Source organism: Lampris incognitus, chromosome 6, assembly GCF_029633865.1.
Source record: "Lampris incognitus isolate fLamInc1 chromosome 6, fLamInc1.hap2, whole genome shotgun sequence".
Lineage (NCBI taxonomy): Eukaryota > Metazoa > Chordata > Actinopteri > Lampriformes > Lampridae > Lampris > Lampris incognitus.
In genome coordinates, this window is record NC_079216.1 from 61,319,635 (window position 1) to 61,391,723 (window position 72,089).

General features: G+C 45.3%; 3 protein-coding genes across 4 annotated transcripts in view; all 3 read right to left on the reverse strand.

Annotated features, from left to right (window-relative positions):
- Positions 1–4,657: 4,657 nt before the first annotated feature.
- LOC130113795 (annexin A2-A-like) lies at positions 4,658–15,504 on the reverse strand. The gene is made up of 13 exons (XM_056281433.1): positions 15,405–15,504; positions 14,566–14,623; positions 13,619–13,712; positions 9,167–9,261; positions 8,912–9,025; positions 8,601–8,691; positions 7,939–8,018; positions 7,787–7,846; positions 7,321–7,414; positions 6,985–7,080; positions 6,093–6,151; positions 5,749–5,871; positions 4,658–5,613 (listed from the first exon to the last, which is right to left on the reverse strand). The coding sequence occupies exons 2-13, from the start codon at positions 14,611–14,613 to the stop codon at positions 5,554–5,556; spliced, it is 1,014 nt and encodes a 337-aa protein (XP_056137408.1). The 5' UTR covers positions 14,614–14,623; positions 15,405–15,504; the 3' UTR covers positions 4,658–5,553.
- A 936-nt stretch (positions 15,505–16,440) lies between these two features.
- Positions 16,441–36,978, reverse strand: ice2 (interactor of little elongator complex ELL subunit 2). 2 transcript variants are annotated; one of them, XM_056282182.1, is made up of 15 exons: positions 36,908–36,978; positions 36,478–36,579; positions 36,037–36,373; positions 35,823–35,942; positions 35,594–35,728; positions 35,317–35,433; positions 34,942–35,101; positions 31,570–31,757; positions 30,581–31,457; positions 30,299–30,468; positions 27,420–27,549; positions 19,927–20,011; positions 19,634–19,684; positions 17,655–17,901; positions 16,441–16,933 (listed from the first exon to the last, which is right to left on the reverse strand). In XM_056282182.1, the coding sequence occupies exons 1-15, from the start codon at positions 36,925–36,927 to the stop codon at positions 16,763–16,765; spliced, it is 2,910 nt and encodes a 969-aa protein (XP_056138157.1). In that variant the 5' UTR covers positions 36,928–36,978; the 3' UTR covers positions 16,441–16,762. The 2 variants fall into 2 exon arrangements, with proteins under 2 accessions (XP_056138157.1, XP_056138156.1); XM_056282181.1 differs by having other exon boundaries at positions 31,549–31,757.
- An 8,685-nt stretch (positions 36,979–45,663) lies between these two features.
- The window catches only part of roraa (RAR-related orphan receptor A, paralog a), a 209,360-nt gene continuing 182,934 nt past the window's right edge, over positions 45,664–72,089 (reverse strand). The window contains exons 3-11 of the mRNA XM_056281467.1: positions 56,526–56,611; positions 54,781–54,922; positions 51,333–51,728; positions 50,576–50,697; positions 50,331–50,463; positions 49,111–49,218; positions 47,772–47,882; positions 47,480–47,592; positions 45,664–45,948 (exon numbers count right to left, since the gene is read on the reverse strand). Of these exons, the coding sequence (XP_056137442.1) occupies positions 45,784–45,948; positions 47,480–47,592; positions 47,772–47,882; positions 49,111–49,218; positions 50,331–50,463; positions 50,576–50,697; positions 51,333–51,728; positions 54,781–54,922; positions 56,526–56,611 (1,376 nt within the window). The 3' untranslated portion in view covers positions 45,664–45,783. The remainder of the gene's footprint in view (positions 45,949–47,479; positions 47,593–47,771; positions 47,883–49,110; positions 49,219–50,330; positions 50,464–50,575; positions 50,698–51,332; positions 51,729–54,780; positions 54,923–56,525; positions 56,612–72,089) is intronic.

Consider the following 72,089-nt stretch of genomic DNA (forward strand, 5'->3'; position numbering starts at 1 on the left):
CGAGGCCTTGCTCGAAAAAGGAAAACAGCCGCGGTTACAGTCGCGTCATGTTTACACTCTGACCGATGGTCCAAAGAAGGTCGGATCAGTTGGACGCGACGTTTATCGACGGGTACGTTTCGTCACGCCACTAAAGTGACATCTCGAGCGATGAAATGTATCCGTCAACAAACATTGTATCCACATCAACCGATCCAGCCTTCTTTGGCGCTCTCGCCCGGGTTATTGACGAGACGCCGTGATTGACAGGCGTGTCTAAGGCGAAGCAGTTTAATTGCCCGCCGTTATTCCGTCTCGTCCGTGCTGGATAAAGAGCGTCTTTATCGCCTGTGCCGCTTATTAACCCCTACCGCGCCGCCGCCCCTGCGTTGGTCGGCTGCCCCCACCGTCGTCGGTATATTACCGTCTGTACTGAGCTGCGGGGTACACACACACTCGCGCTGAGCCGCTGGAAAGTGCAAACAAAGGGTGCCGCTAAAGCCGGGCTCGCATCGTTACGACCACTTCACAGAAAGTCATTATTAGCGTAGCGGGCTGGAAACCACTCGGCCTCTGAACACGCCGGACACGAGTGGGCCCGCATGTACACACACACACACACACGGACACACACGGACACACACACACACACACACGGACACACGGACACACACACACACACACGGACACACACACGGACACACACACGGACACACACACACACACGGACACACACACACACACACGGACACACACACACACACACACACACACACGGACACACACACACACACACGGACACACACACGGACACACACACGGACACACACACACACACACGGACACACACACACACACACACGGACACACACACGGACACACACACACGGACACACACACACGGACACACACACGGACACACACACACACGGACACACACACACACACACACACACACACACACATGGACACACACACACACGGACACACACGGACACACACACGGACACACACACACGGACACACACACACACACACACACACACGGACACACACACACACACACACACACACGGACACACACACGGACACACACACACACGGACACACACACACACACACACACACACACACACACACACGGACACACACACACACACACACACGGACACACACACACACACACACGGACACACACACACACACGGACACACACACACACACACACACACACGGACACACACACACACACGGACACACACACGGACACACACACCGTCAGCCGCTGACACAGCACCGGCAGGCAGCGGTGGGCTCGTGTCGGCCCTTGTGTCGTACCCGTCTGATGTAAACCTTTAACGAGACCCCGTGCCTCCTTAAACCGGGTGGATGGTAACGGTGTTGGGAGGAGGCTCTCTGCAGGGTAATTCCCTTCTGCACACCCGGAAGGGCGCTGGGCTGGTGAGCGAATGACAGAATAGGCGCAGGGGGGGGGGGATACCGGTTGTCTCGGTGGGACGGGTGCAGAAGGGTGGATGGTGGATCGGGTGGGTATAGCAGTTTGAAAGAAAGGAGGTTAATCAGCCGCAGGCTGCTCTCCTCCCTTCAGCATCGGGTGATACGGAGGAAGCTTCAAGCGGAGAGGAAACTCAGCACCGAGTCCAGCCTTGAGCATCGAATTGCGCTGATCTGATAAAAGATAGGAAAGTCTGCCCGACTCCGAACACGTCTCTCGGCGCACTACCCAGGGATCGGGATCAGCGTCAAGACGTCACCGTTAGCGTGCCAATGGGTTAATTCACTAATCCCAGATGGGATATTTGGCACATCTAAGTGATTTTAGTAAATGTAATTGCACAACTCTCTCACATACGACTACAGACGGGATGTAGGCTGGACGGTATCGGGTCGGGTTTTGAAGGCTGCGGAGGAGACGGGGTTGAAGAGGCGGATTGATTCGGCGCCGGCTTGGCTGCGCGGCGCCTTCGGAGCATCAAAGTCGTGAAAATCTACAAACTTCTGAGCGTGTTTTCGCCTCTCGGGATGACAGAAGCCCCAACTCCTCAAAGAGCTAAAATGCCATGCTTGTATGCGATGCTCTTTTATAAACTTCTCTATATGTCTCTTTGTCTGCAGAGACGGCCTGACTGTAGCCAGAACTGAAGAGGAGACAGGCCTTATTCTGGTGTTTTGGGGTTTTTTTTTTTTTGGGGGGTTTTTTTTATGTTGTTTCAATCACCAGTCTGCTGCAGAAAGGAGGCAGCATGACGGCGTGACAAGTGCTGTACTCCTCTCGCCTTTGCTGTTGTCTGAGTTTGAGCCTCATAAAAGGAAGCGGCCCTGACAACGCCGGAGGCGGAGGATCTGGCTCTGCGGTCGGAGCGCAGACGAATGGCAGCACAGCGCTGAGCCTTTACAAGGAGTCGTCCTTCACTTGTGTTGCCAAAGTCTCCTCGGGGCAGCAGCACAAGACGCAGCCTCTTATTTACCATATACAGGATCTCTCTCCTCTCCCTCCTCTCTCTCCCTCCTCTCTCTCCCTCGCCCTTAATGAGCCAAGATATTCAGCAACACAGAGACAGAGGGGGCCACGCTTTCTCCAAAGAAGCTGTGGTTTTCCCTGAATTAAATAATGATAATTAAGAAAATATTAATCAAACTCGGGCTCTGTAGTTGTGTTGGGGGGGGGGAGGGGGAGGGGGGTGGGGGGAGCAGGTCTTCCAGCTTAGCCTGTAGGAGTTCTCATTTAAAGTACGCCTGCGACCAATGCCGCTCGCGGGCAGGCGCACACACACACACACACAGACACACACACAGACACACACACACACACACACAGACACAGACACACACACACACACACAGACACACAATGAAACGCGGACCTTTGTGGCCTACTGCTCTATAATTAAACAGCCGTCGGAGCGCGGCACAGGAGTTGAGGCCGGGTACGGAGCCTCTTCAAAGAGAAAGCGGATGAGGAGAACCGTCGGGAAGCCGTCGATTCTCCAGGTTGGAAGTTTTATTCAATGCGATGAATTAATGAATAGCACAAACTAATACCTTCCCGACGCGCGGTCGGTGTAGCTGGTGGGCCAGCAGCAGCAGCTATACAGCTGTATGGTGAATCTTTAATGCCGGTGGCCCTGGAGCGCTGCCCGGGCTGTGTGTGTGGGGGGGGGGGGGGGGGTTTGGGGGGAAGTGAGGATCCAGGATCTCCACCGAGCCGTGTGGTGGGAGAGGAGTGTTACTGGAAGTTCGAAAGACGCCGTCGTGCAGAGGCCCACAAGTTGGTAGAGGTCACTGGTTAGCCATTTTTTGTCTCCCCAGTTGTGCTTGGCCAGTTACCCCAATCTCTCTCCCGAGCCGTCCCGGTCGCTGCACCATCACCCCCACCCCCCCCACCCCCTCTGCCGATCCGGGGGAGGGCTGCAGACGACCACATGCCTCCTCCCATACGTGTGGGGTCGCCAGCCGCTTCTTTTCACCTGAGGAGTTTCACCAGGGGGACGTAGCGCGTGGGAGGATCGCGCTATTCCCCCCCCCCCCCTAAGTTCCCCCTCCCCCCCCCAGAACAGGGCAACCTAACCGACCAGGGGAGGCGCTAGTGCGGCGACCGGGACACACACCCACATCCGGCCTCCCGGCCGCAGACACGGCCAGTTGTGTCTGTAGGGACGCCCGACCAAACCGGAGGCAACACAGGGATTCGAACCGGCGATCCCCCCTGTCGGCAGGGAACGGAATGGACGGCTACACCACCCGGACGCCCCCCGCTGGTTAGCGTTCATCCCAAGGCTGCGAGTCAAAGTTCAAAAAGCTCCATTTCCAAACGCGTCATGAAGCGTCGCCCTCTCGTTCGGCTCTTACGGAGCAGTTACAACGGAATGTTCTCCACCCTTTAAGGTTTGGCTCTGGTTGTCACGGTAACGCAGGGCATCCCGTCTCCCTCCCCGGCACGCTTTGCGTTTGACATTCATGGGGTTAAAGTCCTCTGAATGATGAAGTGGCAGTGTTCGGGACGGTAGATTGCAGCGTTTCAAGCGAGAGGAGGGTTCCCCCTTGGGTGGGCCCCGGGTCCCCACGGGTCGGCCCTGAGCAAGGCAGCACGTTGTACCGTCCACATAAGAAATAGGGATAACATGGAGGTACTCTCCTCTTTATGACGCAGGGGTTGATCCGCCATGGTGTCCGCGCGTACATCTCGAACTCTCCGCCGTGACAAATACCGTCATATCCTCCTTTACACTGCACTTCCCCTTTATCGGCAATAAACACGAAGGTTTAACGAGCTCGTCGACATTATTTCAAAATGATCATAAATTCGGTGTCTTGTTAAAACGTGCAGCCGGCTCTCTCGTCCCAGTCATTCCGCCAGACACACACGGGTTTCAGTGGTGAAGGTTATAGTCCGTCATCCCGGGGGGTAAAAGATGCTGGAAACCCCAACGTCATATCACTAAAATCTAGTCCCCCCCCCCCCATCTTCCCCTGGTCCATGTGTTCGGTAGTGCTGAATGTGTCTTTGGGGGCCATTTTTTTGCTTATGCTGTGGTAGAAATGCCTTGTCAACACTGTGGCGGATATCTCTTCCTGAGAGACCGCAAACTAAACAGCAGAAACACACTGTATAGAGAGGCTTGTTTAGTCGTATGCAAATCAACCTCGCCGGGGGGTGAAATTAACATTTTTAATTAAAATATTAGCGCCAAACAAACACAGAAAAACACACTAATGATTAAATCATCTTGAAGCAACCATCTTACTGGAAATCGACGAAGATGTCTCATGAATCCTCTGCACGAACGCGCGTTGTGTGTGTGTCGTGGGTTTGTCGTCGACTGACTGTGAAAAGTCCAAATTCTCCCAAGATGCCAGATGGGGAAGGTGCAGCTTTGCAATTACAAGAAGCTATGGAAGGTGGCCCAAATCTTAAACTTGCACCTTTCTGTATCCTCCCATCACCTTTCTGTAGTTTATGTGAATGACATGTGGATGTGACCTGTGCTTAGTGACGGTCCACACTGCGCTAACAGACAGGAACTCAAACGATGCTGAGATGAAAACGTGGGATTCACAATCGGATATTTCGTTTTATTACAAAAAAATTTGGTTTTAAAAATGAAGAGGACGTCAAAGCAGTTCTCTACCAGGCATCAGTCTGAGGCCATGAATGAGAGGAGTGGGAGATCTGCGTATTGGTCTACCGTACTGCTCTGGCGCCCTCTACTGGATACTTGGGCGAATTGTAGCTAACAGTAAGCCTCCATGTAAATGGGTCAAGATAAAAAATGTGGGCAACACTTCATCAAAGTTACTTCATCGCCAGTTACCCAGACGTGCAAATGTGAGTGTGTTGGTGCTGAGAATCTAAGATGATCTCCCGGAATGTAAAATATCAACGCTGTAATGTCATATTTGGGGGGGGGGGGAGCAAAAATGTGAAGTCTTGGCCCTAAGCTTGTTGCCATTGTGTGTAATCTGTGGTCCAATACCCATCCTGTCTCTCACACACACACACATACCCTCCTGCGCATGCAAAGTGAGCGAGGATAAATTCATTTCTTTATATCTTTAGTCATCTCCCCCACACAGGCTCAGCAGAGCCCTCTGGAAGTCTCCCTTGGTGTGCTCCTACAGAGGAGACAGAAAGCCATGCAGGTTAGGGGGGTGGGGGGGGATGCTTTTAAGTACAAGAACAAGACCTGACAGAGAGACACACTGTAAAGCAAAGAGGAGGAGGTTGTGTTGTAGGATTCTGACACTTACACCGACGGTCTTGTAAAGAGACTGGCCGTGGTGGGCCTTGAATTCTGTACGGATCTTCATGAGGTCCACCTCACAGCGTGACACAAAGATTCTGGTCACGACCTTTTCCTTAGCGCCCTTACTCTGATTGCACAAGAGAAAATAAGCATTTAGATAGCAAGTAGTCAGCACTTCACACTGGAATTATAAGTGATGCAATGCTGGTGTAAGCCATTTTTTGCAACTCTTTTCCTGAAGGAGTATTGCGCTTTCACTTGCAGCTGTATTTCATAGATCTGTTCCCGAAAAGTGTGACAGTTCAAACAACCAGAAATCAGGAGGAAGAAGAAATGTGCTATAATTACCTTCATGGCTTCACTGAGTCTGTTGGCGAAATAGAGCTGCTTATTTTCAAAGCACTGGACTGGGATAAAGAGAGAGCAGAGCATTTTTTTTTTTAACAAGAAACATACTTTGTAAAGTTAGAGGTGTCCTCTTTGAAGCGATTTGTGAAGTGCTATGACGCCTGAGCCACTGAAATTAACCCTACATTACAGGATCTCTTTAAATCAGTTCATTCTGTTTCAAGTGCATTTCAGAGTACATATGCGTGAACGAGAGGGAGGACAGCCGAATGGTGAGGATGCAAGGAGTGGAGGTGATGAAGGTGGACGAGTTTAAATACTTGGGGGGGGGGGGGGTCAACTGTCCAAAGTAATGGGGAGTGTGGAAGGGAGGTGAAGAAGAGAGTGCAGGCAGGGTGGAGTGGGTGGAGAAGAGTGTCAGGAGTGATGTGTGACAGAGGGGTACCAGCAAGAGTTAAAGGGAAGGTTTACAAGATGGTTGTGAGACCAGCTATGTTATATGGTTTGGAGACAGTGGCACTGACGAAAAGACAGGAGGCGGAGCTGGAGGTGGCAGAGTTGAAGATGATGAGATTTTCATTGGGAGTGATGAAGAAGGACAGGATTAGGAATGATTATATTAGAGGGACCGCTTAGGTTGGATGGTGTGGAGACAAAGCAAGAGAGACAAGATTGAGATGGTTTGGACATGTGTGGAGGGGAGATGCTGAGTATATTGGGAGAAGGATGCTGAATATGAAGCTGCCAGGGAAGAGGAGAAGAGGAAGACCAAAGAGGAGGTTTATGGATGTGGTGAGAGAGGACATGCAGGTGGTTGGCATCACAGAGGAAGATGCAGAGGACAGGAAGAAATGGAAATGGATGAAGAAGAAAAAAAAGAAAGTGTATTTACCAAGTGTGAGGAAGGACTTCTCCAGGTCTCCTTTGACTTCCTTGCGAATGCTCTCCTGCATATCGTAGGGGCTGTAGTTCTTGTACCTCTCGAAGACTGGCAAGAGAAAACACCATTGGCTATCCACTAAACATTAGCGCCAACCTTTAAAAAGTGTTCAAAAGCAACCCAACTACTGAAAAGGATCCAAAACTCTGACTATGAAGAAGTTGAATATCAAATAACTGCCCAATCAGAAAATCTCTTCATGATGTGGAGGAGAATTGGAGAGGAATGAACACTGTGGTTATGTGCAGTGCTGGAAATGTCACGACATTACAGGTTTGGGAGTAGTACCTTTCTGCAGGTGGGGAACGGACCTCTCAGTCATAATGGAGATCCAGGTACCCACATCGGTTCCTTTTATCTTTACCCCGGCGTCATACAGAGCCTGAGGACCATCAACAAAACACCTCTGAAGAGAACCAGCTCTCAAAGTTCATGGCATACATCATTCTTTACACAGACGGTTGGCCTTTTTGTAGACATTTGAACAGAGATTCCTTTGCAAAACACGTGACCAACAATTTGAAAAAGCATGCCCACTTTTAGAAAATGATCACTTGCACAAAATGAAAACACATTTTGGTCCTTTTAAAAGGATAATAGGTAGCTAAGTTTATCTGGAAAGTTATTTTTGATAATGAACTGTGTTACGTATAACTGAAAACTGAACCTCAGGAAATCAAGTTTTCTGGGAGTCGAAGCCTTTACGTGTTAGCCGCCTATTTAATTCAAAAATTGATATGAGCGTGGAACTTACTCTGGCATCCTCGTCAATCTTCTCATAGTCTACAATACTGGATGGGTCTGCCCTTTTCGCCTGCACACAAATAACAAATGGCTCAGATAACAGTTTTAAGACACAGCATTGTATGGAAATAAACTATAAAGCTAGGCAGCGCCGGATCTGACCTGCACCAGCGCTAAGAGCAGCTTAGCAAAGTTCCCTGAGGTGTCCCCTGCCACATCCTTCTCCAGCTCCTTCTTAAACACTGTGGAGAAGAACATCCACATTTTAATCAATTACGTGACTCCTACCTCGTGAGACACAGCTGATGCCAGCCATCGCTTGCAGTGATCAAACCTTAGCTCTTTTTGGTAGCATTATATGTTTATAATTATGATGTCACCCTCCCGCCGGTGTTATCAAATAGGTCAACTTTGTATGCGAACAGTGTATGAGAATAGTGCTTGAAAAGTTCAGTGAGTTCAAAACAGTGCAGTGTCCATCTTAAAGAGTCACTTTAGTCAGATTCGTAGTCCCATGAAAAAATGAAAAGAGGGTGGAAATTTTTGCCTCCATTACAGTTGAATGAATGAGAGGTTTCTAGAAAATGGCAGAATATGGCAGTTCCCTCCAATATATTCAAGCAAGTGGAGTTTGTTTCGGGAAAATATAAGAAATGTATATTTGCACGAGAAAGAGGTGAACTGATGGCACACCATTGAGTATTTTGTAATTGCCTCATGAAAAAAGGCTCGATACTAGTTCACACGAGTTGATAAGATGTATATTTTAAGTACATATAACTTTCTTATTTCAACATATTTTTTGAGACTTGTGTGAGACTTACATTCCTTGTAGACGCTCTTGATCTCCACCAGCTCAGCATTGCTGCGTGAGCACACAATCTCAATCAGGGTCTCTTCATCTGTTCCTAGGCCCTGAAACAGAGAACAACCTTGTATGTTCATTTGAACAAAACATGCTTTAAAAACCATCATGCGAAAAAACAAGGATGATTTTTTTTAATACTGTAACTCCCTGCTCAAGTAATAGAATTACTACCTTTTAACCAGGAGAGGGCAGTGTTGCTATGCAACCCAACCAACAGTACCAATTCATTCACTGAAGACTCCCTACCTTGGTATAAACACTCCTTACCTTGATGGAGCCTCTGATCTCTGAGGCGTCATACTGGGCTGTGCTCTTCATCAGTCCCAGAATGAGTGTTTCCAGAGGGCCAGACAGTGCACCCTTCAGAGCTGTGATCATGTCCTAAAAAAAGGAAGAACAATAACTTGATAACAATGTTCAAGCGAGTCCCTAATTATCAAAAACACTTCATTACGGAATTTCTAGAGCAAGGCTGGTTTGGCTTGTTGCCCTTGTTCCGCTCTGTGCTTTGTTTGACTGTACCTTCTTGGCTCTCCTCTCATAAGCAAAGGCAATCTCTCGTCTCTGGGAGTAGGTCCTCTTGGTAAGAATGTCAATGATGGTCTGCTCGTCTACTCCTAGAGTCAAGATTGCATCACATTCAGAAGCTGGCGGCATTTGAGTTTGACATTCATTCACATGGATAAATGTAATCAGATTACATTTGACTACTGGAAATCTAAATAAATCGATGACAGATGGTTCCAAGACAGGCAATTTGCATGTGTAGAAATACTAATTAAAGACCATTTTGGTTAGACCCTGTTGCCTTATCATAACATGCCTTATCTTTCAAATTGGGAGAGGGATACCATAAGGCAGGACTTCTCAACATTCCCTTGAAATGCATGGGGATGGGGTCTGAGTAATACCTGGAAAACAATCAGTCACGTCGGTAGGCTCCTATGTAATGAAACCTATTTTAGTACTCCAGCAAGTAGGTTGGACTTTAGTAATGACCGAGAAACAGACGAAAGCTAGTCCCTGTTGAGTCAGCCAGCCAACTTGAGCTAATGCTTTCTAGAGATCATAGGATTTCCCAAACTGAATAAATCCCACACATATAAACACAGAACTGCCTAGCTAGCTCAATCTTGTTGTAACTAAGAAATATGCGGAATTTTTTTTCCATGGACAGATTTTGCTACTACGTCCGTGATTTTCACATGCATTTTTAAGCTAGCATGTATGCAATATGTATAGTTCTAATCAATGGCGGAGTAATATTTGTAGCGATGAGACATTTTTAATTTGAGCACGGCTAGGTGTGCTGTCACGCTGATTTGATCACAGTCTAAATCAATCAAATCTTACTTTATTCAGACACAAAGGTAGGTCCATGTTAAAGACAACAACAAAGAAATACAACACAAGACAAGAACACAAAAATATAGCTAAAAACAGCAGTTCACAAGTCCACAATGATTAAAAGCTATACAGACATTTGTTCCAATGTTTCCAGAAACAAGAGGAGTACCTGGTGTCACTTTGTGTAGGCTCCCTTAACAGCATTATAATTACATTCTTGGAATCAATTAATCGGCACATAAATTTATACATAAAATTCCTCAACACAGCATGAAAAGTGGGAACATTACTAGTCACAAACATAATGACTTGCACTTGTCCATCTTGGAAGCTTGAGCAAGATTCTGAATGCATCATTATATGCTACCTGCAGCTTTTCCATTTTTGCTTTACTATAAGTGCACCACAAGTGGGCTGCATAGAGTGGAGTACAGAATAGGGTGGAGCACAGTAGGCCCTAAAAAGAGCAGTTTTAACATCATCAGTACACATTTGAAAATTGCGTGCCAGCATATTGGCTTGTGCATACAGTTTGCAACACTGGCGCTGCACATCATTGTTGTCACATAGATCATTCCTAATGATGTGACCCAGATATCTAATTTTGTTCACCACATTTAGGGCTTGGTCTGCCAAGAAGAATGAGGGAAAATGTTGCTTCTGATTCTCCGTGGTTTTAGCAATCATGACAACACTCTTTTTAAAGTTAAATTTAATGTCACGCTGCACACCATAACTTGAGCAGACTCTGAGCAGTTGCTGTAAGCCAGCACTATAAGGAGACAGTATGACCAAGTCATCAGCGTACATCAGATGGTTAATAAGACTATCCCCCACCATACAGCCAGTCTTACACTCTTTTAACTTTTTGGAGAGATCATCCATATACACACTGAAGAGAACAGGCGACAGTATTCCACCTTGTCGGACCCCACTGGTCACTGGGAAGGGTGCAGAAATACTCTTACCCCATCTGACTTGCATGGTTTGATATGAATACCAAAAATGCAAGATCCTTATCAAATAAGAGGGGACCCCTCACTGTTGTAGTTTAACAAATAATTTACCATGATTAACTCGGTCAAAAGCTTTTGATGCACCAAAAAAAAAACAACACACAAATAATGTAGTGTTACATCTTCTATATTTACTAACAATTTCCTTCAGAACATATATGCACAAATCTGTGCTGTGTTTATTTTTAAAGCCAAATTGATTGTCAGTAGTTGATATATATTCTTGAAGCCTATCCAAGAGAATTTGTTCCAATACTTTGGAAAGTATGCTAGCCAGAGCAATTGGCCTATAATTTTCTATGCTGGATATTTGACCAGTTTTGTCTTTGATTACTGGCACTAGCAAGACAGACAACATAGAGTCAGGTAGGATGCCATACATTAACAATCCAGAAAAACACACAGCCAGTAACACTGAGATTCTGTGGCTGGCATACTTCAGATGTTCTGCTGTTATTTGGTCAAGGCCACGTGCTTTGTTCACTGACAATTTCTCAATGGCATCGCGCACTTCATCAGGTCTAATAACCACATCATCATTGGTAGAGACATCGCCAACATTAAATCCATCACTCTTTACGCAATTAAAAATGTCTCTATAGTGTTTTCTCCACATGCTGGGTGGCAAGGGCATCTTACTATTAATAACCTTAACTTCCTTCCAGAAGTCATAGACGTTATTCTGCTGAAGCCTTGTGCCCATGGAGTTTGCCCTCATGGCCTGCTCAATGTCTAGTTCAGTGGTTCTGAACCTTTTTGGGGTCCTGGACCCCCTGCGTATTTTTGATCTACCCTGAGGACCCCTCCACCTGATCTTCGGGGAGGTGGGTTGCAATTTGATAGAAACAGTAGAAACTGCATTTTAAATTGCATTATAGCATTTATTCACTCTTTGGGGCAAAAATAAGAGCTGTCAGTTGTAACTTAGATATAACAAAACAGAATTCTTATGCAGTAACTTTCAGATATATGTAACAAAACAGAATATGTATTCAGTAACTTTCAGATATATGTAACAAAACAGAATATGTATTCAGTAACTTTCAGATATATGTAACAACAGAATTTTTATGCAGTAACTTTTAACAATGCAAACGGGAGCGAGATCTCTTATTAAAATACAATAAATTACACTTGTGAAACAGATGTAATTAGAGAAAAAAGTCCTGTTACCCTTTATAGTTTAGGTAGATAAAGGTCTGTCACATTTGAGTAAAATAATCCTATTTCCATAAATGTCATAGGATCTTTTTTTAAAGATATTTTATTTTCACGGACCCCTTGCAATTACACCACGGACCACTAGGGGTCCGCGGACCCCCGGTTGAGAAACACTGGTCTAGTTGACCAATCAGAATGCTTGGTCGGAACTACCTGTTGTATAATTATTATCAGCTTGACTAATAAGCAACCTACACACTCGATTTTGTGTATAAGGCCTATAAACAGACATAAATAATGCTGTCTATGTGTGGGTGCGCTGTCATTTATTGCCCCCCCCCCATGGTGCTCCGACACCAGATTTTGTTAAACGGGCTAGTCTATTAACACTATCTTGGCCTCGCTATTATGACTCCTCTTCTATTGCCCGGCGGTCTGTTTTCCTAGTAATCGTTTCATTTAAGCGTCAGCTGTGCAGCGCGTCCATGTCGCTGCCCCCCTTTAAAGCTGCACGCTTTCACTCGCTGTGGACGTGACGTCTGATTGTGACGGACAAGCCGGGGCCCGCTCCGGTCACCTCGCGCTGACTCACTCATGACGCAGCTGGTGTGACGTTTTCTATGACGTGAGTTGTTGCTACAGAGTTAACGCGCGTTAACCGTTACAGCGGAGTATTCGCTTTTGGGGGGGGGCGGCGCACTTCCGCTGACGTAACGAGTGTGGTTGTCGTCAACTCAAGCGACGCTCTGTTGACGTCACCTGGTTCACGCGCTCCTCCGCTTCGCTCCACGTGTGTGCCTGTGGGGGGGGGGGCGGAGTTTCGCCCCGCCCTCGTTGAAACACAGCGCTCGGAGGAGAGGGACGGAAACCAGCGCGACCGTAAATGACAGTAACGAGTAGCCTACCGGTACGCGAGTTTTCGTTGGGTTTAGAACCAATCAGAGGCGGAGTAGGGCGGACTTTCGCGGAGGATTCCGTCGCTAGCATCCGCTTGACCAATGAATACGTGGATCCGGCTTTTGTTACACCTTTTGTGCCTCGGTCCAAGCAACCGATGGCAGGAGAACAATGGCATATATAAGTGAGTTGATTAAAGTGAGGCATATATAAGTGAGTTGATTAAATGTTATTTTGTTATCGCCAATCGTTTCGGACCTCTGACCTTAAATAAAAATCAGATGCGGACCTTTGAGTAACAAGTTTGAGAACCCCTGCCATATGGTGACAGCAATTTTTCATAGCAGCGTCAAAAGCTAGAAAAAAAGAAAAAAGGTCGGTGGCTGGGATGGAGGTTGTGCCCACATTAACCCGATGGAAACTTTCCTAGCAGAGTTAAAACACTTAAATCCAGGAAGCTGACTCACTGACATCAACTTCTCTTGTGGCCATTCCACAAAGAGAAGAAGTAGAAACAAACAATGGTTCCCAGAAACCATATGCATCATCTTACCCTTCGTTTTGATAGCAGTCTCTATTCTGGCAGCATCTGTATTCGGGTCAAAGTCCTTGGCAGGTAGGACAGTGGGGTAGGTGGGTTCACTGGCCTGAAAATTCAAAGCAGGAAATTTTATACACACACACACACATATATATATATAAAACAGCTCCCTCTTCTCCTTTTTCGGGTGGTGTGTCTTCCTCAAGCTCGGGTCCTCTACCAGAGGCCCTGGGAGTTTGAGGGTTCTGCGCAGCACCTTAGCTGTTCCTAGGACCACTCTCTTCTGGACAGAGACCTCAGACGTTGTTCCTGGAATCTGCTGGTGCCCCTCTCCCAGTTTGGGGGTCACAGCCCCTAGTGCCCCTATTGCCACTGGGACTACTGTGGATTTCACCTTCCACATCCAATCTAGTTTTTCCTTCAGTCCTTGGTATTTTTCTAGCTTCTCATGCTCTTTATTCCTGATGTTGCCATTGCTCGGGATTGCTACATAGATCGCTACTGCTGTCATATATTCAAAGGTTTGTCACTTACTTCACATACAATTACAATAAGCAGTGAAATTATATTTTCAGCAACACTAATACTATTAATATCTATATACACATAATACAATGAAAGAAAACCACTTTATTGTTTAGTTACAATGACTTTTCATTTTGCATTTAACCCAGCAGTGGGCAGCTGCAGTGCCTGGGGACCAACTCCAGTTCTTCTTTGCATTGCCTTGCTCAGGGGCACGGACAGGAGTATTAACCCTAACAGGCATGTCTCTTTGATGGTGGGAGGAAACCCACGCAGACACGGGGAGAACATGCAAACTCCACACAGAAAGGACCTGGGACGGCCTGGGGTTCGAACCCAGGACCTTCTCGCTGTGAGGCAACAGTGCTAACCACTGAGCCACCGTGCCATGTATTTGTGCCCATCTCTGCAATGGGGGACTTCCATGAACTTACCCCAACATTAAGTGAGAGTTGGCCCAGAAACTCGGATACCATCGCCATTTTGACCAACCTGCAAAAAGTGATAAAAATTACAGTTTGCCAGCTTAAGATTCAGACTATCAGTTTTGCTGCATCACACTTCAGTTCCTTCACATTCAATGCTGAAGTTGAGCAAATGTTTTGCTCTATGCAAAGGTCATGTTTGTTCTGTGTTGTGTAGAAACAATCACATTCCTCCCTTAAGCACTGTCTTGTAAACAGGCACGGAAACCAATCTGACACCATGGCTTTTGGCCCAAGTGAATCATAAGACTGTCCAAATCTAATTATGAGAATCTTATTTACTGTGTTTTCATGTTGTAGGGAAGAAAAGGAGCATTCATGTTGTACAGACATGTCAAAGCAAATATAACACATGTTATAACTGCTGAATCATCAAAAAGCCTCATTACTAAACGTTAGATTGCGTTAAATGACCAGGGATAAGTGTACTAGCTGAGGTTGACGTGCATCCTCAAGAGAAAACCAGGAAGACACACCCTGAAAAACGTGTCATCAGCCTCTGCACTGCGGGTTCAGTGAGTTTTACACAGCCAAAATCTCATCAAACACAACCAACCTCCTTAATAAACACAACACACTCGCATAGACCAAACCAAAACTACGGGAAGTCAGCACAAATTATAATGAAATGTAACATTATCAGCAAAAACTGTCCTCACAACTTACTTACTAAAGCACAACTTAGCAAGCAGCTGAGGAAACCTATGAGCTTGGCACAGAGGCAGAGTCCTCATTCAAAAGCCCTGAAGTATTACATTGCTTATAATGGAAGATGAGTGTAAGCTTACTTGACAACGCTGAGATGATACAGAAAGAGTCCCGGCTATGTAGTGTGGACTGGGTGTGGAACATAAATACCAAAGGGTGTGTCTCAGACCTCGAAAAGGCTTCCCCTTTTCGCTTCCACCGAATAAGATGCCCCCCCCCCCCTCCCATCTTTTCTGTGTGCTCTGAGTATTGAGACTCCACCCTGGCTCCACTGGCAGGCCTGGCTGCCTGCCTCGGCCTCAGCCAATACCACAGCAGCTAATGAATTCCTCAGAGGGAACTAAATAACCGGTCCATTTCAGAGTCGGAAAACTTCATAAAACACGATATTGCTTTTGGGTTCCAACAGATTTATCAAATGAAAAAAAAAAACCAAACAATATCCCTAACTGGTGCTTCAGAATGCCAATGGCTAAAAGAAACTCCTACAAATGGTCCTAAGTTCCTAGTGTGTCTAACCCTCCTCAACAAGGACAGGTGAACTATGATTATATGGGGTGTCTACAGATGTGCCCGATATGTGAAAGGTGATTAAATATGTTTTGTGTTTTTGCTGTGGCTGAGTTGAGGCCAAACATCGCTTAAAATCAAGACTTGACATTAATCCTCGCTGTTAATTTCACATTTCTTACCATGAGACCACCGAGCAGAGGTCTCTGTATCCACCAGTCAATCATCAGACTACAATATGAAAGTTCCTGCTGCTACTACTTTCGGCTGCTCCCGTTAGGGGTCGCCACAGCAGATCATCCGTTTCCATCTCTTCCCGTCCTCTACGTCTTCCTGTCACGCCAGCCATCTGCATGTCCTCCTCTTCTCTGGCAGCTCCATATTCAGCATCCTTCTCCCAATATACCCAGCGTCTCTCCTCCACACATGTCCAAACCATCTCAATCTTGCCTCTCTTGCTTTGTCTCCAAACCGTCCAACCTGAGCTGTCCCTCTAATATACTTGTTCCTAATCCTGTCCTTCTTCGTCACTCCCAATGATAACCTTAGCATCACAATATGAAAACTAATAACAGTTTAGAGGTGACATTCCACGTCCCGGTGACCAGTCTGCGATGCCAGAAGTCGGCACGCCCCGGTCCCTGCCTTTGCCTGCTGCCCGGCTTGCACTGCACCCTACCCCAATGCTCATTTCAATGCTCAGTTTATTATTGCTCTTATTTCTACATTACATTTCGATTGCGGGTTTATAAAAAGTGCAAGTACACAAAACTTCCAAGATATAAAAGGCATAAATATTATACAAGTGCTTGAACATTCACATTCTTTAAGCTGCACCAGTCAATGATTTCACCCTTTTCCGTCTTTTCATCAGTCTGATCTCCTCACTCCTTCAAGATCATTTCGTCTTGTGGTTTTTATGATAACCCTATGGGTTTGGAGTCATCTTTTTCCTCCACTTTTCTCGCCGAGCGAGGCGTTTCCCTTTATTCTTCTTCTTCTTCTTCTTCTTCTTTTTATCTCCCTCATTAGTGTTGTCCCATGGATGCCCAGCCTTGATTCCCCGCGTCTTGTGCCACGTTCGGCCTCCCTTCCCCATCTGTTGGCATAGGAGTGGTAAAGATGCAACGCGTTAAAGACTTCCATTAAAATTGGGACAGAAAAAAAAACAGGTTACTGCAAACAGTAAACCCTAAAAATGATCATTTTTCATTTGTCACCATCACAAACGTTAAAAGGGACCAACAATTAACATCATATAAAAGCATCACGCAAAGTCTGAGAGAAAAAATAACACTGTACTGATGCAACTGGTCAAGTAACATTGCACAATACCGACGGATGTAAAGAGTTCCTAAATAGCTGTGTTAACTTCTTTAGGGTTTGCAATTCCCAGCTAGAGAGCCAAATGAAACGCCTAAGACTCCACATCACCAGGAGTTGAGTCGAAGCTGAATCGCTGCTTTCAGCTGTCCGTCATCAGTTTTGGGCTGGATGTATAGGAAAAGATAACACAATGGCCGGACTTTCCTCAGCAGAGACAAATACCCATGATGGAGTACATCATAAGACTGTATGTAAGCGTGTGAGTGCATGAATGTGAAAGGTGTTACCGGTAGTGGGTATTTATTATTGGTAAGTTGAAAAAGGGTGTGGACTTCACTCAACATGACCCTTTGAAAAAAAAAAAAAAACTCAAATGATTGACATTTTCAAGTTTTATCTCATTGCCAGTAGTCGTCGGACCATAACCGCCACAGTGTCGCAATATTCTGGTCGATTCACAACAGTCATAACGGAGACACACATTATTTGAGCACCTTTGGAAGAAGGTCTGTTGGTGGGAAGGTGCAAGGTACTCGGTTGTGTTTTCGGTGGAAGGGCAGGACCACACTCGGGTCAACAGGAAGCCATGGCACAGGGCCACATGCAGGGGTCTGCGGCACGCCGCTGTGGATCTGCTGGAGGTTGTACAACCCCCGACTCGCCTTACCATCTGTTGCCTTTAAAATGGTCACAAAGGGCTCCCTTGCTTTGTGTCCAATCAGGTATCGACCCTCCTCCAACCTGGGGAACAGACAGAGTTGAGTCACTGACGCTTTTCTCTTTCTCATACGCTCTGCTCACACACACACACACACACACAGAGTGCTCTGAGGTATTTCTGCTGAAGGGGGGGGGGGGCGTAGGAGAAAGGAATGCAGGGCAGCAGTGTTTTAAGAAAGCAAACATGTGACAGTTCAATTGTATGCCATTGGGTGGTAGATGTTGCAACTCTCCAACACAAACATGAACACGAACGAACACCACACTTTGACTCGGGGCTGTCTGACAACGCCTTGATGTAACAGTCCGAACACCCCTGACACAGACAGCGATGACAGACATGCACGTACAACACGCAACGGAAAAGGTCTATGGCAACCGCCCCCATCTTGAAATGTTGGTCAGCTGAACTCTGAAAAGATAAAAGCTTTTTGGTTTGTACGCCTTTAGGTTTGCTGTGTGTAGCTAGTCCTCATTCACCCGTTTATTCATACATATATTTTGCAAAAAAACAACTGATTCTACATGGGGGTTGTAAACTGTTCTCTTCTCTCACGTCTTTTCTCTCTCTCTCTGAATGATGTCTTCTCCTTTCTCTTTTTGTGTGTGTGAATGGTGTGATGCGAGTCGCCCTTGTGTGCACGTGCAGTCGATCCGCCGCCCAGGTCTCCATGGTGACGGTGGTCGCCACCTGGACACTGCTTGGCATCCCCCTCATCACATTTTCTTTTTATATATCTTATAAGTCCATATAATTTTGTTATCCTGTTTTAATGTTACATCCTTTCCTCACTAAGATGTGTGACTAATTTTTTTTTTTTTACATGGTGATGGTGGGCGCGTGGCTCGGGTCCCGGGCTGTTCCGGTGGCATCTGGACATTGCTTGGCATCCTCCTCATCATATTCTTCGTATATGTTATATTTCCATTATAATTCTGTTATCCTCTTTCAGTGATGTATTGTGTAAATTGTGTAAACACAACATCCATTGCACGTTGTCCGTCTTGGGAGAGAGATCCCTCCTCTGTTGCTCTCCCTGAGGTTTCTCCCTGTTAAAGGTTGTTTTTTTTTTGGGGGGGGGTTGTTCCTTATCCGATGTGAGGGTCTAAGGGTAGGATGTTGTGTTGCTGTAAAACCCCTTGAGGCAAATTTGTGATATTGGGCTATACAAATAAAACTGACTTGACCAATGACAAATTACAAATTTGCTTCAGGGGGCTTTACAGCAACACAACATCCTGTCCTTAGACCCTCGCATCAGGTAAGGAACAACTCGCTGAAGTTCTTAGAGTCTTGGGAGAGAGGGATCTCGCTCCCAAGACAGGCAGACATGCAATGGATGTTGTGTTTACACAATTTACAGAATACAACAAAATATATGACTAATATGATGAGGAGGATTCAGCCCTGTGTGATGGCCCGGCCAGGGTGTCTCCCCACCTGCCGCCCAATGACTGCTGGGATAGGCTCCAGCATCCCTGCGACCTTGAGAGCAGGATAAGCGGTTTGGCTAATGGAATTGGATAACGGAATGACCAATGACACCCAAAAAGAGACATTCAACAGAGAGATGTCCAACTAAATCAAACCCAAGCTAAGCACAGCTTTAAGGATCTTAAAGGAGCTAAGATGGCCTCGCAAAATAACAAGCTAACACTAAGAATGGAAAAAAGGGGAAAGACTGGGCAGTGCAAAATATATATATATAATGTGAACATGGAAGTTGGTAAGAGGGTACCAATTCCCACTTACCCACTAATCTTTTTCAGCAAGTGATGCAATATGTTCAATGACTTGGATGGCCTGTGGATAAGAAAAGAACACATGGCAACATTAGGAGACAGCTACTTGGGTAGAGATCTTGATATCCCAGATTTACATGTCAAACCAGAGGAGATGATGGAGTCCAGTGTAAGGCAGAAGTGCTCCCAGATGTCCAGTAGCACAGAAATTACCGTGAGTCCTTTGCAGCATGTAAAATGGTGTACAGCGGCGTTAACATGGACAACCCTTTGCACAAAGGGTTTTTGTCAGTGGATACTTACTTGAACTCATGGATGAGGTTCTCTTTCCAGTTTTCATGCAGCTTTCTTAACAGGGCTAATTGTGACGTTTGCGCATTGATGTGAGCTGGTGAGACAGAGACAGGAAGTGGGTGAGAGAGCAGGAAAGAGGGCTGAGGAGAGAACAAGAGCTAATGAGTTAACATGCCAAGAAGTTCACTTAATCATTAATACCAATACCTAGAAAGTAATTACTGTACGTTGTCTTGCCACAGTTATTAGACGCTTGAGAGGGAGGAAAATTAACTCGGTGGCCACTCTTTGTGGAAAATGACTTCTCTAATCTCCCACTTAACTTGCCCCAGCATTTTGTTTAACAGTATCTCACTTGAAGGACATATCACTGTAGGGCCTGAAACCTTAGCTCCAAATAATAAACAACGGGAAGGGCCAGGCCACATGACAAACCAAGTGACTTGAGCAGCAGAAGAAGTCTGCCATTAGTGATATTTGTTGTGAAATGTTAGATGATGTCATCAAGTGGGAAGTTCCTTACGCAGTTTCATAATACTTAAATGCCATCACGGATCCCATTCACTCACTGGCAATCGAATGCCATCAAAGATAAACTTTGCCCCGCTCTCACATTGAAGGATCAGGTAGAGGCACAGCATTGTTTAAGGATAAGACGATAGTCCTTCCTGCATCTGGGCTTCACCGAGTTGGTGCAATCTACGATCTTAGAAAGCTTGATGAATAATGGATGGAGGTAGAGCTTCTGTTGCAGAGGGAGAAGAGGAGTGAGGAGAGTGACTAACTATGTGGTGCACTTATGGTCAAACAAAGGTGTAAGACAGATATGGTGTAAGACAGATGGGGGCCCAGGTGCAAAAACGTCTGTCTGATAAGAAGGTTGGAATCCACCAACACATGCTGGGGGCGAGGTGGAGCTGAGACTGTTTACAGTAAAGCAAAGACAACACTTCTGGACCATAGCTCACACAGACTTTTAGCATCACAGTGGGCACGTTTACCGGTATGATGTTGGGCAACGCTGGTGTCATTAACTCCATGTTGTCAACACCGGAAGTCTTTCTTTACCAAAACAAAGTGGATATGGGCGTCCGGGTAGTGTAGCGGTCTATTCCGTTGCCTACCAACACAGGGATCGCCAGTTTGAATCCCCATAATACCTCCAGCTTGGTCGGGCGTCCCTACAGACACAATTGGCTGTGTCTGCGGGTGGGAAGCCGGGTGTGGGTATGTGTCCTGGTCGCTGGTAGCGCCTCCTCTGGTCGGTCGGGGAGCCTGTTGGGGGGGGCTGGGGGGAATAGCATGATCCTCCCACGTGCTACGTCCCCCTGGTGAAACTCCTCACTGCCAGGTGAAAAGAAGCGGCTGGCGACCCCATATGTATCGGAGGAGGCATGTGGTAGTCTGCAGCCCTCCCCGGATCGGCAGAGGGGGTGGAGCAGAGATCGGGACGGCTCAGAAGAGTGGGGTAGTTGGCTGGATACAATTGGGGGAGAAAAAAAATGGGGGGGGGGGAGTGGATATTGCTCTGGTGTTTATGTCTGGCGACTATGTTAAACAAATACACTACCGTTCAAAAGTTTGGGATCACATTGAAATGTCCATATTTTTGAAGGAAAAGCACTGTACTTTTCAATGAAGATAACTTTAAACTAGTCTTAACTTTAAAGAAATACACTCTATACATTGCTAATGTGGTAAATGACTATTCTAGCTGCAAATGTCTGGTTTTTGGTGCAATATCTACATAGGTGTATAGAGGCCCATTTCAAGCAACTATCACTCCAGTGTTCTAATGGTACAATGTGTTTGCTCATTGGCTCAGAAGGCTAATTGATGATTAGAAAACCCTTGTGCAATCATGTTCACACATCCGAAAACAGTTTAGCTCGTTACAGAAGCTACAAAACTGACCTTCCTTTGAGCAGATTGAGTTTCTGGAGCATCACATTTGTGGGGTCAATTAAACGCTCAAAATGGCCAGAAAAAGAGAACTTTCATCTGAAACTCGACAGTCTATTCTTGTTCTTAGAAATGAAGGCTATTCCATGCGAGAAATTGCTAAGAAATTGAAGATTTCCTACACCGGTGTGTACTACTCCCTTCAGAGGACAGCACAAACAGGCTCTAACCAGAGTAGAAAAAGAAGTGGGAGGCCGCGTTGCACAACTGAGCAAGAAGATAAGTACATTAGAGTCTCTAGTTTGAGAAACAGACGCCTCACAGGTCCCCAACTGGCATCTTCATTAAATAGTACCCGCAAAACACCAGTGTCAACATCTACAGTGAAGAGGCGGCTGCGGGCTTCAGGGCAGAGTGGCAAAGAAAAAGCCATATCTGAGACTGACCAATAAAAGAAAAAGATTAAGATGGGCAAAAGAACACAGACATTGGACAGAGGAAGACTGGAAAAAAGTGTTGTGGACGGATGAATCCAAGTTTGAGGTGTTTGGATCACAAAGAAGAACATTTGTGAGACGCAGAACAAATGAAAAGATGCTGGAAGAATGCCTGACGCCATCTGTTAAGCATGGTGGAGGTAATGTGATGGTCTGGGGTTGCTTTGGTGCTGGTAAGGTGGGAGATTGGTACAGGGTAAAAGGGATTCTGAATAAGGAAGGCTATCACTCCATTTTGCAACGCCATGCCATACCCAGTGGACAGCGCTTGATTGGAGCCAATTTCATCCTACATCAGGACAATGACCCTAAACACACCTCCAAATTGTGCAAGAACTATTTAGAGCAGAAGCAGGCAGCTGGTATTCTATCGGTAATGGAGTGGCCAGCGCAGTCACCAGATCTGAACCCCATTGAGCTGTTGTGGGAGCAGCTTGACCGTATGGTACGCAAGAAGTGCCCATCCAACCAATCCAACTAGTGGGAGCTGCTTCTGGAAGCGTGGGGTGCAATTTCTCCAGATTACCTCAACAAATTAACAGCTAGAATGCCAAAGGTCTGCAATGCTGTAATTGCTGCAAATGGAGGATTCTTTGACGAAAGCAAAGTTTGATGTAAAAAAAATCTTATTTCAAATACAAATCATTATTTCTAACCTTGTCAATGTCTTGACTCTATTTTCTATTCATTTCACAACATATGGTGGTGAATAAGTGTGACTTTTCATGGAAAACACAAAATTGTTTGGGTGATCCCAAACTTTTGAACGGTAGTGTAAATACACGGAACAATACAGCAAACATGCTGAATGACAATGTAAAAAGAGTTGGTGTCGGTGTCCAGCCAACGTTACCTCAGTAACAGGACCTCAGGTCAGTCACAGCTTTACGCTAGCAGGGGTGCTTCCAAAGTCTGACAGTCATCATGCAACAAAATGGATTTGTGAACAGTGATGACTAGGAATGACTTAAAGCAGTTAGGAGCTCTGCTTTTGTACAGTGAGTGGTTAATGCTGCTAGTTAACACTACTAAAGACTGCAGGTAAAACGCCACTGGGGCCAGATTATTTTTTTTATATTTATGTCAACATAGTATGGAGTAATTTTTCTTTAAACTGAACATAAATCCTTTCACTTACTTTAAAAAAAAAAGTCTCCCCAATTGCATCCGGCCAACTACCCCACTCTTCCGAGCCGTCCCGGTCGCCGATCCGGGGAGGGCTGCAGACTACCACATGCCTCCTCCCATACATGTGGCGTCTCCAGCCGCTTCTTTTCACCTGACAGTGAGGAGTTTCGCCAGGGGGACATGGCGCGTGGGAGGATCATGCTATTGCCCCCAGCCCCCCCCCGAACAGACGCCCAACCAAGCCGGAGGTAACACGGGGATTCGAACCGGGATCCCTATGTTGGAATAGACCGCTATGCCACCTGGATGCCAGCCATTTTTCTTTGAACTGAACAGAAACCATAAACCTATGGAAACTGTAAGAATGGATGGACTACTAAGATTGTAACTCCCAAACAAAATTTATTTTTAATTTTTACTTTTTTGTGTTTCATTTTAGGGTTTGTTTGTTGTAAAATAATGAAAACACCAATAAAAAAGTATATATACACTACCGTTCAAAAGTTTGGGATCACCCAAACAATTTTGTGTTTTCCATGAAAAGTCACACTTATTCACCACCATATGTTGTGAAATGAATAGAAAATAGAGTCAAGACATTGACAAGGTTAGAAATAATGATTTGTATTTGAAATAAGATTTTTTTTACATCAAACTTTGCTTTCGTCAAAGAATCCTCCATTTGCAGCAATTACAGCATTGCAGACCTTTGGCATTCTAGCTGTTAATTTGTTGAGGTAATCTGGAGAAATTGCACCCCACGCTTCCAGAAGCAGCTCCCACAAGTTGGATTGGTTGGATGGGCACTTCTTGCGTACCATACGGTCAAGCTGCTCCCACAACAGCTCAATGGGGTTCAGATCTGCTGACTGTGCTGGCCACTCCATTACCGATAGAATACCAGCTGCCTGCTTCTGCTCTAAATAGTTCTTGCACAATTTGGAGGTGTGTTTAGGGTCATTGTCCTGTTGTAGGATGAAATTGGCTCCAATCAAGCGCTGTCCACTGGGTATGGCATGGCGTTGCAAAATGGAGTGATAGCCTTCCTTATTTAGAATCCCTTTTACCCTGTACAAATCTCCCACCTTACCAGCACCAAAGCAACCCCAGACCATCACATTACCTCCACCATGCTTAACAGATGGCGTCAGGCATTCTTCCAGCATCTTTTCATTTGTTCTGCGTCTCACAAACGTTCTTCTTTGTGATCCAAACACCTCAAACTTGGATTCATCCGTCCACAACACTTTTTTCCAGTCTTCCTCTGTCCAATGTCTGTGTTCTTTTGCCCATCTTAATCTTTTTCTTTTATTGGTCAGTCTCAGATATGGCTTTTTCTTTGCCACTCTGCCCTGAAGCCCAGAATCCCGCAGCCGCCTCTTCACTGTAGATGTTGACACTGGTGTTTTGCGGGTACTATTTAATGAAGATGCCAGTTGGGGACCTGTGAGGCGTCTGTTTCTCAAACTAGAGACTCTAATGTACTTATCTTCTTGCTCAGTTGTGCAACGCGGCCTCCCACTTCTTTTTCTACTCTGGTTAGAGCCTGTTTGTGCTGTCCTCTGAAGGGAGTAGTACACACCGGTGTAGGAAATCTTCAATTTCTTAGCAATTTCTCGCATGGAATAGCCTTCATTTCTAAGAACAAGAATAGACTGTCGAGTTTCAGATGAAAGTTCTCTTTTTCTGGCCATTTTGAGCGTTTAATTGACCCCACAAATGTGATGCTCCAGAAACTCAATCTGCTCAAAGGAAGGTCAGTTTTGTAGCTTCTGTAACGAGCTAAACTGTTTTCAGATGTGTGAACATGATTGCACAAGGGTTTTCTAATCATCAATTAGCCTTCTGAGCCAATGAGCAAACACATTGTACCATTAGAACACTGGAGTGATAGTTGCTTGAAATGGGCCTCTATACACCTATGTAGATATTGCACCAAAAACCAGACATTTGCAGCTAGAATAGTCATTTACCACATTAGCAATGTATAGAGTGTATTTCTTTAAAGTTAAGACTAGTTTAAAGTTATCTTCATTGAACAGTACAGTGCTTTTCCTTCAAAAATATGGACATTTCAATGTGATCCCAAACTTTTGAACGGTAGTGTATATAAAAAAAACTGAACATAAACGCTTTCACTTACCACCACTTATCATTTCATTACTACAGCTCATTAAAAGTAATCCAAATGGTTTGCAGGGCAATTATAAAGGTTTATGGACTTGCACCAACAATAATGACACTGACTAACGGTGAGTGTGATAACCAGAGTTGGGACCAAGCCGATCTGGTATCAGGTGCCGATACTGATGTAATTCACTCACTAGGTATCGAACTGACGTTACCGGTCCAAATGTTCAAAATTCCCGTGTTACGGATGAGAAATAAACCTCCCCTCTCATCGATGTTAAGCGGGCAGAGTTTATCCATGACTACAGGTTCAAGTTCATCATCATAACGCCGCAAACACACGTTGTAAAACTCGCCGCCCGGCCAAGATGGCGGCGGCGGTGCATCCGTGCAGCGGAAAGCTGATCGGCCTATCAAACTCGAACTGAACCGATCAACGTAACCAACCGGTCCAGGAAGTCAACCATGGTCTGGTTTTGAGCAAGGAGCTGCCGAGAGACCAGGATGTCTTCACCGTTCACATCAACAAGAAGGTAAACAAGGCCTGTCACTTTTCCAGCGGAGAGATGGTGATGGTGCACTTTTACACCACCATCACTGAGTCAACCCACACCTCCTCCTTCACTATCTGGTACGCTGCTGCCAAGGATAAGGACAAGGGCTGAGTGCAGCGTACCGTTCACTCTGCTGAGAGGGTGATCGGCTGCAATCTGCCATGCCTCCAGGACACTGAGGCGAGCAGGAAAGATCATGGTCGCTTTAAAACATTCCCCTCTGGCAAGAGGTTAAGGTCTCAAAAAACCACAAGCAAATTCCTTCTGTGTTCTTGAACTACTTGGCAATAAATGATTCTGAGAGAGACTAACATGAATGTTAGGGATGGTGTCAGCGGGACGAGGGGTGTTATGCCAAATTTTGTATCCCTGAAGAATGTGTGTCTCGGTATCGGCAGATATCCAAATTCAGGTATCAGAACTGCAAAAAGTGGATGGGTGCATCTCTAGGTTTGACGTTCTGTGAACAAGAGGCGTTGTTCTTTACAGATAAAGCACTGGTGTTGAACGCAAGCTACCACCATGCAAACGGCTACTGTTTGCATGCTGGTATATCATCCCTACTTTCATCAGCCCTGCGTCTCTAGGTAAACAAACTCGATGGGAAAAACGGTCTAGGGACTGACATTTGCAGTAGCTTGACATGAGGCAGTGCCGGGGGAATGTGCTTTGTGAGGGAGACAATAGCCTCCATTCCAGAACAACAGCTACACAAATATTCAAAGTTAGCGTGATAACATTAAAGTGAAACATTGCTTTGGCATTAAGCCACACTGAATAAACAAATGAATGAATCTGATTACAGCACAGAAAGCACTGATGAAACCTAGAATGGAGACCATATTCTCTGTAGACATAAGAAATTCAGAAGCCAAGCCCATAATGAACAGTTGGGGAGTCCAGGTTCACTGGAGCTGAAAACAGTACTTAGCTGAGCTCTGGGCACTGCATTCTTTCCAAGACTCCATAACCCAAAAGTGCTGTAGCTATGGCAACCAGGCAAACTACATCAGCAAACACAGGGTGGGGTGACTCATCTACGGTCTGTTCCACCAGTCTGCGTGGGGAACTGCCCTCCTCACTCCGCCGAAAGGGAACGACAAGAGGAAACGGTTCTTGAGGCAGTCAAAATGCTCGCTCTCCACTTTCTCGGCATTCATTTCAAAGAATTACGGGGACAAAAGGAGTGTTTTAAATGCCAACAGGACTGAGGCAAATCTTGAGGGAGTGTTTCTCACTGAGGAGTAGCACAGATGGAAACTGAAGATAACATTTTTTTTTTTTTTTTTACCTATGTAGGACACAGTGCTGGAGTGGAGCTGTGTCTCTGTCCACAGTTGGCAAGCCTCACTACTACTTAGACACTCCACACCGTGGCACAGCTGGTACTCCAGTTTGGGCAGGATATAGACTGGAACATGCTGTCGGGGAGGGAGATAAAGAGTAAAATGTAGAGCAGAGTACACAAATATAGTACATGAAGATGCCCGTATCTCTTCCCCCACAAAAACTGCATAAATCACCACGCATCCAGTTATCCGTCAGTCAACCCAGGGTGAGCAACTCAGCGGGGGCCCGGTTAGGGACGAGGTCCATCTAACATCGAGTTAGTCAGGTTATTGTTTTGGTGTGGCAAAAATAACACTCTTACTTAGCACTGTGGAGAACGAGCAGATAATGACCGACCCCGGGCCGTCTTTAAACCTGGCTAATCTGTGCTCCGGCGCCACTCGGCGTGTCCAAAAAGAAAGAGAAAAATGCAGCTTGAAAATAATCACTTTTATCTGACTGCTGAACAGTTCTGGGAGAAAGTTATTTTAAACTATCTCCCATTTTACCAAGCTCACAAAAGAACCTGCATAGGATGCAAAGGATGTCTGTGGCTTCTAAATACCAATTTAAATACATGTATGAGGGAGTGGGTATAGTGTGTGACACCAACTATGATGTGAAAAATCAAGGAGTTGAGATAAAGGGCTCGATCAATATCCACACTCTGATTATCATTAGTTTAGACAACAAAATTGTGTTTGCCCCGATACAGTAACAATGGATGACAAAGGACAATGTTGAATTACAGCTCATCCCTAGAAGTGGCTTTGTTGATCCAGTATTATCAGTAATGATGATACATACATTAATGACAAATATACAAACACCCTTCAGTTAAAGTTACAATCCTTTAAGATTTCAATACAAAGAAATCTTGGGGGGGGATTTTTCCCCCCTTTTTCTCCCCAATTGTATCCGGCCAATTACCCCACTCTTCCGAGCCGCCCCGGTCACTGCTCCACCCCCTCTGCTGATCCGGGGAGGGTTCCAGAATACCACATGCCTCCTCTTATATATGTGGAGTCGCCAGCCGCTTCTTTTCACCTGACAGTGAGGAGGAGTTTCGCCAGGGGGACGTAGCGGGTGGGAGTATCATACTATTCCCCCAGTTCCCCCTGGTATTTTGCTACAGCACCGACACCTTTGGCCAACCCATACCAACCACTTTCTTTCACCTCTCTGAAAATATGAGTGAATGTGACTAAAACAAGTGCTTACTTAATCGTGAAAGGAAGGAGGGAATAATATGATGTTTTAAATATCTAAGAAGGTGCGTCCTTCATCATTTATGTAATAACAATGCCGATTATAAATATACAAAAATTAACTAGATGCCGTCTGGGTGGCGTGGTGGTCTATTCCGTTGCCTACCAACGCGGGGATCACCGGGTCAAATCCCCGTGTTACCTACGGCTTGGTCGGGCGTCCCTACAGACACAATTGGCCGTGTCTACGGGTGGGAAGCCGGATGTGGGTATGTTTCCTGGCCACTGCACTAGCGCAACCTCGGGGGACTGGGGGGAATAGCGTGATCCTCCCACGCGCTACGTCCCCCTGGCGAAACTCCTCACTGTCAGGTGAAAAGAAGTGGCTGGTGACTCCACATGTATCAGAGGAGGCATATGGTAGTCTGCAGCACTCCCTGGATCGGCAGAGGTGGTGGAGCAACGACCGGGATGGCTCAGAAGAGTGGGGTAATTGGCCAAGTACAATTGGGGAGAAAAAGATGGGGAAAGAGCAAAAAAAAAAAAGTAGCTGCTGAAATTCAGTCAAATGTGAGATAAATGATGACTATTTCAGGAGACGAACGCTGAGAGGCCACAGTAAATTACAGACATGCAAGCTTCAAATGTGCAACAGTCATCAAGATCAAGACAAAGCACACGCACACACTAGTATTTATAGTCACTGACACTAATGATCATAATCATAGCAGAACAGTTATTGGATTTGGAAGGGAAAGATTCCCATCCAGTTTTTTTTTTTATTGCAGATGGCTTCGTTACAAACCACAGCAACCTGGACAATGCTCCTGTGTGCCCACAGTCAAAGTGATAATCTCAACTTCTTCATATAAACAAATGTCTGTTTTGTTACAAATAAATTCAAATGTAAATGTTTCCAACAACCATTTTCTTTTAATTTATTCTACATTTTATTCCGTCTTTACTGTCATTTCTCAGCTTCACTGAAAATGAGGGTTTGTCCTTCAATTTATTTTATGAGGTTAAGTAAAGGTTTAATGAATTGTGAAATAAAAGAAGAAAAAAAAAATATATATATATATATATATATATATATATATATATATCCCTTTTTCTCTCCAATTGTATCCGGTCAATTACCCCACTCTTCCGAACCATCCCGGTCACTGCTCCACCCCCTCTGCTGATCCGGGGAGGGCTGCAGACTACCACATGCCTCCTCCGATACATGTGGAGTCGTCAGCCGCTTCTTTTCACCTGACTGTGGAGTTTCACCAGGGGGACGTAGCACATGGGAGGATCACGCTATTCCCCCCAGTCCCACCCCCCCGAACAGGTGCCCCGACCGACCAGAGGAGGCGCTACCGCAGTGACCAGGACACATACCCATATCCGACTTCCCTCCCGCAGGCATGGCCAATTGTGTCTGTAGAGACGCCCGACCAAGCCGGAGTTAACACGGGGATTCGAACCGGAGACCCCTGTGTTGGTAGGCAACGGAATAGACCGCCACGCTACTCAGATGCCCAAGAAAAAGGTACTTGACATGAGTTTTTAAAACTCTAGCTGGCCCCTATGAAGATTAACCCAAAATACTGACTTGTAAAATACCAAGCTTCAGGAGGATGCATACCTGGTGGATGTCTTTGCCTACCCTCGTGGCTTGGGTTAGTGAGACAGAACTGCGCACAAGGAGCAGCAAATCATGCAAACTGTAGAGCTTGTATATCAGGTTGCCCTCCTCTGGAGCCTCATAACCCTGTTCATCCTCTGTGCACAACTGGAGATCTTGTGACAAGAGCTCTGGTGAGAGAGGAGGATATATTTTGAAGCAGCACACAGATATAGTACAGCAAAATTGGACACCATGTCTGCAATTCACAGGATGACAATTATGGTAAAAGAGGAGGCTAACTTTTCTGTTCTGATGAAGTGAAGCCGACAGCTGAAGCAGGTCCACTGAGGGCAGCTGAACAGGTCTCTCTGTGCTGGTTCTGGTTGCTCTCCAGGTATGACGAGACACAGGGTTTGACCAGAGAAGTTGGATGGGCATGGCCTGAGGCTTTTACGGGCTGTGGGGGTGAGAGGGGTTCCAGGGATGTGGTTGAGCATTTTGACGGTTCTTTGTCGGGTTTAAGCATGGCTGTCTGCATGCGGAGGATCTTGCTGAGCTGGTCACCGGATACCATGGCTCTTTGGGAAGTTCGCCTGGGGCCCGTAATTTTATGTGTGGAAGAGGACTGTGGGATTCCAGTGACTGCATCAGATGATCGGATCATGGGGGGATCCAGAGAGTTCAGTGTGGTCTCAGGCGATAACTGTGTTGCTGTTTCTGCAGCTGGAGACAAGGGGTCATCGATGATGAGCATCTCATCGTCCGAGTCTTTTGTAGAGTTGTCATTCTTCTCCCACTCCTGTTCAGAGTCCTGACTCAGCTGTGAGTCACTGAGTAACGTAGAGCCCTGTGAGACACTGGACTCACTAAATGTTGTCCGCGTTGTGTCCTTTTGCCCTGAATCCTCCGTCGTATCTGTCAGTGAGGCGTTAACCTCCTCTTGTGAACTACTGCTGGTTGTTTTAGAGACAGGCATCCCACTAGATCTTATGTTCTTAGCTACAGGTGGAGAGGCTGTAGCTTTCCAGTTTTTAGCAGATCTGTCCCGCACCGTCTCAGTTGTCTTCTTGGAGGGTGTCACATTTGCTGTGCCACCAAATGTCTCCAAGTCAGTGAGGTTCATTTCGAAGTCAAGGCCAGCGTTTTCAAATGACACTAAATCCCTCTGAAAGTTCTCCTAGAAAAACAGTTATGACAGTTAATTCACACCTTCTCCACAGAATGTGTGTTTCTTATATTCTGATGAATTTAGATGTTGACAAGTGAACCTGCACGATGTCTCTACATACTGGCTGGAGTTGTTTCTCGTCAAAAGGAACATCCGTCTTAAGCTGAGAAACGTTAATCTTGCCAGTGGAATTGATAGACAGCTTCAGACTCTCCTCATGGTAGATCTGACTCCTCTCTCGTATTGTCACCAAAGTTTTTGGCAAGGGAGAGTCTATGTATACAGTTTTCCTCGTACTACTACCGCCACCTAGGAAGAGAAATCACAGAAGGAAAAAAAAAAGGAATAAAGAAAATACTACCACCATGTGGCCATTCAGTGACATTGCTTCTTGTATACTTGGGGCCCTCATCACATACTGCATTAACATGCACCTTGGGCCTTGAAAAAATCCATATATTACATATATTTAAACTTAAATGCTAAAATAAATTTTCATGCCCACCTAAGATGGAAAATTTAATGTGATGATTAGGAGAAAATGTGATAAAGGGGGGGATGTTAACTGAAATTTAGAGAAGAAAAAAAAAAGACAAAAGCCGCATTTCCACCAGAAGTACCTGGAACTTTCAGTTTCAGAACTACTTTTCAAGGAACTACAAGGTTCCTTCAGCCCATTCTTGTCTGCCTTTCCGTCGCGGTCTAAAGAACTGCGAAGATTAGGCAAATTAATCTGCTGACGTATGAAAAAGTGACGACTATTTTACAGCAGCACGTCTCAGTTTTCTTTTTCTAGTAATTCTGTTTCTTCTCCTAATTACAAATATTTGAATGATCACGAGAACAAAGAAAGATTGATATGGGGGGGGGGCATTTCCACAGAGCTCTAAAAGCTGTTTCATAAAGAGTATTATTAAGAAGTATTTTCCACGGAGTATAGTTTGTTTTTCCTTACGACGACAGGCATGAGACAAATCACGTGAAAATACTCACAACATTTGGGAAGATACGCTCAGTATGATGTGTATTTATCACTAAAGTGCATGCTGGTATTTATTATGGATGGTCCACCAGCCGACGTTGACCGGGCACATTTTACTTATGTGACAGTAATGACACAATTAACAGCATAGAGGAATCTACCCGGGTAGTGTCCGAAAGTGTTTTTTCTCTTTCATTTTGCCGATGAGCTCACCTCGTCCTCTACGTAGAACGGAGGAGTGACTCAGACAGCGCTGGTTTGCCGGTGCAGATTTTTAAAAATGGCGTTTGAAATAAAATGCTGCGAGTACTCGACAAATGGGAAATGCTCAGCGCTGCAAACCCCACCCCCAGAGTTCCTGTACTTTTGGAAAGTACTACCCCCTGAGCAGGGACTTTTTGGGGTCAAATAATGTACCCGGAACTCAAGAGTAAATAAAAGTTCCTCAATAGGGTTCCTAGTTCCCAGGGAAAGTTTCTGGTTCCTGCGGTGGAAATGTGGCTTACGTAGGGGATTAAAGTCAATTAAAGCCATTTCTTTAGCCATTACAATACTGCCCCTTGCACTTCCTCGTCTTTGTCTTTGAAGAGCATGTAATACTACCAGGTACAACTGACAGAAACTTACAATGACAACTCCTCCAATGGCAAGCTAGTTTTATAAATTTTCCATTTCTCTCCCCTGCAAGTTATCTGTTGTCACTGAGCAGCCATTATCGTCTCTTTTTTGGTTACAGGGTGTTGTTGCAAAGTGCACACATGGAGGCTGTTTATTTGCACCATACTACTACCGACTACTTTCGGCTGCTCCCGTTAGGGGTCGCCACAGCGGATCATCCGTTTCCATTTCTTCCTGTCCTCTGCATCCTCCTCTGTCACACCAGCCACCTGCATGTCCTCTCTCACCACATCCATAAACCTCCTCTTTTCCTCTTCCCTGGCAGCTCCATATTCAGCATCCTTCTCCTAATATACCCAGCATCTCTCCTCCACACATGTCCAAGCCACCTCAGTCTTGCCTTTCTTCCTTGTACCCCTTTCACACTGGCCAAAAAACCCCCACTAACATGCACCTTTTTACATTGACCAAAGGTGGACATTAGCAGGTTTTTTTGGCCAGTGTGAAAGGGGTATTTGTCTCCAACCTGTCCAACCTGAGCTGTCTCTCTAATATAATCATTCTTAATCCTTTTTTTTTTTAAATTTATTTCTGATTTTTCCCTTTTTCTCCCAATTTAGTGGCCAATCGATCCCTATTTTAGTTCAAACACCCACCCTCGTACTGCATGCGTTCTCCAACTGCATCTCTCCGGCCGGCAGTCTCGAAAAGGAGACGTCTCGCTACTTTCGTGACGAGGTGACTCCAGGCCGAACCACTGCTTTTTCCGACACACACAGAGACGCATTCATGTGACGAACACAAGCCGACTCCGCCCCCCTCCCGAAGACAGCGCTGCCAATTATTGCTGCTTCATCGAGTCCGGCCATAGTCGGATCTGACGAGACCGGGGCGCAAACCCCGGTCCCCAGTGGGCAACTGCATCAACACAAAGCCAATGCTTAGACCGCTACACCACCGCGGACCCCAATGATTCCTAATCCTGTCCTTCTTCATCATACCCAATGAAAATCTTAGCATCTTCAACTCTGCCACCTCCAGCTCCACCTCCTGTCTTTTCATCAGTACCACTGTCTCCAAACCATATAACATAGCTGGTCTCACTACTATCTTGTAAACCTTCCCTTTAACTCTTGCTGGTACCCTTCTGTTGCAAATCACTCCTGTCATTCTTCTCCACCCACTCCACCCTGCCTGCACTCTCTTCTTCACCTCTCTTCTGCACTCCCCGGTACTTTGGACAGTTGACCCCCAAGTATTTAAACTCATACGCTTTCGTCACCTCTACTCCTTGCATCCTCACCATTCCACTGTCCTCCCTCTCATTCACGCATATGTATTCCATCTTGCTCCTACTGACTTTCACTCCTCTTCTCTCCATTATTTGCACCATACTAACTGTTGAAAATAAACACTGATTTGCATGCTCTTGAATTTTTGAAAACATTATATAAAATCTGCTCAACATTTGAATGGAAGCGTAGCTGATGTTAATGGTCTGCGAGTCCATTTTTTCCACCAACCAGAAATACAAAATTATTCAATACAACCAAATATAAAAGATGAAACGCTGATATGAGTGTTTTTTTCCCCCTGTAGCTGCTGAATATGGATTTCAACTGTTTGATTTTTTTTAATTCAATAAATAATTAAAAAAATTGTTGTGTATTTACTCATGTTCCATTTGTCTAGTGTTACGTTTTGTCAATGGATCTGAAACCTTTCAGTGTGACAAATTTGTAATATTAAAGGAAATCAGGGAGGGGGCAAATACTATAATATCTACAGTGCCATGAAAAATCGTCTACTGTACAAATTGCAGAGGAAAGGGAACCGTGAACTGGTACCAGTATGACTGGAACAAAATTCAATGGCGTGGACCTAATGTTGTACCTTTACTTGGGCTTAACTTTACACAAACAGGCAGTTCCCATGGGTCACAGAATTCAGGGCCATGGTTGTCCAGTAGTCTGACCAGAGCATCTCGAGTTAGACACACCTGAGGTTCATAACGGCCACACAGGTTTTCAGCATTTCTGTCAGTGGCGATTGTCTGCAGAAAGAAACAAGACTTAACATTAGGCAACCACTAAATCTACAAACTCACAGAAAATGCAGTACCTACATATGACTTGAGCACCCTCTGGTGTCATTTTGTGAAAACTACATGCGGTGCAATGACGTTGGAAAAGGCCTCTGGTGGTGAATATGAGCCAAGCAAAACTATACATCTTTGGCTTACTTGGTGAGAGTAATTAGATTTCTTACAGCATGCTTGTCTTTAGATTTCTTAATTGGGGGATTCTCTGATGAAACACTCTGATAATCCGTTGCAAGCTGTGCATCAGCAGGCAACACTTTTTGGTGTATGATGCTGACGTCACCCTAAAGAAAATAAAAGAGCAAAAACACAGAAACAGCCCCGTTGTCAACTATGCAAGTTCAGTTTATCAACATAAAATTAGACGGTGCCATGGAAAAAATATCTTAAGTACAGAAGTGATAATCAAATTCTAAACGAACTGTTAGCAGAGAAGCATATCACCTTTATTAGCAGCTCTTTTTCAAAGGTCAGACCAAGCTTCGGATTGAAAGTTCCACCAGTCAAACTGGTCGTCTCGTGGATCTGGTAGAGTTGTGGGAATGACTTTGCATAATCTAAGCAGCCTCTGAAAAACTCCTGAAAAAGAGACGGGTAACTTGCAAGACTCTCAGAAGAAGATGTCATCCTGAAAGTTGAGGTTTTAGACATTTAGAATTTCAAGTGCCAATACCTCTGAATATCGCATAGCTCCCTCGGATATGTGGGTGTAATCGTCAGCGCACCACATAGACACGTCTTGCAAGTACTTCATGAATTGCATCACTTCACTGTTCACTTGTGCCTTCAGTGTCTGGAATGTAAGAGAGTAATCTGTTTAAGCAATGTAAGGCCTCAAGCACAATTTGAGATCACCATTGAACGCGCCCCCCCCCCCTTTATTTTACCTGAGTAGGCGCCAAGTGTTTTTTACTGGTCAGGATGTCTAGATATGTCTTCTGCTCTTTGCTGGATAGGCTGGACATACATGGGAAGGGTACTCTAGGTTCAGGATAAGCATCACCTGGTTCAGTCTTTACGCTTTTCCCCTTTATTTCAGAATCCCTAATGCCCTCACAGTCTCCTTTACCGTCTGCAGCATTATCCTCAGGGTCAGAGCTATCTGAGCTGGTACACGCTTCCCTTCTGGAAAAACCGTCTTCTTTGAGCTCTGCAGCTGGGGGGTCCTCGGGTTTCGCACTTCCGGTCCCACATGTCACCATTGCGTCTACATTCACTGCAGCGCTTCAACAACAGCATAGAGGCGAAGTGCAATGTCAGCTGAATGAACAGTGCGTAGATGTATATATGGCATTTTGAAGGTGCATATTAATCATGCAATTAATTACCTTTGCGCAGCTGCCCACAGCTCATTGATATTGGGCGCAAGGGAATACTTGTCGTAGACATCCCTGGTAAAGAATGGAGTGTCAGGGACTGGAAGGTCCTCCCTTAAAACGACATTATAGGAAATGGCGTTGAAGGATGAGACATACATTAAACTAGGCGATTAAATGAAGCAATCCCAAATCGTATTCCCTATCTCCATTTGCAGAGAATTAGGGTGTCGAAGACGTGCGTTTCCTTTCTACCCCAAAACAAACAAAACCACGTAACGTAGCAACGGCAGATCGCTCCGCGTTAGCAAAGCATCGAGGCTATCGCATTAGCGTTCAACTAATCCGCAACATAGCAAGCGACCGCTAACTCCACCAACACGGGGGACGACCGGCTAAGTTAGCCGCCTTTCTAAAGGCTTTTAGCGGGGTCTTTCCTCACCACACCAGCTCCACCTCCATCTCCAGCCGAGGGGTTTTAGCCGCACTCCGAAACGCAGTGACAACTCCGCCGCGGCGCCGACATGGTCCGTCGCTATAAAAGGTCCGGCTTCGCGCAAACTGACCTGCGTTCAAAACAATGTTCCGGACCCCCCGGTAACTAAACGTTCACGCCCGTTTTTAGCCAACACACGTTTAGCGTCACTCTGTTTTAATCAGCACAAAAATCTTTACTATGCTATATTTTATTTCAGTGCTCTTCATCCACCCTGCTTATACGTTTCTTTTTTCCCTACTCTATTTTATAGGCACCAAGTACTTCATATTTTGTATACCCCCCCCCTCTCTCTCTATATATATATAGCTTTATATTCTTGCTATTGGAAGTATTTTTGATGCTGTAATGACGTTTTAATTTCCATCGGGATCCATAAAGCATCTATAGGATTTTACTTAATCATAACTGCATAACTATACATCACAAACACTGTTAAAAACCAACCAATCACGTTATCAAAGCCAGAGTGAGATAAGAAAAACTTGGGATACGTTATGGAAATGAAGGATAGTGGATATACACTCTCATGGTTCTGCACAAAGGTGTCCACCCACAGCAGGCTCATCACTGTGACCAGTATGTTTTCCTTGGCTTGCCAGTGGAGGGGGGGGGGGTAATTCCAGGGGTGCTTTTTAGAAGTTCCATTTCAAAGCCAGCAGCAATTATGTAGCTCTAATTTATGTTTGGTTGATTGAAAATAGCATAAAAGTGCCCCCCCCCCCACCCCTTTTCAGTATTGAAGGACTTTGTTTTTCAACAGTGGGAGACAACCACTTCAAAACGAATGCGTAAGAAAACCTGAACTGTTATAATAGCATCCAAAAATAGTAGTAACCAAAATATGCTACCAGATCCATTTTATTTATGAGAGAGAAAGAGAGAAAGAGAGCAGACAATCGACGGACAGTCAGGAAATAAAAGCCCATTACAAGCGGTAAATTTTATTATGGGATAACAGCACATAAAGCACATCTAAAATTGATGTGTCCAATGCACTTTTAATAAAGGTAATATTAAAGGTACAGTTTCTAAGTACAATATAACAACATTCATTTTAGAATGAAAAGTATTTAAAAGACAACATTAAATTTCTTATTTTTCTTTACAGCTGTATTTACAAAATGAATCAAAATACTTATTTTCATATTTAAGAATCAGACAAGAAGGAGCAAAACTACGTTTGTGAATAGACTACCTGCTAAAGAGAGTTCAAAAGAGCTGGATAAAAAGGTACATGATCATCTGTCCTCATTTCAACATCAGTAGCAAACATGTGACTTAGAAATTTGTGACAACCATACACTAGTTTCGGCTTTCCCATAGTTTGTACTGCTTTTTGCATGGAGAAAAATTCAACCCCTACTCCACCCACCCTTCATTCTAAGTTACCCCAACCAATGGAGCTCACAATAAACACAGAACATTAAAGAAATGCAGACGTATTGTATGCATCTTTTAAAAGCACACATACAAATACTTGATATACAATGCATTAGTCAATTTTCTGTTCTTAGTGAAATAAAAAAAGTTAATATATAGAAAACAAACAGATAACGAAGTAATGTGGATTGCCTATTTGTTTTTGTATATTGCAGAAATCATGTGCAGGTGAAATGCGATGCATTATCTATCAGCAAGTATCTATTTGACCACTCCAGATCAACATGAAACAAGCTTCCCAGTTTGGCTTCTCAGATAAGTTACGGGTGCGGGGTGACGTGTAACACTCTAACGACACTTTCCTATACATCGCAACCTTGAACCATGGCGTATCAAACCCACATGAAAACGATAAAGAAAGAATATGAAAACTTCTGAAGCCTTTAAGAACGAGGGTTCGCCCTCATGTACAAAATACATCGTCACTTAGGTACACGCTTGGAACACCACCAAAAAAAAAAAAACAATCCAAAAACCATGTATGCATCTTGTCACACCGAGAGGCACTCAGTGTGGTACATTGTATATTATTGCAAGCATATTCTGACTGATATTTGCTACAGAGTGGAGAGCAAAGGTCAACTTTATCCTCACATGGTAATCCTTTCATGTACATTTTTAATAACACTTGAATGTGGTGCAAAATGCCTTATGCCACTGGTCTGGAGAAACCACTGTTTCAGGACAGCCTAAATGGGGAATGAAGAATTCTCATAGAGGCTCTGTTTAAGCAAGACCGAGCACTGCTTCCCTGCATCAGGTGAGGAACTTTGCAGATACAAGAGAGGTAAATACTTATTATCTCAAAACCTGACCAAATACAGCCTCAGTAAGTGGTTTTTACAATCAGGAAAAAAAAATAAAATAAAATAAACAACAAAACACAATACTGCTGTTCCTGTAGTTTTTGATTATTACCATTTTTTTCCCCCAACAAACCAGAAAAGCAACCTTAAATAGCTTGTAAATTAGCAGACACTAGCTTTGCTATAACCGAGAAAGAAATAAGCGCCTTATCCCAAGACTAGCACACTGATACAGGTACTGGCTGGGTAATTTAACCACTATCATAACCATTATCATTATCATTTATTGAGTCCTAATATCAATAATACATCAATATGCAATGAAATGACTGGACTAATAGGGTGGCCAGGCTAGGAATCAATACTTTTGTTCACAAAATTAACTCACCTAGCACCACACATCGGGGAAAACACAAAATAAATGTCAGCACACCCTATCCCTATTAAACTAACCCTAAAGAAGGGAGGCAAACTAGTCACGAATTGTTGTGTAACATGGCGTAATTGATAAACGGATAAATATTTGCACTGGATAGGCCTTAGTAGCAGTATTTTCCTCTTACCTATACAGACAGAAGTTACAAAGCTACCTTTATACATCAATGTGATCAATAATAACATTAAATATGGTGGATAAACAGCTGAGCATGAGGGGAGGGAGAAAAGAGTGGGGAAACTAATTGTACGGCAAAACGGGCCATGTCAAGTTCGTAGTTCTCCCCCTGGGAACAGAACTGGTCCAATATACTGATGACAGAAACCACAAAAAAATGTAAAAAAAAAAAAATCCAGGAAATCAACAAAGGGTAAACAAAACTGAAAGTGATAAATAAGAGGGTGTATTTACATGCAGATGTTCGAAGCCTATATGCACAAAGAAAGATAATAATTCACCACATATATTATTGCTCGACATTCGATTATGGCTAAAAAGTCGTTTTTTAAATTTTTAAACTATATTCTTAAATGCATTTTTAATCATAATACCTTATCAGCTGTGCTTTGGAAAATGAATTTTGTTAAAAGTGTAAGGAAATGGACTCGTAATTCGGCGCGGCACACTTACACTCCAGGACATGTATCTGTAAGCATGACATAACACTCATCCTCACAATTAATGGTCCAAAACACTTCGTCACCACTAAAAAGTCAAAATGAGTCACTGAAGACGTTACTTCGGGTTAGTCGACGCTCGCCATAATGGTAGTGAATGCAAATATATTTCGTAGTGAAGCCAGCCTGTGCCGCCTCACGGTGCTCTGGAGACCGATAAATTGCTGAAGGCGTTATGTCATGCTTCTAAAAACCTACATCTATCATGGATGGAGCGTTACCCAAATCTTTTCTGATGGGGCGGGAAAAAATAATCAAAAAAAAAAAAAAAGAAAAAAGTCAAGACCTTCAGACTCTTCATCAACACAACCCTGTTCTTCTGTAATTATTAAAGCCTTGTCTGGGGTTTGTTTTATTCAAACACAGTAAATACACATACTACACGCACGCGCACACACGCACACATGCACGCACACACACACACACACACACACACACACACACACACACACTTGCTTTTTACAGACAACAGAGCAGAGACAAAAGGACCAGTACATTTTACTGTATATAAACATCGAATAGCACACTCAGCATCAACCCCCTAGTAAAAATGGGATTATCTCAAGTGAGACTATACAGAAGGACATCACTTCAGAGGGCTGCATGAAGGAGCGGTAAACACATAGATGCAAGTATGCATGTGTCTTATAATCTTTTTCCTCTTTTTTTGCAACCTCAGTGATACTGCAGCCATGCAGCGGGGGAATGAGTAAGGTAATGGATACGGAGGGATGGGGCTTTTATCACACCTTGTTTGGACTAACACCGGCCAGGGGAGAGTATTAACCGAGAGCCAGTTTGTGCCAATAGAGTTAAATCAAAATGAATGATGACGGCACCGTAGCCTTTCAGCGACCCGTAATTGTAATACATTGCTGTTATGTATCTCGTAATACAGAACACGTTACACACAACCCGGCCGTTTAGATTTGAACGACAAGACCGTACAGCTTCTCGCTGTGCAGATGAGGAATCCATTTGTTGCCGGGTGTTAAGACCACAGCGGAGACGAGACCCCGCGCTGCGAACCTCTGATGTACCCGCAACCATCAGTTACAGTCACAGCAGCCCGATTTAGCACCCCAAACGGGGCGTTCAGGTTTATTTCGGGAGAAAATAAAGCAAACGCCCGTAGATAAATGACACGGAATCGGTTTCGTCTCGCTGGATCTCACTTTGTTATCCGTTAATTGAAATGGTTAGTAGTGAATGTTTAGTGTGCTGTGCCCCCCCCCCCCCAAAAAAAACCAAAAAGCCACCTCCTACTATGAAAGATATTATGAAGACCTCATAAATTTATGAAAGAACAAACTGCGTGCTCTGCAACTGTCCAGAGGGAAGAGAGCTGCTTCTTGGGTCAACCTGTTACCTCCCTGAGCGTTCACCTCTCTCGTTCTCCTCTCTTACTCCCTCTCAAGGCCCCCCCAGGGGGGGGGCCTCAACCTGGATTGTCTAGCAGTTTTCCAGACTGGGATTCTTTTGCTAGGAGTCTGAGGTTTACTAGTCATAGAGGGCTTGTGCATATCCATACAACATTGGACCATAACAAGAGATTATTACTTAGGTACAGCATATCTACTAAAACTCAAAACACAACAGATTTAGTATTGCATAAGAACATTTGGTTTTTCTAACAAAGAGGGTTACCGTATTAAAATTCACCCTGATGACACCGTTTCAAAATCAGATCTAAATGGGTTTTTGTGTGTGTGTGTACATGGCAGGAATATGCAATGGGGTTGGTACAACCAGCGTGCAGAAAACGGTAATGGGTTTGTACCCTTTTCTTATCTTTTGACCACAGGGGGCGTCGTCGTCATCTCGGCGGCCGGGGAGAGACCCCGCGCGGGCACCAGCAACGCCGCGACGGGACTCGAAGTGTTTCGCCTCCAGCTCGTTCTCACGAAAACATCCCTGAACAGAACACGAACCAAGCCTGATGAGAACTCAAAAAAAGTACAAGTAAAGTCCTCTCGAGAGAAAAAGAAAAAGCGCAAAAGAAAACTCTTCCCTGAGGGATGACGGCGCAAGACATCAACGCCTCGCACAAATTGCACGACAGAGGAAGTTATCATGTGCAAACAAAACCAAACAACACGACTGGAGCCTACGTCAAGGTTGGTGACTGAACTGCTATCATGCTCTGATGGGGTTTCTAAAGGGATATCACTGTTTGTTTGTTTTTTTTCTTCCATTTTCCTCTTTTTTCCTTTTTTTTTTAATTAAATTTTTTTTTATATACCGTTAACACGTATCTAGAAGCTGCGACTGAGGTTGCTGGACTGTGTCAGCAACCCATTCGACAGGACAGACGGGCAGACCGGAAAGCAGAAGCAACAACTACTGTTTTGGCACATCCAAGGGCTTCTTTTTTTCTTCTTCTTCTTCTACCACTTCACTACCACGCTGACAAAAAAAGACACACTCAACGAAACAGAAGCACGACAACAAAGCATTCTGGAAATAGCACTTGTCCTACCGTTTTTATGTCCCTCCCCGAATTATACAAACAACAGCTAGTCTAATTATTGCGGAAATATAGTTAAGTGCTACCTGACATCTTTTTCCTCTCCCTTGTTCTCTTTCATAAGTTTATTAACCAAAACGAGTTACAAAAATAGAAGTTTTTACTACCAGACAAGGCTTTGAATATTCACTTTCCCTTCCCTGTTTTCTTTTTATATATATATAATTTATTTTTTTTCGTGTGTCCTGTTTCGGTGTTGCAGGGTTGAGGCTGTGGCGAGCAGGCTGTTAAAATCACACATCGCTGACAAAGAAAACAGAATTACAGGGGGTCTGGACAGGGGGGGGGTTAGGTTATAAAGTGTAAGGTTGCATTTGGAAAACATGAACTAGCCTGCTGTGTCTTTTGCCCTCCACTAGGTGGAACAATGGGATTTGGGGGGGGGGGGGGCGCTCGGTCACAACCAACCATAATGCTCTGGTCTGACAGCAACAACACACTTGTCACCATGTTTCTTTCATTAAAAGGAGGGTCGCGTTTGTCGCAAAGGACAATATTACAATTACCAAAATGCTAAGACAATCAGAAAGACACCAAAACTGAGAGTCAATTCACTATGCTTACAGCCAGACTGACCGCCTTCGCCGTCTGAATTTCCTCGGTGTGGCTCATCTAGTTTTCCAAACAGGCTAAAATAAAATAAGTGTTTTTTACCCCAGGTCTGTTTGTAATACAAACCCAAAAAGCACCGGCATCCCAGCGGACATCCTGTTACTGTTTGGGAGAACTGGTCGGCCCGGTTATCTGTGCACATTTGCAACAGTACACATGAGAAGCTATGATTCACGAGGCCCCCCCCCCCATTTTCTCAGAATTGTACTTGGCCAATTACCCCTCTTCTGAGCCGTCCCGGTCGCTGCCCCACCCTCTCTTCCGATCAGGGAGGAAGAGGTGCAGACTACCACATGCCTCCTCCGATACATGTGGAGTCACCAGCCGCTTCTTTTCACCTGACAGTGAGGAGTTTCGCCAGGGGGACATAGAGCGTGAGAGGATCACGCTAGCCCCCCCTCCCCCCGAATGGGCCCCCTAACCGATCAGAGGAGGCGCTAGTGCGGCGACCAGGACACATACCCACATCCGGCCTCCCACCCGCAGACACGGCCAACTGTGTCCGTAGGGACACCCGACCAAGCCGGAGGTAACACGGGGATTTGAACCGGAGATCCCCGTGTTGATAGGCAACAGACTAGACCCCCACGCTACCCGGACGCCCTATTCATGAGGCTTAACGCTGGCGGTTGTCGAGCGACTGAACGACGGAGTGATTTTAACTTGCCTCCTCCTCCAGGCCTCAGTCTGGACCAACGGCCAGCCATGCCAGCCATCTTACCGGACAGCCCTTACACCACTCACAGACCAGCATCAACTACAACTCCCAGGACTGTGACCATGGTTCAACTTGTATTTCTTGTGCACATGCAACACATCACTAGGTAAATATACAAGTTTTAAATTAAAGAAAGGTGCAAATAAAAGTGCCTTATCAATTCAACAATTAAGAATGGTCTAACTACTAATATCATACATGTTATTTAAAATAGATTCTATAAACATTACTTTTTTCTGTATAGTACGTACTTATGACCATATACCCTGTAGTACATTATAAAACAGGTGGAATGGACCCTCTTGGTTGTGTCAGTGCCCTGTGCTTCTCCAGGGCGCCTGTCCAGAGAAGGATTAATAGCAGATGGCCTTACATGATTTCACTATGCAACCACGGTGGATGGAGTCAGCTAAAATCATTGCGTTTTGACTAGAATTACCAGAATTCTATGCTCTTTTTTTTTTATTAACGATTGTCCTTAGAGAGGTGCCGAGTGCAACACCACACCGACAGAACCTCCCTCAAAGTCGCTGTGTTTTCATTCCAAGCACTGTGTCCAAGAGATACAACTGAACACAAAAAAAAAGAGAAAGGAAAAAAAAGAAACAAATAAACAAAGGCAGAACTTGACCAACATGTGCACATTTACCAGACTTTTACTTCTTTTTGGGGTCGGATGTAAATGTATCACAACTGCAAGGCTCGGCGTTTTCGGGTTTTATTTTTCAAAGCCATCCAGCATGCCGAATTTCGCCACAAGAGGGCACTGTTACATAACCTCACACGAACAGGAACAACTTTTGGATCTGTGGAAACATAAAATCCGGGTGAAAATCGGTAAAAACCGAAGACGCTGAGCCTTGCGCAACTGTTAAGTGCTTGCAAAATGTATTTTTTGGGTTTGAGGGTTTCGGCCATCCAGTCCGTCCGTTTCCATTAACTGCTTACTACTTCCTTTACATGGGGGGGGGGGGGCCTTGAAAATATCTCTTCATACTTTGAGCAGAAGGCGGGGAGACATCATGGAAAGCTCCATCGCAGGGATTGCTTTTGGGATGTAATCTGAAAATATTCACTGGGGTTCTCTTTGCAACTAAAAGTAAAAAGAGGAGTTATGTGAATTGCAAAGAACAGATTTGTTTCATGGCTTAAACGACACTAGCACATCTTAACTAAACACAATTTTCTAAATTTCATATTAATATGAGCGTAATTTGTCGCACGTTGTTTTCTTTTGGTGAAGCAACATGTGTGAATGGAAACAAACGGTCATTGGATCTGCGCTGGAAATGTGCATGAGGAGGACAAGTTCAACCCTTGACCGGTCAAAACATTTGTCTCTTTTCCCCGTCCTCGAGTCCCACCGGGCGTCGAGTCCCCACACTTCCTCCACACAAAGAGAACAAAAAATTTCGGCAAACGAAATCTCCCCCCGGGAACCGAATCCCTAAGCCCCGCCCACCCCTCAAAGGTAAAAGGAGAAGTCAAGACAGCGCGCCATCCGTCCCGTTTCTGGTTTGTGCAGGGGCACCGTTAAAGTGTCTCAGTTTCCTCCTCCACATCCCCCCTTGACGGCGGTCACACTGGTACCCGGGCAGCGCTGCTACCCGTCGACGGCCAGGGACTGCTCAAAGTCCGATCCGAACAGCTCCTTGTATAAGGGGGGGAAGTGGGCACGCACAATGTCTGGGTATATTGCTTTGAAAGCTGTGAGCTTCTCTGTATGCCTACTGCACAGCGCTCGCAGTGTCGACACTTTGCATATCAACTGCGGAGAAAGAAGAGACAGGCTGTTTAGATTCCTAGTGAGGCAAGGACACAGAACGATGGCGGCGTAAATAAATAAATAAGAAATAAATAAAAGACACATTCCTTCCTACAGTGAATTCTCTCACACACAGGGGCAAACACACTTGTAAACACTGAAACAAGCTCTCAGGCACAAGGAGACTTGACACTTCATCTTATGACGCTGGAAGGCACTTGATAAACTGCTACATCTCTGCCACGACAACAAGGCCTTTTCTGCATCATTATGAAGGATGCCGCCGAAACAGGTGTGTTAGTTTAATCTGTTAGTCTCCCCGTCGGCTGATGGGCTATTCGTTTAAGTTTTGTTAGACCATGGTGTCGTAACTAAAAGTGGATGGTACGCCCATCTGCCTGTCGCTTTTGGAGAAGATGAATTAACGGGACATAATGGTGTTTTTGCATGTTTTTCCCCATTTACTACAAACAGGGCATATTTTAGATTACTCCCCACCATTTTCCAAGGCATACCACTGTTTTAGAGTTTTAATAATAATAATAATGATAATAATGGATTACATTTATATAGTGCTTTTCTAGACACCCAAAGCGCTTCACATTGAAGGGGGTAACTCATCTCAAGCTCCACCAATGTGTAGCGCCCACCTGGGTGATAGGCGGCAGCCATTTTGCACCAGAACGCTTACCACCCATCAGCTTGAGGTGAAGAGGGAGGACTCATTGAGCGCGTTACACGGGGGGGGATTAGGTGGCCAGATGGAGAGAGAGCCAGGTTGGAAATTTTGCCAGGACCCCGGGGAACCCCCTATACTCTTTGCAATAAGTGCCATGGGATCTTTAACGACCACAGTGAGTCAGGACCTCAGTTTAACGTCTCATGCGAAGGACAGCTCCATCCATTCCAGAACATTAAAAGAATTCAACTTGCAGAGACTTGAAGCTCGCTTGAGATAGCTGATCACAAATTGCGCCGACATTTTCTTTTTTCTGTTAAAGTTAAGCCATCGTTGCAGGACGATGCCATTTAGAGCAGACTGCGTTCCAGTGCATTCGGACTTCTGAAATTCGAGAGTCGGCTGCCGTACAGCCATTTTCCTGTGCACGAAGCTTCCAAATTTACACCGATATCTTTCATGACATCCATGTTTGATAATTGATTATCTTTTAGATTTGACTTCAGCCGACTCATAAAGCTCAGATGTCTACGCACCGCAACGCACCACCCGCACGACTTCTCACAACAGTCCATGCTTTCAGCAGCAGTTTCCTGCAACAATAGCATAACTTTGACCAAAAAACAAAATAACGACAGTCTCTGCAAATACATTTTCATACTGCACTGAGATGAATGGAAAGCAATGGCTCCCAGAAAGGTGGGAGAAACGCATCCTAAAATCTAAAAACACAATGCTGTGCTTTAGAAAATGGCGGGGGGTCATGTAAAGTCGACACCATTTGGAGTTAATGGGCAAAAACGTGCAAAAATACTGGTACGGCCCTTTAGCAGTGAACTGTACTGAACTGTGTACCTTTGTGAGTATACCATCCTCTCTGTGGTTCTTCTGAAGGACGTGCTGTAGGGCCAGCTGGATCTTCTGCTGCAATTTCTCCACCTTCACCTTCTCCTGGAGCCAGGAGCGGTCTGGAGGAAAAAAAAACACAACTATAAATCACTATACAACCACGCACGCCACCTCTTTCAGACAGCTCCGGGCACGTGCACATTTAGTAAAATTGACACAAGAGAGGGCACGAGAACCCACTGCAGTGGGAAATGCATGCCTATCTTTTTTTTTTTCCTGTACTATGAGTGACACCTACCAGCAGACATCAACACAAAGGCAGAGAACAGGGCGATCTCATCCTCAGACAGGTGCATAGAACACAAGTTTTTCCCAAACTCGAAGACGGAGCTGATCAAATCGTCACAGCCTGCCACAGCAAAGGACACAGAGAGAGGGGTTGGGATGAGGAAGACCAAAGAACAACATTCACTCTTGATCTTTATTGGGAGAGAGGCACACGGGGAGAGGAGAGGAAGGGGGGGGGGGGTAGGGAAGGCGCGCTGACAGCACATGGGAGCATCTTAGGCAGAGCAGGCGATGCTTTTACAGAGTTTTGCCTCCCAGACGAGTCTCTTTTGGCAGTTGGGTGGCGTTACGCAAGCCAAAATGAGGTCACTATTGAGTCTATTAGTTAAATCAATTATTGGGGATACAGAGAGACAGGCGGGTGCCACTGCGGCTATAGAAGCCCATCACTCTGCTTCCCCTGCTGTGGGCTGCTCTGTGCAAAACGCGTTGGACACGAGGAGAGCCACTGGTAAGACAACGTCCCTTAATCACACAGACACACACATGAAGCCACAGACGCTCATTCAAACATGCACTCACAGAAAACGCAAACACAACACAGACAAAGGTGCACCATGGGAACAGAAGACACTGAACTAACACACAGAAATAGGCGTTCATACTGCTGACACACAACTCATATGTCATATTATAAATGTAAAATATAATATTTTCATTTTTTTCTCCATAAGGCATTTGGAAACGCAGGAGAATTGCTAGCGGAGAGTCTGAGTAATGTCATGGCATTCAAACGCAAATGCTATTTGCTTACACTCGAGATTTTCTATGGCAGGTTTTCAATGATACTTTTGATAGAGCTCTCCCGGAAGACACGCAGTCTGGCTCTATTTATTCACAGTAACGGGAGCCATATGCAGCAGAGCCTCGGTAACAACTCTTTTCAGCCATAAATATCCCCTGCCGAGACAGCGGAGCCAGGTGAGGGGGGGACGAGTGTACAGTGGCATTCCAGGCCCTCGGCAATGTGAGGAATACAGAGACACACTCCCGTCTTTACAGTCACACCAGAGAAAGTAGTAAAACAGTAAAAATATATTTTAAAAAAAAACTCCCAAATACGTGCACACTCACTCACACACACACACACACACACACACACACACACTCACTCACTCACTCACTCACTCACTCACTCACTCACTCACTCACTCACTCACTCACTCACTCACACACACACACACACACACACACACACACACACACACACACACACACACACACACACACACACACACACACACACACACACACACACACACACCGAGGCAGACATTTGCAATACTCACCTAATGACTTGAACACATCTGGTCCGGCATACTTTCCATCAAAATAGACTGTGTTGTTTTGTGAGTCAAAGGCACGGCACATTCTGACAAACACAACTTCCAAAGACCCTGTGGAGACAAACAGGAATACCGTGCTAAAGTTATTCTTCCCTCCCATTTCTTTTTCTCTGACAGTTTGGGCCGTACAGTAAGTTACATGTCAGTCAGGATAGAGGAAACAGATGACTGTGATTTGTGTTTTTCCCTTATTAGAAGAGAATAATATAGTGAATCCCCTTAGAAAAGGGGGGGGGATCACTGATGAACAAAACATAAAGTCAGTCTATTAATATACCTGAGCAAGTGTTATTTCAACAGGGGGGAGCACTCAATAGTTATTCTCCCATGTCGCCATGTTGGGTAAAACATTCTGCATCATTCAATAGAAGCAGTACTTATTAATTCAACCTTTATTTAGCCTAGGAGGTAGAAAATATATTCTCTTCTATTTGCACTATTCTGTAGGAGCGGGTAAGAGGATAAGGGACACGTAATGAAGGCCATCATTGCCTTTCAGAGTTTTAAAATGTCACGTCTGACAAGGGATCTCTGTCTCGTGTTCATTATTCATGCGGGGGGTAAGTGATGTAAATAAGACCTGTGGAAGGACTCTTGAGAGGTATTTGTTTGTTGCTGTGTGCACGTGTGCATGTGTTTTTGCACAGTTACTGTAGGTATTATCACACAGATACATGTGAATGCACGTGCCCGTGAACAAATGTGTCGGTAGTTGCGGAGCCACAGATACAGAGGCACTCGCAGAGCATTCTGCCTCGCGTGTCTGTGTGTGTGTCTGTGCGAGTGTGTGCTGTGCAGCCGTTAGAGTCAGCAGGCATCATCTTGGGCCGGCTAAGGAGAGGGAAGTGGCAGCCGTCATGATGGCTAGTATCACGACTAGGGAACACGCTGCTTATCATATTCTGCATCCCTCCCCGCTATGTGTGTAATGAGCAGAGGGAGGACAGAAAGAGAGAGCGAGAGAGAGAGAGAGAGAAACAGTGAATAGGCAAGATAGGGTCTCCTCTCTGTGACACACTGTCTGTGCGTGTGAGGAAGGCTTTGTGTAGTCAGGTCAGCTACGCCCTTGTGACAATGCCGAGGGGGGTGGTGGGCGGGTGGGTGGGGGATTGTGGTGTTGGGTGAGTTTGACGGCAGTGGGCCGTGCTGACAGGCTGTCATACCTGCTTTCAGCAGCACTATCTGATCGTTCTGACACAGCTCCATGAAGCCGTCGATGCGCTTGGCGAACTCCACCACATACTGAATGGCCTCTGTTATTTTGATAGCACACAGCTGCCACATGACTTCCTGGGGCTAAGGAGGGATAGGACAGAAAACTAGCTGTAATGAAAAAAAATAAATAACCGATTTGATTACTTGAAACTGTTGTGAACATGGGTAACGGGGCCTCGGTGTGGTCGGGTACCTTGTTCTGGTAGCTCTCCATCTCCTCCTGCAGGAAGGCCTGCCAGGTCATCTGCTGCAGCTCCTCCCGAAGGTACTGACACGTTTCCATGTGGGACTTGGAGATGTTCTGGGCCAGGTGCTCTGAAATGAAACCACAGTCAGACGGCCACCGTCAAAATCAGAATGCCGCTTGCAATTACGTGTCGAAGTGAGAGATCCCACAGATGAAAACTCTATAGGAGAAGATTTATTTACTGAGCTTTCATGTAGGAGGGAAGGCGGATGTGCGTGGGATTTTTTTTTTAATATTTTTTTTTCTCCTTTGACTGGGAAAAGGCTTGCTGACATTTTCCTTTTTACTGCCTCCAGGAAGCTCATAGCTTAAGGTTGAGGCACAGCCAATCTAGTTATGACACAAATGCAAGGAAAGGAGGAGGGGCACCACATTACTCACTGAAACAAAGGTCATATTTTCTCTGAGAGAAATATTGGGTTTAAGAATTTAAATGGTTTTGAAAACACATCTGTTAAAAGGAGTTTCTAGGCACATAGGGAGCCTAAAAAAATGATTTCCCCAGACGCCTGCCCTGCTGGATCCTGATTGGCCCTAATTAATGGAAACTAATTACAAAAAAGAGGCTCTTTTAATGAGTGTCGGAGATGAGTCTCCAACCTCCTGCTATTTTAAGCAACCTTTGTGTAGTTTGCCCCACGGTTGAGTTGCCCCCCTCCCGTCCTCCATTTTACTCGCCCCCCTCCCCCTCCCCACTCCTCACCTAATTCAGCCATGGACACGGTGGGGGAGGTTTCTCCGTTGGTGAAGGAGCAGTAAGGGAAAAAGCCAGAGCCGGGGGCAAAGTCGCAGATGGGCTCAGGCTTGATGCCATTGATGTCCAGGCCTGACTGGTCAGGGGACGGCTGGATGTCAAGGTAGAAGCTACTGATGGCCGAGTCCGGCTTGCTGCCATCGGGGGTGTGGCCGTCCATGTAGCCGCTGAGGTCGTCGTGGAGCTCTGTGAGGCCATTGGCTGAGAGGCCGTAGGTGGGCGTGAGTGGCTCAGCCTCACCAGGCTGCTGTTGGTGATCACGCTGCTGTTGCTGCAGACGATGTTTCTGGACCTCGGCATAAAGGCTGTCTCGCTGCTTTTTAGACATGCGACCAAACTTCACCGCTGTTGAGTAGAAGAAAGGATTAGGTACATCTCTAAATATGTCTGTCGGATATACTTTTCTGTTGACCTGAGAGACACTTCATCAGCTGCCCTCTGTCATCTGCTTTTCTGTAAATATTTCTCAGTAGTACCAAGAGGGATCTTGTCAAGAGGAACAATGAAATATGTTTTGTAATTTGTAGCACAAACAATATGGGAGCCATAGATGACGACTGCATTTGTCAGTCTTAAGCTTTCTTAAGTCGGTTTGTACAAGATACTCAATGCAGCACACCAAAATAACTACATACAAATAGCAATGAAATGGGGCGTAGTTTTTTTTTTGGTCCGAGTTTCTATCAATTAATCAGGCAATTCCTCATAAAACCTGTCATCAATAGGAAAAGCTCTACCTGACTGACATGAGCAAAGCAAACATGTCCATTTAAAGAGGTACTGCGGCAGAGCTCATTATCAAATGTTGAAAAATAAAGATTTGACCAACAAGACATCTACAGGGAGTAACGGCCTGAACTTCAGTCACTCACATCTTACTAGCACTCCAACATGAGACAGACTGAAACTACCGCCTCCACCGTGGTTCGCAGACTAAACAGCATTGGTTCGAGTGAGCCCCCTTGGCCAGAATTCTGTGAGCCTGGCAGCATATCAATTTGTCACCGTGTGTGTGTGTGTGTTGACGTGTGTGTCCGCATGTGTGTGTGTGTGTGCGTGGGGGGCACAGAGTTGAAAGTGAGTGGAGCAGATCAGGAGAGTGCAGGCAGATGGGCTCCGGTGTGTCGAATGAAAGCGGGAGTCACCTTGCCCTGTCCTGATTGTGTGTGCATGTCTGCAAGTGCCCATATGTGAAAGCATGTTGTGTTCAGATGTCTGTGTGTGGATATGGAAAGGCACTGATAAGTGCTAATGTGCTGATGAGCCTGCAAAAATGTGCATGTATGTGTGCAATGGAATATAAGCGTAGAAATGTAATCAAGTACGTGCCAATGGCCGCACATCTGTGGGCATTCCCCTTTGTGACTTGTCTGTGTGTTGTGCTGGAAGAGGGAGAGAGAGAGAGCGAGCGACAGAGAGAGAGACACACAGCTGAAATGATAACCTGGCTTGATTCCTGTAATCAAGCCAAGCCTTGTGTCGGAGTCCTACTCTGATCCTCATTCCTGTACGGAGCTCTCCAGTAGAGACAATCACCATAACCATTCCTCACCGCTTATTCCAAACTTAAACTTACAACAGACAATTAGGTCCTTGGACGACACACTCACATGCTACTTGGACAATGTGTATACTGTAGAGCAGTGTTTCCCAATCCAGTCCTCAAGGAACCCCTATCCTGCAGATTTTCATTGTAACCCTGCATAGGTAGCCCTGCTTGTGCTTGTACTTACTCAACCAATCATCTCACAGCACTTAATTATGCAAGGTGTGCAACATCTGAGATAATTCATTGCTGATTGGTTGAATAACTACAAACAGGTACCTATTCAGGGTTGCAAAGAAAATCTGCAGGATAGGGGTTCCTTGAGGATTGGGTTGGGAAACACTGCTGTAGAGCAAAATGGTATGACACGGAGTAATCTCTTAGCACGTACCTATGTAAAAGTTTTCCTGTCACTGGATATCTCTATCATCTACAATATAGAGTAATAACACATGTACAGTATGATAGCCTCCAGGATATCTCTATCATCGACAATAGAGTAATAACATGTACAGTATGATAGCCTCCAGGATATCTCTATCATTGACAATATAAAGTAATAACATGTACAGTATGATAGCCTTCATGATATCTCTATCATCTACATTAAAGAGTAATAACATGTACAGTATGACAGCCTTCATGATATCTCTATCATCTACAATATAGAGTAATAACACATGTACAATATGATAGCCTTCATGATATCTCTATCATCTACATTAAAGAGTAAAAACACATATACCTTGCAAACTGTATTTAAAATATACATCACATCCCATTAATGCAGAGATGCACTGTGCTCCAGCATGTCCATTTGGTTGTCTGTTTTTTTTTTTAAGTGTCTATTCATTAAGATGTCGACACACCTGTTCAACATAAAGTCATGGACCTTCTAGCCCCCCAAAAAAGTTCAGTGGGGCCATGGAAACATGACTATGTCATGAATGTGTCGGCACTTTTAATGGCCTTTACAAACTAGTACGCCTCAGGCACTTGTGGGCAGGACGTTACAGAAGGCATGCTGTTGTTTTTTTACTGTAAGTGGGAAATATGTTGTGTTATACTGATCCTCATACAACAATTCCTTTTCCACTTGAGAGAGATCCTCCCTCTGTTTTTCTCCCTGAGGTTTCTTCCTAGTTTTTCTCCTTGTTAAAGGGGTTTTTTTTTTTTAGGGAGTTGTTCCTTATCCGATGCGAGGGTCTAAGGACAGAATGTTGTGTTGCTGGAAAGCCCCCTGAGGCAAATTCGTAATTTGTGATATTGGGCTATACAAATAAAACTGACTTGACTTGACTTGTTCCCCTCAGCAAGGATGTCGGATAGCAGGGTAAGCAGCTCTGGAGCTGGTACAGATTGAGCATCGTGCTCAAAGGACCTTCGGTAGGGGCAGATGCTTGACGAAACTGAAACCGAACCCAGGTCCTCCAGTTTTTTTAAGCCACTTCATTTTGTCATTGTATTCTTAAAACAAGCTGTATTGTTACAATGGATTTGTTATTTGCATTTAACCCATCCTATTCTATGGGCGCAGTGGGCAGCTGCAGTGCCTGGGGACCAACTCCAGATCTTCTTTCCACTGCCTTGGTCAGGGGCACAAACAGGAGTATTAACCCTAACATGCATGTCTTTTTGATGGTGGGAGGAAACCGGAGCACCCGGAGGAAACCCACGCAGACACGGGGAGAACATGCAAACTCCACACAGAAAGGACCTGGGACGGCCCGGGGTTTGAACCCAGGACCTTCTTGCTGTGAGGCAACAGCGATAACCAGCGAGCCACCGTGCCGTCTCCCCAGTCACTATGCCACCTTGCAGGACAACACCCCTTCTTTTTAAAATGCTTACCATCTCGTGACATACCCACTGCCAGACACTTCTGTAGCCGGCAGTGCTGGCAGCGGTTGCGGCTGGTACGGTCGATCAGGCAGTTCTTCTGACGGGGGCAGGAGTAGGCCGCATTGCTTTGCTGACTCCTCCTGAAGAAGCCCTGTGCAGGGGAGAGGGAAGGACATCCTTTAGGTTAGTAAATCAAATGCTGTGTGCGTGCGTGTGTTTGTGTGAGTGTTTGTAGAATACAACAGCTTGGCGTATCCTAGCTGTGGTGTGTTTCACTACTGGCCAGATTTGTTAACCGCAGAGTTATTTAATAATGTCCTGCAGCAAATTCCTTCCTGTCATCAAACAACTGATGTAACAGTACTCTTGTATTGTCATTTTCCTGGCTATTACATTGCGTTGTTGGGCATCCATGGCGCACTATATGTCAACAGTGCAGATAATTAAGGAGTTGCTACGTTTAAGCAATGTGTACAGCACAAGGGTGGTGTGTTTGGGTAGGTATGATAACCGTGGATGGTATTTTTCTTCAGTGGGATTATTAGCGTTGATTAGCTCAGTGCTTGCATGTGCAGCACTAAAGGATGGTGCACACACACCGATTGAATTCCTCATCCTTTGACTTAATGAATTGATTCCAGCACATCATTAACATGCCCCACTCAACTGCTCCATACACATATGTCTTAATTAGCTGCTCATTGGCTGTTTAATTACAAGAAAACAGCTGACAGCTGCCAAGTTGCTTTATAATGGAGGCCATTATGGAAGCGGGCTATAACTGCCGGTGACAAGTAGCACTCTTTAATAATGCTATGATTTATGGTCCAAACTCTTCTACTCGCACATATCATTAGAGGCCTCTCTGCCTGGACTAATTAGTGATCATTAACGATACATTTCAGCAGTTTATTCTTCAGTATTTTGTTTTTCCCCCCCATCAACTCCTGTGTGAGGAAAACACTGTGAAGAACAGCTGAAAATGGTCTCTCCCTCCCTGTATCTCTCTCTCTCTCTCTCTCTCTCTCTCTCTCTCTCTCTCTCTCTCTCTCTCTCTCTCTCTCACACACAGACACACACACACACACACACACACACACACACACACACACACACACACACACACACACACACACACACAGAAGTCAAACAGCAGAGGTGCAGGCTGGCTGAGGAATGCTAATGATGCGCCTACTGACAAGCACAGGGACAAGAATACACCCTAAGCACAAATTCCCCTCACTGTGAATGGCTGGTGCATTTGAAACGGCACAAAAGGCAGCTTCAATGGGGGCGACACACTGTAGCAAACAGCCAACAATCCGCCATAATTCAAAGCACTACCCTTTTGATGGTTTTATTTCAAGACGAGCAGCCCTGCTGCAAAAGCAAAAATCAGTGAAAAGACACGTCTCCGGGAGGATGAGGCAGAGCGAGGAAGAGGAACAACTTTGTCCTGCTAATTGTGGTTTTCTATGATGTTCTCTGTGGTGCTTGACCACTTTAATGATCATGTTCAGCGTGTTTACACTTTCTCAGTACCTCTCCAAATCCTCCAAAAAAAAAAAAGACAAAAAAAGTCCAGTGACATTTTTAAAGGCTTTCCCTCCCCACTTCCTTAAAATTTCTGTCTCCACCTCCTCTTGCCCACTCCCATGTACACTCACACACATACACTCTATGTGTACAAAAAGACACAGATGTAACCATCACCTCTCTTTTTCACCCACATGTTCTTTTTTCGGCACGCTTACCTTACAGCCTTCACATGTTATCACGCCATAATGGATGCCCGATGATTTGTCGCCACAGATCTTGCAGGGGATTATTTCGATTTGAGCTGCGAAGAGGAAAAGGATGTGGGGAAAAAAGTCAACATTTTGCTGTCACAAATCACTGTACACTTTCACTATGGGCCCACATTGGTACATGAAAGAGCACTGTGCTTCTAAAAACATCTCATCTGCTTGCTTTGAATCCTTACTTCCACAGAGCCTTAACTGAACATTTACAGAGTTGTGTGTCAGAAGGAGGCCATTTTAAGTCTTCACAAGCAGCCAATATAAACATGGTGTCAATTTGCATCCTAAGCACAACTTACATAAGGAAAAGCCCCGGCTAGCCACAACCTCTAATATGGCACTCTTGCGGTAAATCTAGCCTCGTAGAATGACAAAGCCTTGTTCAAGCACATGAGTGGACTTATTCCCGCTTGGAAAACTTGACTTAATGTAGTCTTTTAAACTTCAGAACCTTGCAAACCTCACTAGCAAACCCACTGCAGCCACAAAGAATCATAACATTCCCACTGTGCTGGCTAGAGTGATGGCAGTGGTTGTGTATGTGTATGTGTATGTGTGTTTGTTTGTTTGTGTTAAGCATGTATGCCAGAGAGACAATATCCTGTGAGGACTGTACTGCTGTAGTACTGACAGGCCTCTGATTCAGTAGCCACGGAGGACAAGAGCACAGACGGGACAGCCCTCATCCATCGTTGGCCTCCTCTTCAGGAGCAGACCACAGGGCAACACAGTAGAACAGACCAGAACACACAGACATCAGAGACACACAAATCCCAGCCTGTCCCATTGCTTCACTGCAGCCACTGATGCAACATCTCTCTCCACCTTCCCTCTCTTTTGCTCTCTCTTTCTACCCCAGGAGATCTCTATCTCAGAGCCCTCCTCCACATCTCCAACATCTCAGCAGTGCAGTGCAGTCCTAGGCGATCTACACTATCTGATCTGAATCGAGGAATGATCACCTCGGGATGTTCCCCCCCTCTATATAATTGTTCCTTTGAACCAGCTGCAAAACCAGCCAATTTGAGCAAAGACTGCTATTGGAATACACATCTTTTCCAATTAGGGAGAAAAATTCATGTTTTTTTCCCTTGATGAGGCACAATAAAACTGATAATTGAAAAAAGAAAATCCCAAAAAAGTACAAAATTGTCTATGTCATAGTGTTACATCAGCCTTCCCCCTCTAGCCAGGCCTATCTATCCACTCTAGGGCTTGATGTCTCATCCAAGTCTAGTGCTTCTCTAGATCCCTGGCGCACCTTAACAACCAACCGCTTTAAACCAATTTGATCACATCAAAAGTGCCTTTGCTGGGGTTCAGTCCAGGCAGCCCTGCCCATTTTAATCAGCCGCTTCGGAGTCTGTGTTTGTGTCATGTGGATAATGTCTCTGTCCCCGAGGCACACCCAAGGGAGGACCTTAACACCGAGGCTCTAATCCACTAACCCTGGAGCCACACTCCATTCATTCAGGGATCTGTCTGCTCTCCTAGTGCTGCTGGAGTCAACCACACCAGCCATGTTTATATGGAATTAGCCTATGTTTCAGGAAAATGAACAATGGGGAGAGGTGGAACATGTACAATCAATTCCACTTCAAACGACACCTTCTGTGATCATGGATTCTCACATACAATGGGGGGCAGTGCATCTCCTCTGCTCAGTTTAGAGTGGAATGCAGGCAGGAGGCTTTGACAAGCTAACTGCGAGGGTTAATCTATTATTAATTGTTTCCTTACTGTGCACAGTTGCTTGTTATTTTGACTATTTTGTTTCAGTCAGAGCACCGCCATCATGGACGATGCACCCTATTGTTTGTTTTTATGTTGTCTTTGCATGAGTATTAGCAGTGCAGTGTGTTTCGATTCCTTTAGCATTTTCAGGCTCATTACTTACATAATTTGTTCTGACATGCACTCACAACAACTGAAGCGTGCTGTAATTATAACTCGCTGTGGTTATGAAGTACTGGCAGCAGTGACAGACTCTAGCCACTGGGTGGCAGTGAAGGGCTATGGCCATGTTTATCATCTCAACTGATCCAAGCATCCACCCACCCTCTTCAGCCCACAGGCGTTTGGCTCTTAGCTTCAGCCTCCGATAGCTCCAGGATTAGGCTGCTGCTGGTTTACCCCACCCCCACAGCATAGCTGTGAGATGCCTTCATCGCTCCTGAAGAAACAGGGCCGGCTGGGCGCTCGCTCAGGCCTGACAGAGGCTGTGCCACATCAGGTGAAAGCAGTAGGAGTGGAGACGCGGGGGAGCCAGGCCAGGCAGGGCATACACACACACAAGCATGCCCCACAAAGCCCTATCTGCAGCAGGAAGGCCCTAAGTGCATACAGCCTCACCAGCTAACACCCTCTCTCTCCACCGCTACACAAGCCTCTGGATGCTCAGTGCACTCAACAGTAAAAAGGGTTTGTCTCCAGACCGGCTGAGGCAGGCTTTGTAGTTTGATATGTGAAAAAAAAAGACCTTAGTCTGAATCTATAGCTATTTCCACAGTGGAATAAGCTGCTTTCTAAAGAGAGGTGGAGAGGGGTCAGGGAGATTAAATACTATGTTATGACAGAACGAATATCAAATACACACGCTGTTACTTATGCCATCAGTCTAAGTCAATATTTGTATAACTGCTATGACAATGCAAGCTGTCCCGTTGAGTGACTGGTCCTGCGGCTCTAAGCTGCACTTCAGACACTAAGAATGATTTAAAGTGAATTCACACCGGGGGAGTTGGACAAACAAAAAGGCCTGTGCCTATAAGCACTCCCGATCTGGGAGTCAATATCTATTGACATGAGCTGTGGTGTTAACTGCCTCTTGGTGTGAAACAGGCAGCTGCTGGCTTGGTTCAGCTTGACCAGCACACTGCCACTGATCCCATTCACTGCGCCTCCCTGCCTGCCTGCCTGCCTGCCAGCCAGCCCTGCCTGCTCTGTTTATGACATCAAAGCCAGACACAGTTAGACGGGCAGCCATGCTAAAACCCATCTCAGCAGCCTGCCGCTTCTCACAGCACTGTGAGATGGACTCTGTGCACAGGCCACTTCAAAGAGACCTGCTGAGACGCTAAGATAACACGTGAATCACACCGCAACACAATCACCCCGCGCACGTCACCACGAGAGCTGGACAGCAGCTCAGCACCGATGCCCTGGGTATAGCACTGGAGCCCATTATAGGTTTCTCAGACAATAGTGACGCTGGTGAAAAGGACAGAGTGTAGCCTAACGCTGAAGTCAGCCCTGCTGTGTGGATAGCCACAGCCTGTTCTGCGTCTGTTTGTTGCCGAGCAGTTCAAGGACACTGATTCACCGCTCCAGCAAGCCCTTTGAGGGGATGACGTGTCACTCAGAGTACATGTACAATGGAGGGAGCAGGACCTCAACATATACCCCCCGTGCCCTTCACGATGTTCTGCTCAGCCCTGAGATCAAGCCTTTGCTAAAACTGCACCGTACTATTAAAAGACTGGGGGGGGGGGGGGGAGTTTAAATGTGAGCATCCGCAACATTTTGCCATATACACACTAAGGGCTCACCGGGGCCCTGTCATAGCTTACTGCATTATAAGCGACACATAGACGGCTACTGTCAGCCCATAAGTTCCCTCCATGCCTTGCAAAAGCACTAATTCTTCCTTTGGTGAAAAATAAATGTGATGCTGACGGAAATATATTGAAAATATGTGAAATATTTAAGACAGCAGATATTTTTGGTAGTGACTATGTGCCATAAATTCTTGATGCAATGCAAGCGGGTATTCTTTGTGTGATGGGCTCATTGTGGCTGCTGTGGTGCTCCTTATCCTTGCCAGACATAAAACAACCACCCGGAAAAAAACAACAACAACAGAAAAAACAAAAAACAAAAACATTTTTTTACTGACACATTATTTCAGAATAGAATGAAACTGTTCATATCCTGTTTTTGCATGCATACAATGCATGCAGAAACAGGAGACTTATAAGGAAACATTGTGAAAAATTAAACTAGAGGCTGATGCAAACATGGAAAATCACCAGTGAAAATCTGCCGGTTGTTCTCGCTGAACCATCGGGACTACTGACATAACGGTCGAAGGATTAAGATTATCCCTTACATTACACACCCATGCCAAGGCCATCGTCATAATGCAGAGATTAAACCATCACTGGGTTCGACCATGAGATCATTTTCTCAAGAACGGATCATTCATGATAGTTGTGCATAAAAAAAATGAAGGCTGAAAATTAGTCGTATGCCTACACAGGCCATGTACATATACAGTCACAATGCATAATGTCATGTAATGATGATGTTATAGGACATTATATAATGTGTCACACTGAATTCTTTGATTATTTCAACGCAATAGAGGGCTGTAATATAAAAAGAGTGCAGTGAGGGAGAGACTGTGTTGTTGGGGTACGAGGACGACTGTGCTTTACAGAGCTTTTTCAACAAATCAAGATGATGTCTGTGATTTCCTTCAGTTTGTATGTAAGGGGTTGTGGCGGTCTGGCGGTGGGTTGTTGTGTTGTGTTGACAGCTGTCAATGACCAAGTGACGCAAGCCACCGGGCTCATGTTAAGAGATTATGTAAGCAATCGAACAGCGCAATGCATCAGGGGCAGATTAACAATGTTTTTTACCAGCCAACAAACTAATAGTTTAATTAACATATTTCCCAAACATTTTACAACACAAAGGCTAAAAAGGATTAAAATGCTTCCTCGAAGGACTGCGACACAAAAGCAGATTTTCTTTAATATGAGATTTGTACACACGGTCATCCCGCAAATACCGGGCCGGGGGGGGGGGGTCACTGAACTCCTAGGCAAATGCATGATGGGCAAGGCTTTTTCCTCTTGCCATTTTCAACAATTTATACCGCTACAGAAATATTCCCTTTCGGTGGCTGAGATGAGCCGCTGTTTGAGAAACAGTCTTCTCTAAACAGACACCGATGGCAGTCAGATCTAGCCGTAGAGAAGGCGGCAGCACAACAAGAGCTGGAGTCAGAATTCTGCCTCTTTCATCTGCCAGGACACTGCTGCCATGTGGAGTTGCAGAACACGATACTTTTTTAATTCTCATTTACACAGAAGAAGAAGGGTTATTTGAATGTCAGCGGCAAAGGACAGTTGTGACACACCAACACGGGCTGAATATGTTATTTGTTTAGGGATCGGAGGCTGTCAGCATGTTGCCACGGAGCAATCCTAAATTACATTTGTCGTAGTGCAGAAAACCCCCCTGTGCTGTGAGAGGTACCTGCCATGCACAACTCCCTACCGCCACTCTGAGCAACTCCTGTTCGCCAAAGCAACATGCTAAAGTCATCAAAAAATATTGGACCGGTGGGATTAGAGGAAGGAAAACCATAATTGACACATTTTGATGTCTCTATGCTTCTTGCTAATTCCCCCCCACCCCCCCTATCATTTACCAGTCTAAGCTGTGATCCTTCATCACAAGAGACCTGCAGCATTTGGAGAGATTTTGCCGTTTGAGAGGACGGCCACTTTTTAAGCCTTTTCCCAATTACTCCTTCATAGCAGTACAGCGACTCTGCTGAAGCTCAGGTCCGTAGCCCTGGGCTGCTTCTTTGAATGAACGCATGCGTGCACCTCTGTGTTTGTTTGCGTGCGAGGTCTATTAATATTTCAACACTGCCCAACTCCAGATGCCTGTACAACACAGCGCCATTTCTCTCTTCGTGCCTCTCCCCCGTATTTACTTGACTGCCTTGTTGAAATGCATTCTGACATTGTCTATGTGGGGGAGCAGGAGAGAGAGGGGGGGGGGGGAGTATTCCCAAACCGCAGCACAAGACATCTCTCTCAGTGTCTTTTTCTCCACCGGTGGAACAGTAATTTGGGCACTAATTTATGTGTTGTTGTGGCAAAGATTGACGAGCTTCCTGACTGGGAGTCTGCACGCCTGCACTCTAGAGGAAACAACAAAAGCCCGGGTTTACTGAGCAGACGAGCGCTGTGAAGGGGAGCATGTGTGCGGCGCACCTCTCCCCTCCCTTGTCTGCACCACCTGAGCTCGAATCTACCCCTCCCCCATCAAGCCATAATGCCACCTCCCTCTCTCTATCTTTCCCCCGGCCCCCACCCATTCCTTCCTGTTTGTGATTGCAGTGACAGGTGAAGTTTTGCCTTGGTGCTGGGGACTCTAGTACCAATGGGCACACCCCCATTCTCTCTCTCTCGTGTGTGTGTACGTGTGCATGCCAGGAGGGAAAAAGACATACACGGTGCGTACTGACGGCAAAACAGAATCTGCACTACTCACTTTTGCATTCTGCAAGCCCTGAGTTAGCCAAAGAAAGCCACCAGAGATGAACACAGACAGTTTGCTGCAAATATTTACATGCTTCGTCGAACTATTTACATCGTTCGCTCATACTCACAAGGCCCCCTGTTCCTAAAGCGACAGTAAATGGAATGAACTTTGCGCAACGATGACAGCAACACACGTTTTCGGGTGAAAATAAAGAGGAAAGTTTTCGGACTAAATCATTGTTCAGCGTTTTCTATTCTGTGAATTGCTTGCTTCTCCCGGAAAGACACCGGGCCGCTCCAACCCAAAATCACTGAGGCTGAAATCACCGAGGGCCGGCTGATTGACTGGTGCAGCAGCTGTTATGGTACGGTTTGAATTCCTAATTTTTTATTTTTTATTTTTTGAGTTGGGTGGGAGGTGGTGGTGGTGGTGGTGGTGGGGGGTTGACGGGTCGTGTGCAGCTTTTGAACCTTGTCCGTCCACTTGAGCTGAGCAGGCAGTAGTTAAAGCCTTGATTGTGGTAGAGTGCCTTAGTTAAGCACCTCTCATCCCCCGTCTCCCTGCAGGGACCACAGCCTAGCAGCCAGCCGTAGAAATACACAGAAACATATAAATAATGAATCCTTCAAAACATCCACTGCAATTACACGCAAAAACCTTTACATAACAACAAAGAGCCTTGTTCCATTGCACCCGGGAATTGGTACAATGCCACACTGTACAACTTCCTTCCTCATATAATTGCCATATTAGTATGCATTTCTGTAAGACAACCAGGCTTCTGCTGACGTTTTTTTGAATATGATATTTTTACTGTTTCACAAAAAGAAATCAAAAGCCACATCTGCATAATAACCTTTGGGGTCTTTCGCCAATGGGGTTGAGAGAAATGAACTCATTGTAGTTATGTATAGACATATATGCTGAAATACATATTAATCATATATGCTTAAAAAACTGAAGTCATATGAACTTGAATAGTTTAACTGAGACACACACACACACACACACACACACACACACACACACACACACACACACACACATCACACCTGTTCAATGCCAGCATGTGCACGGCGCATGTTTGGGTCGTTTTGTGAGTGTTCTGCTCAGTCCATAGCAGATAGCATTTGTGAAGCTCACTCCCGTGTGGGTGGGTAGGAGGGGTGAGGAAAAGAGGAAAGGAGCAGAGATAGGGGAGTCTGTGCGTGTGTGTGTGTGTGTGGGGGGGGGGGTGGGTTGAGACCGGAGGTCCCGGCTCATGCTGATGCTCGGGGTCAGTGGGTCAGAGGCACAGAGCCAGAACACACATGGAGAGCAGGCTGAATACTTCAACTGACAGTAATTGTCCCTCTGTGGTCTCCTTAGGAAAACATGTTCCCAGACAACAGCGACTGACTGCGCGGGCCAGATAATAATCATGAGCTTGATTTGGTCCATCGGAGAGCGAAGCTCAACATGCGGAGCCTCCAGTAATGGCAGCCATCGGTGTTTTCAATGGAGATGACATCAGCTGAGATAAGCTCTTTGGGGTTGTTTAAAATTTCTCGTTTCTGACGATGAAGGGCCTGTGTTCATAATCACCCTGTAAAAAAGGATGATGGTTTCCTGTTACATTGTGTCATCTGTGATTACATAAGAGCAGGCAACGCTGTTGTCAAATGACTGCTCATCTCTTATAATGGTGGATATCTCAAGTTCAATACGAGTTAACACACTTGCTTGTCACAAGCATAATTTAGATGATATAGTGCTTTTGGTGGAAAAAAAAACAACAACAAAAAAGTCCAATTCATGACACTTTCCATCACTATGCTGTCATTTATAAAGGTTTAGCAATGGCTTTGCGTCTGTGTATTGGAGATGAAAAAAGAAGACGAAGGAATGGTGTCCAGGTAGTGTAGCGGTCTATTCCGTTGTCTACCAACACGGGAATCGCCGGTTCGAATCCCCGTGTTACCTCCGGTTTGCTCGGACGTCTCTACAGACACAATTGGCCGTGTTTGCGGGTGGGACGCCGGATGTGGGTACGTGTCCTGGTCGCTGCACTAGCGCCCCTTCTAGTCGGTCGGGACGCCTGTTCGGGGGGGGAGGACTGGGGGGAATAGCGTGATCCTCCCACGCACTACGTTCCCCTGGCGAAACTCCTCACTGTCAGGTGAAAAGAAGCGGCTGGCAACTTCCACATGTATCGGAGGAGGCATGTGGTAGTCTGCAGCCCTCCCCGGATCGGCAGAGGAGCAGCGACCGGGACGGCTCGGAAGAGTGGGGTAGTTGGCCAAGTACAATTGGGGAGAAGGGGGGGGGGTAACAAGAACAACAATTATGAAAAGAAAAAATATCCAAGCATGCTACATAATAAGCAGTCATCATATTGGTCACCCTAACGTGTTCCTTGGTTTCTACTTTCCGAGCATCCGAGGAGAAACAAAAACTGCTCTGAGAGGAGCTGAGAAAAGAATACGTTTTCCCCTCCATCTCTGTACAACCTACGTAAGAAGTGTCAGACTGAATCTGAGTAAAAGGCAAGTCTCCAAAAGATGCACCGGCGTGTCCGCCTTTAATGAGACGTTGAAAGTTATTGTCTCTGCGCATAAGCGACGAATGCTTCGAACGGCGTCTCCGTTTCCTCGCAGTTTTTACAGCTAGGCTGATGAACAGTTCACGCCACCCATGCCATTCAGCTTGAAGGTCTTGGGTTTTCATCAACTGAGGAAAGAGCGAGCAAGGACAGGGAAGATGAATGGCGTCAATGGCCAGCCGATACTTCCAGAGACGCGTGATTGAGACAAATGAGCCTTGTTACATTAGCTGGGATACCGAATCCCGCTGCTCACAGATCCAGAGCCTGATAGAGCTGAAACAAGAGGCACCCAACCTTTCCTCAGATCACTGGTGTCACGGGGCCCTAGGAAGAGAGCTGTCTTTAACAGCCTGCTTCGCCAGGCTCAGCGCTTCTGCTTATACCTGGACTGCTTTCGTCTTCCCCCGTATGCAAGTCTTATTTACATGCACACACTACTATAAATAAGCACAAGGAGTTGTGTATATGGACAGAGACACACACACACACGACTGGCCCTTAATGTAATATAAATTCATTTAGTTTTCTGGCCCTCTCTTCCAGGTGCAAGGAGCAAATTAAAGCGAGAGAGAGACATCTAATCCATATGCAGCGCCCTCGGCTATGTCTGAATAAGTGAATGTGAACATTTCCATCATGCATCATTTATCTTTAATGGCACTAATGGCAGAATGATTTGACTGAAATCATTTGACGGCTGCCATGTTAAATATTTACAGGTAATGAAATTTGTGAGGCGCTCACACAATCAGTTTGTTTATTGTATTTCCCCCCCTGGCAGTATCAGGGCACTGATAACCAGACTGATGAATATCTCGGAAAGCTGAATCACTTCATCTGGACACGACGTTTATTGAGAGAGAAATTATTGAGCATTATTGGGCATAAAGACACTAGACTGACGAATAGGAAATTTTTTCTGCTTCAGCGGTTTTCTACTTCCTTGTCAACTCTGTTGTTGTCCATTTACACGTAACCACACACCCCGATGTTGGCATCTACTTCAAACACAGCAAACCGAGTAGAAGCCTCTCGACATTCGTTGCAGGGAAGCTGCTGAGCAATTGTGCTTTCCACCACCCCCTCCTCCTGTTCCAGTGGGCCATATGAAAGGCATTCCTAGACGACAGGGGAGCACGAGGAGTGTCTACTGCCACACAGAGTTCAGACTGCTTACAGCGTGTGAGGCACATTCCCCCCCTGCACCACTGTTTTCATAGTCCTACAAACACTGGCCTGGTTTTGTTTAACATGGCAGAGTTAAGCAGCCATGTGCAAAGCATGCTTCCCTCCCTTGCACGCTTTGCTTACAGTGGAGGGCGCAAGCTCTTGCAGCTACCTTTTGGTGAACCGGCTTCACCGACTACCAGCGAATGTGCCATGGTGCTCTAATCCCAGGCAAATAAACAAATGCCAAGATTAATGATTGCATAAACATATCCCCGAAAGCCCCGGAATAACAATCAGCTCTTCAGTCCATTCTGCTCCTATGCAAAGGCTCTTAGAGTCAGCTGACAGCCAGCAAATCCCTCTCTACCGCCTCACCTCAACAGGAGTCATTCGTGCTTTGTGGTTTCATTAACAACAGGAAGCAGTCAATATTTTCTACTTGAGAGTAGGTTGAATTTGCGCTGCTCTGGTAGGGGAAAAAAAGAAAGCAGGACGTAGGCTTCTCCAACAGTACAACAACTCCTTGGTCCTTCCTTCATCCTGCTCACCAAGGCCACAGTGCTCAGTCTCTGGCCCCCAGAGCTTGACCCAATGCACATGGCTGTCACAGGGCATAATGAAGACAGGATGCTAGAAAGAAAGTTGAGATCACTATGCAATCCTGATGACTTCGCCAGCCTGTTCCCAATTATCAGTTTGAAAATAATAGCATCTTTCAGTCCTCTTGAAAAGGAGTGTGGATCGGACATAGCATCACATTAAAAGTGTGTGCTTAGCAATAAATCACAGCCAGCACAGGCCATAGAAGACCATTAAAATGACATTAGGAGCATGGGCTGCCCTCTCATCCATGTCATCCTCAAGACCTTTGAGGTTGGTGGCTCTGCAAGTATCATACCAGCTCCATTGTGACAGTGGGGGAAGTATGAAGGTGTACGAAAAAGAGAACAAGGGAGATACTGAGAGAAGAGGGAGAAAGAAAGAAAGGGGAGACAGGTAAAGAGAGAGCGAGCGAGAGAAAGAGCAGCCCGGTCCAGTGGTTCGGGGCAGGGGAGCGTGGGACGTTCAGATAAGGTGGGAGGAAACTCTGGAGGTGGTTGCTCCCCAGGATGAAGACAGAGGCAACACCCCGCCTAATGAGGGGTGAAGTGGAGCCCCCTGTGGGACCCCCTCAGGCACATTCATTAGGAGATGAAAAAGCATTTCCCGTGGCGGAGCAAGTGCCTGCCTGGCTCGGACATGTTTAATTTAGGCCAGTGTGAAAGGAGCCACATTGGCCAGGTCTGATATCACAACCCAGCAGAAAAGTTAACAACGGCCTGACAGGACTGTGGAGCTTAAAGGGTAATTCCGGTATTTTTAAGCCTGGGCCCTATTTTTCCCATAACTGGGGTCTAAATGACTAATAGGGACACAATTTTTTGGAATTGGTCCAGTATTGAGCGAGAACGTTTCAGCCGACAGCCGCGTCACAGGCTGCAATGTAATCCTTGGGGGCAATTGACCGCCTCAAAGTATGCCCAGTAAAAGTGCTTGTTCTTGCCACTGAGAGGTTCAGATTGTTATCATAAGTGTCTGAAAACATTACGGATCCCTACAGAGATATCCCTTTTTCTTTACATTTCGCTTCTTCCAGTGTCTGAAACCGATCGCTGGTGTCATATGCATATGAAGCCGATCGCCACCAGTTTCGGTCGTTATGTAACAGTGCTGCTTATAAGGCTGGGGATACCTGCAGTCAGCGGGGACAGATGAAGTCACTTGGAAGAGCGAGGAAATATTTCTCCCACTAAACTTTGTGTACAGATTCAACTTTCTAGGACATCGGGACTGCAGTGACCGTTTTGACCGGGATGACTACTGCCAGCCATCGAAGCTTGTTCACCCTCCTCTGTCTGTTGCCCCGCTCTCCCTCTCCTTGCCTCCCCCTTAATTTCTAGGGGCCTGTCATCCATATACTCTGGCTCAAATAAATACGGGCGGCCATCGGATTCAAATGCCTCATCCACATTGTCAAAATCAACTAAATATTCAGCCATGACTTTGGACATAAATTAACGCTAGCAGTTCGTCTATGTCTCAGACTACGCTACCTCGGATGAATGGTCAGCTCCGAAAAGATTCGGCATGACCTCTTCTTTTGTAAACATCCGAAACTGCGCCCCCCACATGCAAATAGTAGCAGCAGTAAAGGGGATGTTACAACAGAGACCGGAAGAAGCGAAACATAAAGAAAAAGGTCTATCTCTGTCGGGATCCTTTCCATAATGTTGTCAGACACTTACAATAACAACCAGAGCCTGTCAGTAGCAAAAACAAGCACTTTTAGTGGACGTACTTTGACGCGCGCAATTGCCCCCAAGGATTACATTGCAGCCCGTTTTACGGCTGCCAGCTGAAGCATTCTCACTCCATACTGAACCAGTTCCAAAAATGTTTTTCCCCCATTAGTCATTTAGACCCCAAACGATGGAAAAATAGGGCCCAGGTTTAAAAATACCAGAATTACCCTTTAAGGTTGACTAAGTGACTGTGTGCGGCATCGTACGGCGTTTTTTTTTTTTTTGTCAACAGGTTTAGGGGTTGACACTTTTTTTTTGCTTGCAATGCTCAGATTAATAAAAGGTCAAGTGCACTGATACTCCCCACTCAACTGTGAGTGCAAAGTCTGTTTGAGGCAGACTACTTCAGGGAGAGTGTGTGGCTTATCAGGAGCTTTATTCCCTACAATGCATTGCATTTTGTTGCATCTTTTGTGCTCCAGGCAAAAATAATAGATTCATTTAGCCAGTGGTGGTTTGTGGAAGGGAACCAAGGATTATGGTAATGCAGCACTGAAGGCTGCAAGCAAAATACAGCAAAAAAAAAAAGAAAAAAAGGGGGGGGTTGCTGCGGTAAGATACACGGGGAGAATATCGGACTGGTTAATTTATATGCACAAAATGTCAGCTTTCAAAAATGTATCTTGAGAATCTCAAAGCTTAAAATGTTGTCTGTAAAGACAATAGAAAATGCAGTTTTCATCACTCCATTCAGTCTGTAATGAAAGGCGTTAGAGGGTATCAAGCCATGACGATTCAGATACATGTCCGCTTATCACAGCTGTTTATCCTTGTTCTTGATGAATCCTCACATTTATTAAGGCTGTCTTCTTGCCTTGTTAGATATGTATAACCAATCTCCTGTAATTAGCAACTGCTAACCTTTGGGGTGCTAATCCCCTATGAATTGTGGATTTGTACATCAAAGCCCACACTCTCCCATATAGCTAGTGCTTGAAATTACACTCGGTTTGAAACCTGCAATTATTTGTATAGCAAGGATGCAAACAGCCTCCTCTTTTATGTCTCCGAGAATCCCGTGGGTTTGCAGTAAAGAATCCTTAATCCATTCCAGTGGAATCCAAATATAGAGTTAACACGAGCTGCACAGCCAAGTGCCTGCTGTTCACGTAAAATGGTAGAAAACCTCATTTTTACAAGGTTTTTTTTTTAAAGGTTAGATGGAGATGATATGGGGCAATGAAATCCAACGTGCTACAACAACGGAGCATAAGTGACACTTCTTTGTTAGCAGTCCATCCTTTTCACGCGCAATAATTGAAAGTTAATTGAAGAATCTATGTCTTGCCCCTATGTCCGAAGTAATTACAAGTCTGGGGTTCTGTTAATGGGGCGTGTGCACGCCTCTATTTGTGAGCCCCTCTGTTTAAAAGCAGCAGAAACCTGAACCCTAGTCCATTCAATGCTAGGATAAATCCGCTGTGTAAGAAGGGGGGGGGGGTTATACAGAGATGGAGTAAAACTGAAAGATCTTCCCACAAACAAGTGCATACCTACCTGTGATTGCAACCATGTGCATGCCCACACGCCCATGCACACACACACACATGCACGTACACTCAACAAACACACAAATCTGACGTTTTTTGCAGGAACGATGCCCGAAGCATTCATTTTATCTAACGAGACACGAGTCTCACATGTGTCAGTGATGCACAGCAAGGGAACCTTAATTCCATCAATCCACTGTTCTTATCCTTGTACCACATCAATACCTGTCAGCTACGTTAGATAGCATAAATCAAGTTGAGCAAGTCAGGGGCGAGACAAAGCACAATAAAAACGTAGACTTTAGAGCCACCTTAAAACCGGGAGTAAATACAGTTACACACACACTCCGCAACAACTATGAAGAAGGGATCTCAACAATGGAAATACAAGGGATTAGAGGTTGTGAGACAATGTGACACAAAGACGGTCCTCCGTGCAGTTACTCTGGTAAGTGATTAGATAGCTATGAATTAAAAATGATGTTAGGTATTTAGAGGCGACGCCGCAGCTCGGCTGTCACCTGAGCCCCGCATGGAAATCTCTCCTTACTGTAACACGGATCCCCCAGTTACACTTCTTTCACTGTGGTGAATGGGAACTGACACCCCACCTTCTGACACCTGACATAAAATGCATGCATAAGTGGGCAAGGTGCTACTCAATGTCATGGAAAACTCGACTTTGACACGTAGAATCAAGAATCATATAGCTGTTCAGTGTGTGTGTGTGTGTGTGTGTGTGTGTGCGTACGACAAGTGTGTGCCAAAACAAAGCGATAACAGGCAGCGGGATCTCCTGAAAACCTCAGCACGTGTGTGCAATAATGACAGATTTACTGGCGGATAAAAAAGTAACATATAAAACACCAAGGCTTCGTCTTCGAGGGCTAGCAATATGCCTGCAGCTGGCAAAATGATGATTTATGCACACTGGCTTGAGAGTTCGCAGGAGAGCCGTGAATGTCTTCTGGTAGCTATGCTTCTTCTGCTGAGGCGTAGGACAAAAGCAGAGAGAATACGCTTGGTGTAAAATTGCTTCATCTGTTTACAATTCCATTTGGAGTTTATGAGAAAGACAGGCAAACACGGGCTGATATATTGCCCCCGTGTCACAGCGTGGCAGGAGCATCCACACACAGATTTATCTCTCACTTAGAAGCCAAATGATACGTCTAATTCGCCGAGAGCGCGGTTATTTTTAACCTCTCCAGCTGTCAGATAATGGAGCTTGACTGTCAGCATTGGTGTGGGTTTGTTAGCGTGTTAAAAGTCTTTTCAATTTGCCATTCCCTTTGAGTAAACCGCAAAAACGCACCTTCCCATTAGTTGACCTGATTGACAGCCCCCCCCCCAATCCATCAAAACCGAACGGAGGTTAAAACACTTGATTAAAATGACGATGGAGACGTCCAAACTGGAACCTAAATTTGACTTCACTGTACTTTACCAACAATTATGATGCCTTTAAATCTTGGAAACAACTCGGAAGAACAGGTTGTTTTCCCGCTCATTAGTTAGACTACTGCTTTTTCCAAAGATCAAGACCTCCACTGCACCACCACACCATGAAGCAACCATTCACTGAAACGCCTGATTCTACGTGAATTAATCCTTTTTTTTCTCAAGGTTAGACAGCTGGTAATATAAC

Excerpts from the sequence above, each read along its gene's own strand:
- LOC130113795 (XM_056281433.1), bottom strand. The coding sequence starts at position 14,613 with ATGGCGATGGTATCCGAGTTTCTGGGCCAACTCTCACTTAATGTTGGG. Across the intron at positions 8,019-8,600 it reads CAAGAGCGTCTACAAGGAAT|TGTTTAAGAAGGAGCTGGAG; the intron begins GTAAGTCTCACA and ends TCTTCTCCACAG. Across the intron at positions 7,847-7,938 it reads TGCTCTTAGCGCTGGTGCAG|GCGAAAAGGGCAGACCCATC; the intron begins GTCAGATCCGGC and ends ATTTGTGTGCAG.
- ice2 (XM_056282181.1), bottom strand. The coding sequence starts at position 36,927 with ATGGAGGTGGAGCTGGTGTG. Across the intron at positions 31,758-34,941 it reads AAAGTTAAGCCCAAGTAAAG|GTGGCGGTAGTAGTACGAGG; the intron begins GTACAACATTAG and ends TTCTCTTCCTAG. Across the intron at positions 20,012-27,419 it reads CAGCACTGTGTCCTACATAG|CTCACATCAATGCGCAAACG; the intron begins GTAAAAAAAAAA and ends CTGTCTCACCAG.